The 60,948-nt window shown below is 41.0% G+C and overlaps 1 long non-coding RNA gene across 2 annotated transcripts; it reads right to left on the bottom strand.

The window, feature by feature from the left end:
- Nucleotides 1-24,934: 24,934 nt before the first annotated feature.
- On the bottom strand, nucleotides 24,935-46,710 carry LOC142653037 (uncharacterized). 2 transcript variants are annotated; one of them, XR_012848021.1, is made up of 5 exons: nucleotides 46,592-46,710; nucleotides 32,789-32,907; nucleotides 32,545-32,632; nucleotides 31,274-31,357; nucleotides 24,935-25,018 (listed from the first exon to the last, which is right to left on the bottom strand). It is a non-coding gene; the product is annotated as an uncharacterized LOC142653037 (long non-coding RNA). The 2 variants fall into 2 exon arrangements; XR_012848022.1 differs by lacking the exon at nucleotides 24,935-25,018 and adding an exon at nucleotides 30,134-30,265.
- Between the last annotated feature and the right edge of the window lie 14,238 nt (nucleotides 46,711-60,948).

Below are 60,948 nucleotides of genomic sequence, written 5' to 3'. Positions count from 1 at the left end.
CCTGTAGTAAATGCCTGCTTGATCATGCCTCTGGTATGACCTAGCAGATGCCTGTCAGTTTTACACGGACAGGCATAATACACTGCAATACAGAAGTATTGCAGTGTATTATATATGCGATCGGATAATCGCATAGTAAGTCCCCTAGTGGGACTAGTAAAAAACTTTTTATTAGTAAAAAACTTTTATTATTAACAAACAAAATAAAGTAAAAAAGTTACACATATTTGGTATCGCCGCGTCCGTAACGACCCCAACTATAAACTTATTACATCATTTAATCCACACGGTGAACGTTGTAAAAAATAAAATAAAAAACCATGCAAAAATTGCTGTGTCCTTAAAAAAAAATTGATAAAAAGTGATCAAAAAGTCGCATCTACTCCAAAATGGTACCGATAAAAACTACAAGTCGTCCCGCAAAAAAAAAGCCCTCCTACAATTGCATCGGCGAAAAATAAAAACGTTACGGCTCCTCAAATATGGAGACACAAAGACAAATAATTTTGAAAAAAAAAGTGTTTTTACTGTGTAAAAGTAGTAAAACATACAAAAACTATACAAATTTGGTATCGTTGCAATCGCAACAACCCGCTGAATAAAGTTATTGTGTTATTTATACCACACAGTAAGCAGCGTAAATTTAGGATGCAAAAAAGTGTGGCAAAATTGCTGTTTGTTTTCTATTCCCCCCCAAAAAAAGTTAATAAAAGTTAATCAATACATTCTATGTACCACAAAATGGTGCTATTAAAAATTACAACTTGTCCCGCAAAAAACAAGACCTTATACAGCAATGTCAACGCAAAACTAAAAAGGTTATAGCTCTTTGAATGAGACGATGGAAAAACGTAAAAAATGGCTTGGTCATTAAGGTCTAAAATAGGCTGGTCATTAAGGGGTTAAGGAACGCATAGTTTTTGTTTTTATTTGTGCCTCACCGTATTCTGAAAACCATAACTTTTTTTTATGCTGATGTTGCTCTGCAAGGTCTTGTGTTTTTTGCATATCGGGTGTATTTTTTTTTTTGGTAGTAAATTTTATTTTTAGTACATGAAATGTAGCATTTAATTTATATTATTTAGAAGTGAAATGCACAACAAAAATGTATTTCCGCCATTGTGGGTTATTTTTACATTGTTGTCCGACTTCTGTAAGCTATATTATTATATTTTATGTGGTGTAACGATTTAGGGAAATGACTAAGGGCCTGTTCACATCAGCGTCGGGTTCCGTTTGGGGTTTCCGTTCATCTATTCCGTCAGAGGAACAGAAGAACGGAAAGCCGAATGGAAACTATCGCTTCCATTTGCATTACCCTTGATTTCAGTGGTAATGCTTCCGTCTCAGTTGGTTTCCGTTTGTTTCCATTCCGTAAAGTTTCAGTCCTTTTTAACTAAAACAATAGCGTAGTCGACAACGCTATCGTATCCACCACAAAAACGGAAACCTTAGGGAACGGAAACAAACGGAAACCAACTGCAACGGAAGCAGAAATCAATAGTAATAGAAGCGATAGTTTCCATTCGGCTTTCCGTTCTTCTGTTCCTATGGATGGACGGAAACCCCAAACGGAACCCGACGCTGATGTGAACAGGTCCGAATATGTGTATATTTTTAAGTTCTATTACTTTTATTTAATAAAAAAAAAACTGTCTTGATTCCAACAATTTGCTTTTTATTTATTTTTTAGTACATTTTTTGGGTGATTTATTTTTTTTTAAACGTTTTTCTCTTACTGGATTGTAATACACACATGCTACAGAGAGGGCATACATCAGGTATGTCCTAACATTAATTTCTACAGAGCAGTCTGGGGCCATTTTACAGGCCCAGAGCTGTCCCTTGAAATCACCAGTCCCAGTGATGTACAGGATAAGAGAAACATGCTTTCTTCCAAAAACACTGCCACACTTGTCCACAGGTTGTAAGTGGTATTGCAGTTTAGCCCCATTCACTTCAATTGAGATGAGCTACAATACCAGGTACAATCCATGGACAGGTGTGCTGCGGTTTCAGGGGGAAAGCAGCCATATTTTTTCATCCTGTACAATCCCTTTTAATCGTTTGCTGTATTGGTTAGGTAGTACAGTTTTCTTTCTGCACATTTTCTAGGATGTCATACAGAAATTCTGTTGGGGATTTTGTCCCATATATTTATGGGGGCTACAATTTGCTCCATTTTTAGCTGTATATTTCGAAAATAAATATGAATTCACCCAAAATCTGGGTGCCAATATAAAGTTCAGTGAAGAAGAAATGAAAATGAAATGAAATTTTAAAAAATAAATAAAAATCAGATTTTTTTTTTCCACCCACAAAAGGTAAAAAATCAAGCTATAATCTATAATTCAGAGATTTGAAGAACACACAGAACTAAAAGAGATGAGAATTCCAAATGAACCTGCAATTTCTGCTCCTGGGAAATGAAAAGTGTATCAAGCAAAACTTGAAAGAAAAAGGTGAGATATCCGAGTCCGGGGCAGTAAGAGTCCAATTATACCAGATAGTAATAGAGTTAAAGGATCACTGAACCTCAAATACAACTTCATTGCATATAAAAGAGCCAGTAATAAAGTCACAAGTTTATATGTAAAAGTTTTAGGGACTTACAGAAACTGCAAATATTTGAAATAAAGTCCTAGGCCTCGGTTTACGCCAAGTTCTTATGAGCAACATCGTGTTCATATGAAAGAATTGACTCCCACAATGGGACCACATTGCAGCAGGAATAAAATATTACGGCTGACTGCCATTATTGTGACACATATAAGTCAATGGAATTGCGACGATATTGAAACTTCCTATTGGTTTCTAATGGGATGAAGAATGCTATCTCCAGAAGTTCCCTATTTTCCCGCAGCGCTCAACGGCCACGGGTGTAAAACGCAGCAAATATTCTGCCAGCAGATTTTTCCACCTGCAAAAAAACTCTGTGAGAACAGGGCCTTAGACTTCCTGCAGTGGCCATAGAGCCAGTGGACATTGTTGAAGATGGCCTAGCATTGAACTGCATTCCCTGCTTGCACTGTCATGGTCACTACCTTTCATTGAGTTCAATACTAGCTGTACAAAGCTATATACAGTTAGCTCCCCCTAGTGGTAGCTACATGGAGCCAGGATTTTTAAATTTATCAAGTTAGAAAAACAGAGCTGCTCGGTCGCCACAGGGGCTATCGTCTTCTGCAACTGGGGCTCCTATTGCTGCACCAATCAAAGTGTAAAATTAAAATACATTATAGAAAAAAAGGATATAGCATGAAGGGCTGTCAAAGTAATACATGACTACCGGCATAACATAGAAAAAGCCTGTATTCTCGACAATAAATAATTACTTGGACACTTATTGTGGGTATAAAAGTGGGGGTAGGGCACAGCTTTATTATAAGTATGGAGGAAACCTTGTCCGTAGCTAGCTACAGATGGAATTCGTTCTTCTTCAAAACAAAAACTGTTCTATTATCTCCTAACTTGAACGGACAAGGTCCTTTCACACCACCAGCTGTGAATGTAATACAAAGGAAAACGACATAAGGGTATGTTCACACACTAGACTAAAAACGTCTGAAAATACAGACCTGTTTTCAAGGGAAAACAGCTCCTGATTTTCAGACGTTTTTAAAGCCAATCGAGATTTTCGCTGCGTTTTTCGTGTCGTTTTTTTCAACTGAGTCTATGAAAAACGGCTCGAAAAAGTCCCAAGAAGTGACCTGCACTTCTTTTTCGCAGCCGGTTTTTTATGCGGCCATTTTTCAAAACAGCCGCGTAAAAAAAACGGCCCATCGGAACAGAATGCCATTTTTCCCATTGCAATCAATGGGCAGACGTTCTGCTTCCGATTTTTTGGGCGTTTTTCGGGCGTTTATAGCGTGTGAACATACCCTAAGGGTATGTTCACACGAGGGCGTCCGTTACGGCTGAAATTACGGGGATGTTTCAGCCTGAAAACATCCCCGTAATTTCAGCCGTAACGGCATGTGCAGGCGCTTGAACGCCGCGTCCATTACGGACGTAATTAGCGCTGCTATTCATTGGAGTCAATGAATAACGGCTCCAATTATGGCCAAAGAAGTGACAGGTCACTTCTTTGACGCGGGCGTCTATTTACGCGCCGTCTTCTGACAGCGGCGCGTAAATATACGCCTCGTGTGAACAGACAAACGTCTGCCCATTGCTTTCAATGGGCAGATGTTTGTCAGCGCTATTGAGGCGCTATTTTCGGACGTAATTCGGGGCAAAAACGCCCGAATTACGTCCGTAAATAGGCCGTGTGAACATACCCTTAGTGTTACACAGAATTATTCCAAAAAAACAAAGCAATAGTTACAAGAAAAAAACAATGTACAACTGAACAACAAGATTGACCAGGGAGGGTAGGAGGGGGTTCTCTTTCAGAGCTGGTGGAGAGTCAAAGAGGAAGAGCATCCCCTGGAGGCTCGATTTATATGGGTGGCGGGCCCACCCCCGGGGGTAGCACCCACCAATCCTGAGAACCCAGTCTGCTGGGTAATTCCCTTAAGGGGATATTACCCGCTAGTCACTAGCTCCCAGGCTTAAACAGCATGGTAGCAATTAGGACGGCTCAAGTCCGCCAGAGCGGGAGCTGCTCTTATAGAGCGGCTCTCCGTTCTGGTTCATAGAGCAGTCCCCCGTGTTTTAATTTTTTTTCTATGACGTCCATAATCCCTATTAAGGCATATGGACAGGGGTCGTCTTTATGAGGCAGCCCTCTTAAAGAGGACCAGTCCCCTACCCTGACATGTCTGTTTTAGTAAATACTTGTATTTCACATGAAGTAACAATTCTGGACATCTTTTTTTAGAACTCTACGTTGTGCCGTTCCTCTGTTATTCCTCCTAGAAATGTATGAATAAATTGACAGCTGGGTGTTACCAGTTGGGGGGGGTGTCCCTACACAGACTTACAGTGCTGACAGAAAGAGACTATGTAGGGACACACCCCTTTAAAAAGAAGAGTTGTTGCACCCACTTGTAAATGTATTCATACATTTCTAGGAGGAATAACAGAGGAATGGCACAACACAGAGTTCTAAGAAAATATGTTCCAGAATTGTTATTTCATGAGGAATACAAGCATTTACTAAAATATACATGTCAGGAGATGGGACAGGTCCTTTTAAAAGGGAATCGGTCACCTCTGAAAACCCCCCTAAACTACAGTAATCAGTATATAGCTTAAAAGATGCAGATTCAGAATTTGTATATTTAATTTCTACTTGCATTCCCTCGCTATAAACCAACAAACGGGCTGTGCGCTGCATGCTGATGACGAGTCCTGGGAGTCCTCTCCACTATAATCACCAAGCTTAGGAGTCCCCTCTATGCATCAACATGCAGCGCACAGCCCTCTTGCGGGCTTACAGCGGGGATTGAGCAAAAAAGTCAGTGTCTTTTAAAGGCTATGTATCCTTTGAAAACGAAATATTTTTTTTAATAAAAATGTCTACCAGTATATTTGGTGAAACTAATTACTTTAAAAAATATATATTTAGACTTTTTGAGATACAGCTGCTTTGTATCCTGTATACAGAGCAGCTGTGTCGTGTGCTGAGACCTGAATCCGTCAGATCAGCGGGACTGACGGGTTTAGTGACAGCGGGTCCTAAGTGTCTCTGACACGCAGGATCCACCCGTTATCCATTACATCTAAGTTCTGAACTTAGATGTGATGGATAACAGGGGGATCCTGCGTGTTAGAGACACGTAGATCCCGTTGTCACTGAACCCGTGAGTGCCATCCGTGCCGGGATTTTCGGAGGTGACAGAGACTCTTTTAAGGATAAAACACTCTGATCATGAAGTGATTCCGTTCTCTGTTTCGCATTCGCTATTGATACGGCGAGGGGGGGGGGGGACTGTAGAAATGAATAGAGATTGATCAGTTTTCCATGTAACTATTAGAATTCTAATGGATTTGATGAAATGACATGACTTGTATCCCGGTCAATCCCTGCCGCTTAATATCTGCAAATAAAGAATGTGATGTTTTTAGACGTCAATATCCCAGCAGCCGTCAGCGGCATGAAGACAAAACAGACAGATTTACTGACAGCCACCAACCAATAGAATCACCTATAGCCACTGCAGCTGAATGAGCTCCAGCAAGTTCATACATCACCCAAACAGCAGCAAAAAGTACAAGAGATCTATCAAAGTAATTCAGCTTGAATAACAGTTTATTTGATTCATCGGATGCAGCGCTGGGTCTGGCTTTGCTCCGGGAGACATTGACAAATAACACCTCAGCTTAACTTCCTGTAATACTTGATAGATTATATACAATGATTTAATTTATAATGCGCAAAATGCCCAAGACATAAATGGCGTACATCATGTACTTAGTGAGGCCGGGATATGAAATTGTAACATTACTCCTGTGCTATGGGTAGAATATCAGGTTTAGTGCATATATGGATTTATAAATGACCACTTCTATCTAGAATTAGATCCGGCTTCCAGTATAGATCATGTCTTATCTGCACTAGTCAATTCAAGATTATTGAATTACAAACCTCACTCAAACACCAGCAGCATATTTGTATATTACGAAAAATGCCATGACAGATACAAAACTGAGATTGATTGTGAATATTTATCAGCCCTAGCTGGAGTTTATTCCCGCTGATTCGACCACATTGAAACTATAGACACAAAAACAATTAAATTAGAAATGGGCCGATCTCCCTTTCCTCAAATGGTAACAATTACTATTAATAATCTGACCACTGTTAACAATAATTTTTTTACATTTTCATTAAAGGAAAACCATAGTTTCTCGTGTGAATTCTTACCTATAATCGAGACCACCATCTGCATAGTTCTGTGCATTCCACTGTTATCATCGAATCCGTACCAGGTTGATCTCTGGTTCCTGTAGGTGGTGTAAGGCTATTACCAACCATTTATCTCTGCCCCTTCCTTTAGTGGACTGACATTTGCACATTGCCTGTGACATGCATGCTGCTGCACATGTCACAGTCTGCAACCTCTCATGTGCCTTAGACCAGCATTGGGGCTCCTTTAACATCTTGCTCACAAACGTGGAACGATCTATATATTTTAAGCTTTTGATAGTTTTCATCTAGTCACACCTACCTTTGTGATGCCTATACAAGGCATCATGGGAGATATTGCCTGAAGACACTGGTTTCTACAATCAAGATGGTAGACAGAAGTTTGGATTATTCTCCAAAGTAAATTTGAATTTGCGGGAAAGAACACAGTTATAATGTGGGCTAGGTTAGAGGATAGTGGGCATGATTTTATGTGTCTTCTGGAGTTTCTCTTTAAGGGGGTATTCCCAGAATCGAAAATGATCACCTAGCCACAAAATAACTGATCATTTTCTGATCGCTCGGGGCCCCACGTTCCTCCTCACTGCTTGACCGCATTAAGTGGAGCGCTGTCGCTCCATTAGAAGTCTATAGGAATGACAGCAACAGCCGAGTACAGCGCTCGGCTGTTTCCATCATTCTCATAGACACTAAACGGATTGGCAGGTGTATGCTCGACCACCGCTCCATTCAAGCTCCTCCTCTATGCGGCAGTTGCAGTATGGAGGAACGGAGGGTTACTGACTGTTCTCACAATCGAAGGGGGTCCCAGTGGTGGGGCACCCAATGATCATATAATTATTACCTTACTCTGTAGATAGGTGCTAATTGTTGATTCTGGTATAACACCTTTACGTCTAAGGTAGTAAAATCAATTCCGACCAAGAGAAATTGCAGCAATCTACAAGTAGAATATTTGCAGTGATCGGAAGGATTTCTGCCATAAAAATTAATTCCCATAATTTCTAATATTTTTTTTCTGCTTTTACTAACGGTCCTTTACTCTGACTCATAGGGGGAGGTCCTGAGTAGAGGCCCTAACTCAGAAAAGAGGGGATGTCCACAGCAGTGTAACTATAGCGGGTGCAGATGGAGCAGTGGAATCCGGGCCACTCTGCCACATAAGGAGACAGCACTATTATAAATGTCACATGGAAGTTGGGTTGCCCTGTTAAGGCTAGTTCACACAAAGTATTTTGGCGGTGTTTTTGACGTGGAAACTGCCTCTGAAACAGCACCGGAAAAAGCCAGAAATCGCCTCCCATTTATTCGAATGAGGGGCAGAGGCGTGTTTTTCCCACGAGCGCTTCTTACCGCGGTTCTAAGCGACATGCCCTTTCTTCGGGTGTTTTCTCTGACCTTCCATTGACATCAATGCGAGGCAGAGAAAGCGTTTTTCACTGCGTTTTTCACCCGCGGCGCTCAATGCCCATGGCCGAAAAACGCCCCAAAAATGCTGCAAAGAGAGTGCAGGCAAGTCAAAACCTGCCTCAAAATTCCTGAAGGAATTTTGAGGCAGAATTGTTCGCCTGCAAAAAAAACTCTGTGTGAACAGGTCCTTAAAGATTTTGCATTGGGGTGGAGAAGCTCCTTCAGATGTCACTAGAATGGCTATTCATTATGTTCTAGAAATACCATAGTCATCATTTTATATAGATTTTAAACTGTGTTATAAGTGCTAGTATAAAGAGCTCTGTAATGTTGTTTTATCACCATTATATATAATCTGATTTAATCTACATTATATACAGTACAAAAGCATCAGAATAAAACTTGATACCACTTGCATAAATCAGAAACACCTGTAAACAGGGCACTGTTAGGTTGTACACATAATTTAAGGCCTGAGGTTTTACTCTGTATATAAATTATTAACTTTCAGCTTTTTTCCTGGTCAATGTCGTTGCTCTTCTGGTACCGAGAAACCACCTGAGGCTGAAAAGCACATAATATTGTAAATCACTGGTTCAACGACTTCAATTCTTATTGTAGAGGGTTGGAAATTGTATTTTCTTGGTGGTTATTAAGTTCCCAAGTGTTTCACACATTGGACTGTAAGGTCTCCCATAGCATTATATATATATATTTATATATATATATATATATATATATATATATATATACATATATATACGGCAGTCCTCATTGCGAGAGCATCTAAATGTACTAATATGCCCACGTTTACAAATCAGATTCCAAATGGCGATGTGTCAAAAAATTTTGGTAAAATTTTAAGCTTTCCTCATCATTTGGAAACAAGAAAAGTGTGGTCTTCAATAAGACGTAGTTAGGCCACATTCACTATGAAAGCGAAGTAAAAATGGCTCCAATTTTGGGACATATTTGATTTTCTGCATTCCAAAATGTTCAATGCGCCAAATTTATTAAGAAATGTGAACCTTTTAATAAATTTGGTGGAAATTACTCCATCTACCTTCTTTATTTTAGGTTGTCATAATATATGCCAGTCCTGGTAAATGTGGGCCATAGGGTTTTATCGTAGTTTATGAAATCGGAGCATCACATAATCAGGTCAGGTATCAGGTATTTCTATTGGGTACATATTTTTGAGGTGATGACTGATGATGGCATTGAAATCCAGCCAGAAGCTACAGACACAGAAGTCACAGGAGCGAGATGTCCTGAGCTAAACCAACATCAATGAACAAAATTATTCAAAAACATTTAGGCCTAATGCATATGGTTCGCCAACGCACGAAAACTTACAGAAGCAGACAGTGTCCCTACTCCTTGTGCCTCTGAACAGCACCATATTCTACCGCATCTGATGATTATTATTATTAATATGGGACACTTTAACCCCTTACTAAGCACACTCAATATGCTGTACATTACAGCAGATACCTTGCTCCAAAGGCCGGGATCGGAGATAGCTCCGATTCCGACCGTTTAACCACTTAGATAATACAATCAATGGTGACCTTGGCATCTAAATAGAGGGTTGATGCATTGCCATAGCATGTGGGAGTCTACTAAAGGCCCGCTGGTCAGCCATCTTAGTCCTACTAATAATAAAAGACAGTTAAAAGTACAATACACTGAAATACATAAGTATTGCGGTGCATTGTACCAGCGATCAGATGATCACATGTTCAAGTTCCCTATTGGGCCAAAATAAGTTTAATAAAGTTTTTAACAATAAAAAAAATTATCCGTTTTTTTTCCCGTAAAATAACATAAGCAAAAAAATAATAAACATAATGGGTATTGCCGCATCTTTAAAAGTCCAAACTATTAGAATATAATGATATTTATCCCGTACATATTTGTGAACCGCTGTAAAAAAAATAACACTATAAGTGAGAATTGATCATTTTTGGTCACCTTGCCTCACAAAAAAAAGGAATTAAAAAGTGTGTTGTATGTACCTCAAAATGGTAAAATAAAAACTGTGGTTCGCCCTGTAAGAAAACAAGCCTTCGCACAGCTCCATCAATGGAAACCTAAAAAGTTATAGATCTCAGATTATGGCGACACAAACCAATTATTTTTATTTATCAAATTGTATTAATTTGGTAAAAGTAGTAAAACATTAAAAAAAAATCTAAATTTGGTATCGCCGTAACCATAGTGACCCGCAGAATAAAGTTACCATGTCATTTTTACTGCAAGGTAAACGGTGTAAAATCAAAACCTATAAAACGATGGGGGGATTGCTGCTTTTTTTTCTATTCCAACCGACAAAACGTTTTTCAGTACATTAAATGGTGCCATTAATGGGGTTATGCGGGGACCAAAAATGATTGGCAATGTACTCACTGCAGTATGTGATACACTCGCTAATAGATATTCCCTCATTGCACTGATTATGAGATTTTCATTGATTTTTATAGCGCTGCCGGGGGATCGGAAGTCTGCTTGTCTTCTTTGATGACGACACGACTCTTTGTCACATAACGGACTCCGCTATACTTTATGTAGTCGCTGTTCTACTGCTACTGCTTATACATAGAATACAGCAGGGCCGGTAACGTAACCAAGGGTCGTGTCGTCATGAAGGAAGGCTGTCCAACTATACTTCCGGTCCCCCGGCAGCGCTATAAAAATCTATGAAAATCTAATAATCAGCGCGGTGGGGAAGAGCAATGTATATTAGTATAACCCTTTAAAACCTACAACTCGTAAAAATAAAAAAACCCTCATACAGCTATATCGACAGAAAAAAGTTATAGCTCTTGGAAGGCATTGAAAAATATCCGCTCTTTCTATAAAATCCAATTCACACAGCAATTCAATGTGCATGGACGCCGTACGGAAGCGAACAGAGTACATACGGATGTAGCCATCTTTATCTTGACTGTGATAACTTGCTGCAGCGTGATATCACAAAACAAAAGCCATTGAAAAAGTCAAGATAAAGGATCTTGCCACTGTGTATTTAATGTGTTAAAAGTCAAGATAAAGACGGCTACATCTGTGCATACAAGTCTGTAGTATAGACCCATAAGCACTCCATGTGCCACCATATGGTGCCTCCGCAAGGCACCATAGTTACCCCTAGTAGGAATGCTTCTTAAGTGAGAATCCCTATGTGATACAAAATGCAATGTGGCATGCAAAATTTAATTTTTTTATTAATTCATACAGATTCCTCAATTAAAAACCCTTCAATGCACCTGCGTATTGTAACGTCTATGGCCACGGCCCGTCGTTCTGACTTACCCCTCGACGGCCATGGCCACGGACATGTGTGTTCTCTGCTGCGTCGTCCCCCAGTGAGGCGCCGGCACTCACTTCCTGGTATCGAGACTGTCTCCCGGAGGGCGCGCGCACGGTCTTAATCCCTTCCAGACATTTGACGTATCCATACGCTAAAGTCGGGTAGGGGAAGTATGGAACGGGCTCACAGAGTATGGAACGAAGGCTGGAACGGGCTCATGGAGTATGTTACAGCCGACACTTCAGAGTAACGAGCGGCATCGCGCTCGAGCGCGATCCCGCTTGTTTAACTCGTTAAATGCTGCGGTCAATAGCGACCGCAGCATTTAAATCGTTAGAAAGAGGGGGGCGACCCACTCTAACAGCTCATCGCGCACACCACAATGCAATCGCGGGGGGCGATGGTTGCTGTGGCTGCCTGGGGGCCTAATGAAGCACCCCAGGTCCACCATCTTTGTGCACCTATACATGCAGGGCTTAATAGTTGCCTGTCAGAATCACGATATACTGCAATACATTAGTATTGCAGTATATCGTGCAAGAGATCTAATGATCGCTGGTTGAAGTCCCCTAGGGGGACTAATAAAATAAGTAAAAATGAGTTCAATAAAGGGTTTTTTTTATGTAAAAAAAAAATAACAAGATTAAAAGTTAAAAAAAAAAACCTTATCCCATTTTCCCCCTAGAGCATAGTAAATAAATAAATAAACATAATTGGTATCGCCGCCTCCGTAAAAGTCTGAACTATTACAATATATCATATATAATCAATAATATATTATTTAACCCACACGGTGTGCGCCGTAAAAAAAAAAATTGTAAACGCCAGAATCTCTATTTTTTTGATCACCTCATCTCCCACAAAAAAAAGAAATAAAAAGTGATCAGAATGTTGCCAAAATGGTATTATTAAAAACGACAGCTTATCCCGCAAAATATAAACCCTCATACCACTTAATCGACGGAAAAATAAAAAAACTTACGGCTCTCGGAATTTGGCGACACAAAATAAATTTTCTTTTTTACACTTAGGTTTTTACTTGTAAAAATAGTAAAATATAGAAAAAAATTATATATATTTGGTATCGCCGTAATCATATTGACCCGCAGAATAAAGTTAACATGTTGTTTTAATTGCACAGTGAATTCCGTAAAAACGGCGCGCAAAAAAACATGGAGGAATCGCTGTTTTTTTCATTTTCAACCCCACAAATAATTTTTTTCCCGTTTCCTAGTACATTATATGGCAAAATAAATGATGCTACGAAAAACTACAACTCACCCCACAAAAAATCAAGCCCTCATAGGACTATATTGAGGGAAAAATAAAGACGTTATGGCTTTTGAAAGGTGGGGAGGAAAAAACGAAAATGAAAATGCGCTGCGGCGGGAAGGGGTTAAAGGGCCAGTGCGCGCATAATTGCAGGAAGTCTGCAATCAAGCCCAGAATGCTATTGGACTATAAAAGGGGCTCTTCTCTCTTGTTCTTTGCCTGAGCGTTGTTCGTTACCCAGAGTTTGTCTTGCTAATGGCCTCCTAGTGTCTTCCAGTTTCCAAGTGTTCCCTGTTCCTGTATCCTGTTTCCCGTGCTGCATCTCCACGCCTGTTCTGCTACGCCACGCCTGACGTCTACCTGCCGCCTGGTCCCAGCTGAGCCTGCCTTGCTACTGTCCGAGTTGCCACAGGTAACCTTTCTGGACTATAGACTCTGTACTATACCTGTTTGGTCAGCTGCCGTCCCGCTACGCGGTACAGTCTAGTGGGTCCACACCCCGCATCGTGGCACGTATACAGTCGGTGGCGCACACAGGTGCAGTACAGCTTCATAAAAATCTATAAGCATCGTATTACAAATCCATACCACAAGGATCAGTAATATGGTAAAGTGCAGAAATTATATCAGATTTTGCCTTTCTGGGTAGCTTTGAAGGTACATGAGATATTATTGAGAGTTAAGGTCTATATCGGTCAGTGTAAAACACAAATGTGCATTAAGCTCGACCAAAAAAGGGTGATTTAAAGTGAAGAAAACAGGCAATCTATGTTCTTCCAGATGTTGATGGACTTCATTTTCCGGAATGCTCCACTGACTAGCGCTGGCGGGGACGGAGGTCACATTACCATCTGCAGTACAACATCTGATGGAGCACATGCCGGTTGCACGGAATAGCACAATGCCTCATTACAATCCCAGACACCATATTCTCCACATCTGCCGGACACAGTGCTCATACATTGTTCTTAGTTCTGCTGAATCGCTTTATTAGTGATAAGTCAGGTCAGTTACAGAGAAATGAGGCCAAATGAGGCCGTAAGAAGCAGATAAACCAAAGTCATTCATTAACTAAATGAAAACTGATCCAAAAGTGTGAAGGACATTTCCATTCTCTGCTCACATCTTCCATGCAGCTGAGGCACTTATAAATGATTGAGTTAGTTAGCGGCAAAGTCTGGAAAATAACTGTTCATCTTTCCTTCTCTTTTTGAATCACTGTATCCATGTGCCGGAGAGTATGAAAATTTATAATTTCATCTATAATGAATAAAGTGTTCTTGGAAATTGTATGAATTTACTGGTGCATGGTACAGCAGGGCATACCTTCTGCACGTGCCATACAATTGATTCTGTATTTCTGTGCTTTCCAAAAAATATGGGCTGGAAAGTAGCGCTTGGTATGATTCCATCTGTTGTGTGGCACAGCAAATAATCACGTTGCCTTTCATTCCCTTCCAGGTGGTTGTGCTGACACATTTCCAGTAGGTAGCAGATGCCAAAAGCTAAAGTGTGTTCCTGGATATTACATTGATGGCCTATATAATCAGTAGGACCCCATCGATCAGCAGTACAAAGCTGGCCCCACTACAGCCCCTTCACTGCAGTACCTGACACAGTGACATCTATAAGATGGTGGCTGTGCCTGGTACTGCAGATTATCCTATTTAAGTGAAAGGTTGAGCTGCAGTACCAGGCACAGCCACACTCATATGGATGTCACTGTGCAAGGTACTGCAGTGAAGGGGCCACAGCGCTCCATAAAGTGGAGTGACCTTTTGCTCCGCTGAGCAGCGGGACCCAAGGTTTGGGACCTCATGTTCTTCATACATTGATGGCCTGTCCTAACAGAAGGTCATCAATTGGAGTCGCAGTTGAGAATGGGGTCCAGCATTTTCTAGTTTTGTTCCTGGCTATTTTTCTCTTCACTTCCTTTTTTATCTGGCAGAAGGCTGAAGGGAGGAGATGACCCAAGGGACGGGTTTTAATGTCTTTGTCTCCTATTGCAAACATAGCAGTGGGGGAGGCACCTACTGCAGCCAGTTGTCTTACAACCAGACACTGGATTGTGAGAAGGAGGAGGGGATAATATCTGATATACATAGAGAAGTATATATGGTTGTGTTCAGATGGCACTGGTTTCTTTGGGTGCTCGAGGTAGGGTCCCAACCCAGGTGTAGGTTAAGAATTTATATAGCGCTGCTGTGGTCAGTAATCGGCGGCTTACCGAGCCAACTGAGCTCCAACACAGAGCGGTAAGCCGCCGATTACTGACCACAGCAGCGCTATATACGCATCATAATTTGTACCGATCCAGTCCCCAGCACGTCTCAGTGCCCGACGAAGGTCTGTCTGACCGAAACGTCGACGTCGCACATGCAGCCTCTGGCATCCATAATAAAAATATATATTTTTTTGTAACACAAGCAAGGTGTGCCGAGTACAAATTCTTAACATACATAGAGAAGTATTATTTATGCATTTCTCAGTTTTAATTGCAATATCAGACACAATAGGATCAAAGATGAGAGGATAATAAGAGAGACATTTCTGAGAGGTTGTTCTTTTTTAAACACTGGGCCAGAAAGTTTCCTTGTTGCCCTTTAGCCACCTATTTTTTTAATTTTTCCACAGCAAGGGGTTGTCTCGTAAATGAACGTCATATGGACGTCAAAGAGAGGGGGTCCCTCACCCGAGACACCCCTATATAATCAAGAACATTCTTACACCAGTCATCCCCTATGGCCACTGCAGGGAAAATGTCTATGTGGCCTGCCGTGTCGGGAGCCAGACCCACGACGACCAGCTGATTGCTGCGATGGCTCTAATCTGAAGGGTATATAACAAGCCCTTTAAGATTTGAAAACGGATTCAGTCTATCTGTTAGACAGGATTGATGAATGAGGTCCAATGTGTTTAGAACCATGTTGGCTCTTGGCCTACAAAACAAAAAAAACTAAGCTTGAGTAACAACATATTAAGAAAAAGACTTAATAACAAATAAAATGAATGAGACCAAACAACTATTTTGATACAGTTCTTGGATGTGCGTTTGTTTTTTCATAGTAAGTTATCAATCACTTATGAAGTACACATTAGTCTCATTGATATAGCTGTCCATCATTAGGTGACCCAATTTCTGCTTCAATACAATACTCAGGGAGCTTTCAAAAAAATTGGCAAAAATGCAGTTTCAAAGAAAAAAGAGATTTTTCAGTTTTGTTGTTGATGCTGCAAGAAAATATATCACTCTGTGGTTTATAAAATATAGACCAGCTATAAGTTTTTCTTTTGATCATAAACCAAGATGATAAGGCACCTCTTAATCCAAAAGTATTCTCCTTCAATCCAGGTTCTACATAGAGAGAGTATGCAGTTAAAGAGACACTGTCACTACTTTATTAATTCTCTATCTCCTAACTAATCTAATAGGTGCTTTGCTGCTGATAACTACAGTGTGATTTGTTTTAAAAAAAAACATTTATTATTTTAAAAGATATGAGTATTTTTAATATGCTAATTTGGCTCTAATAGCCAAATAGTAGGTGACTTTATTTTCACTCTGGGCGGTGTAATGTTTTCTGTTTGACGCTGTCCAACCAGCATACAGCTTCTCCTCCTTCCATGCCCAGCAACACAGTGTGATCATATAGTATGCAGCTTCCCTTCCCGACTGCGTATTCAACTGGCGATACCTCTGGTTGTGTCACAGCTAGAATCTCCTAGAGATTAGAATCTCCTCTTTAATATGACATCAGAACTGCTGTTCTAGAGGGTCCACAGCTGAAGTTATGGCTATTTGAAGTGACCCCCTTTCCCTCCAGCCTCAGTCCCTCTCACTGTGTGAAGCAGCTTCATGCTGATAGGACAGTGTCAGAGGCTGTGAGGAGGCTCCACCCCAGAAGAATCGCTGCTTTTACCTCCCAGTTGTCTAAAAAGGCTCATTTGCATATTTAGAAAAAAGCTCATAACTTTTAAAACAATAAACGTTTTGGGACACAATTTTCACTAGTATTATGAGTGTGACAGCGCCTATTAGATTAGCTAGGAGATAGGACATTACTAAACTAATGACAGAGTCTCTTTAAGGCCGGATTTACACGAGCGTGTTCAGTCCGTGATATACGGTCCGCAGGTCGGCCGCATTTCCCGGACTTAACATACTGCAGGGAGCTGGGCTCCTAGCATCATAGTTATCTATGACGCTAGGAGTCCCTGCCTCTCCGCGGAACTACTGTCCCGTACTGAAAACAGGTTTTCAGTACGTGATAGTTTTTCCCGCAGAAAGGCAGCGACTTCTAGCGTCATAGATAACGATGATGCTAGGAGCCCAGCTCCCTGCAGTATGCTCAGTCCGGGAAATGCCGCCGACCGGCCTAAGGCTGCTTATCTAATGTGTATGGGGGGGGACGTCAATTGTCCCCTGACAGCAAATGTTGTGAAAACAAGGATCAGCCATGCAGGAATTTTACATTCCGATCCTATGCCCTACCTCATATCAAGCTACAAAATCTTTTTCACTACTAGTAAATCACCTGGGGTCTCTATTATAGACCTATGGGGGTCAAATTGATTCATGGCAGAGATTACAGAAGATGTCAAATCGAGCAGAATGTGCCCAGTGACAATCCAGGAATGTGCCCAGTGACAATCCAGGAATGCACTGGGTGACAACTACAAATCCGCATAGACCTCGGTATTCTGCTGTTGTCACTGAGTCTTCACCAGGCTGGTTCCTGTTGATAATGTAAGACTATGCCCAACCAATCATCTCTGCCACTCCATGCAGTGGGATGACGTTTGTACATTGCCTGTGACATGCATGCTGCTGTACAGAGCACAGGCTGTAGCCTCTCCTATGCCTTTTCCTTTAAGATTTTATAACTCTAAGACTATGCGGTTATGGATTCAGTATTTTCCATATACAAGTGTTTATGTGTACGCCTAAGCAACAAAATTTACTTTGCATGTTCTATTGAGGCCGGGAAGGTATGGTTTGTATGAGTTATCATATGAGTAACAAAAAATGTTGGTGCTAAATAAATCATAAATAGTATTGGATTCATATTTGTACTATATGTTTATCTATTCCAATTATATTCATTTTTTTAATTTACACATTTTAGCTATAATTTCGCACTAAAAAAAAAGAAATACATTCAAAATCAGCTGTGAAATCTCAAATCTCATTTCATATTTAAAGGGGTATGCTGGCAAAAAATATTTATCACATCGATGGATGATTGTAGGCGAATGGGAAAATGAATACAGATCACTGGGCGACCAAGTAGCGGGTCTGATGGACTAAGGGCCCCATGGTAACTTATTACACATTTGCCAACTGTCCCAATTTTGTTGGCACACTTCTGATAATCAGACCGCAGTCCCTGGACATCCCCCTCGCACACAACCACATGACAGGTCAGTGCAGTAATCATTTTGGGGGCAGATTCTGGGGTCTCAGATCGCTGTGGGATCTGTCTGGGGTTTGAAATCATTGTAGGTTCTGTCTGGGGTCTGAGATTCCTGTGGGTCACTCTGAGGCCTAAGAACTGTGGGTGGTCTGGGATCTGAGATAACTATCGGGTCTGTGGTCTAAGATCATTGGGGGGGGGTCTGTGAGATCACTGTGGCGTCTGTCTTGGATCTGAGATTACTGTAGGGTCCATCTGGGCTCTGAGATCTGTGTGTGACCTGGTTTTCTGAGATAACGGGGGGGGGGGGGGTTCTGTGATCTAAGATCATTGGGGGGATTTGGGGTCTAACATCACAGTGGGGTCTGAGGTCTGTTGGGGTCATGTGATTCAAGAAGGGGCGGGTCATAAGGACAGACATTTTTTGCATGCAGTTGAGAAGCCCCACCCCCATTGATCCTGAATTTTTTTTTTCTGAATGTTGGGAACTATGTTATTGCACCACTGTACATGTTCCAGTATTTACACAGATCTTCTCCAAAAACTAGCTACACTAAATATAACATATATATGCCCCGATATATAACAGCGCCCTGGGGTAAAAGTCCATCATCATTACAAGGCACAACAGACGACAAGCATAGAAGACCATCAAATCTGCACATTCAGCCTTGATGGTTTCCTCCCTAAATACATTTTAACTGCAGCCTGTAAATGTCCTTCTGCACTTTCTACCCAATTAAAACAAACTACCGGGAGAGGAGAAGCGTCGTTACCCAGAAGGGAACGTGACGCCTTTGCTGGTTTTTAGATATATGAATCATCAAATGCAATATAGAAAAATCCGGATGAGTCTCTATGTGCCTGATATACGTGGGGATAATTCACTGCCAGCAAGTGTAAGAACCTTCATAAAGGGCCTTATTACTGGAGAAACGCAGGACCTCTATTAGGTATTAAATGCACAGCGGTTGTGCTGTATTTAAAGGTGACATGAAGTAATACCGAACATCATTATTTCATCCGAAGCCGAGGAAAGTCTCTTAACTTGATCTGGGAAATTTAATACAACTGCAAAGTCAAGCAATTTCTGCAGATTGAAAGTAATCTTCTCAGGCCAATAGATGGTTCTGCGTTGTGAGAGTCTACAGTAACTTTTGAGGGAGCCGCTACAGTATCCGTCTGACATCAGTGTCTTTAATACCCCTCTTCCATTTAACAATGTGCTAAGAAGCTTATAGCAATCGTCTACCGCCGTCTCATTTTTGGAAAAAAAAAATTTCCCCTGCCGAAGATAGGATGCAGCTGACTTTCAACGTTTGCAAAATTTTAAATGAATAGACGGTTGCCTAGCAACTAAAGACTTTCTATTACCAAATTTATTCCTACGTTCTAAAGTCGGTAAGAAAAAAAAATTAAAAAAAAAAAAAGTTACACGTTAAGCACATATCCTGCTTCATCATCTTTAAAATAGAGCTCTGGGGTATTAGCATAATAAAAAATCATCTGCAAATATGAGGAGGTGCAATTAAATACCAGCACTTAATGCGAGCTGCAGGATCACCTGCAAATACTTCAAGCTGTTTCTTTTTAAGTTCTTTTAAGATGCACTGCAGAAGTTCCCACTCACATCGTATTTTTCTTAAGCAGTATACAGATGTAGCCATCTTTATCTGGACTCTGATAACTTGCTGCAGCGTGATCTCACGCAACAAAAGCCATTCAAAATTCAAGTTAAAGTTTCTTTACACTGTGTATTTAATGCATTAAAAGTCAAGATAAAGATGGCTACATCTGTACGGTGGTGTGTTTGCGGGTGTATAGCAGGGGCCTACCGCCGTTCTCGGCCTCGGAGTCAAGCCTGGTTTGCATCCAAAGTAGACCTAGATCTTTCCGCCCCTTTATAACGGTACAATTAGGTCGCAGACACGGGTGATTCAACATCGGAATTTTATTGAGATAGATTTCTCTTTTAGAGGCAGCGTTCTTAAACATTACACATGCAATAACACAGTCTCTAATAGCGGCAACTTCTTACAGTGTTTGGCGGTGATGATGACTTCCCGCGTATTCAACTCTTGTATGCATAGTAGGTGTATTCAATTGGCTGTCAACAGGTCTCAGCGGCTCCCACCCCGCTTGTCAAACTTGGCTTGCCTTCTTTACAGCCTTTTCATCGGCTTTTAGCAGACTTCAGCGGCTTCCAACCCGCTTGCCAATCTAGATTTTTACAGCCCTTTCAGCGGCTCCCACCTCGCTCAGCAATTCAGCACTGCACAATCCATGTGGCCGTCTATGGCGGTTACTCCATCCATCTCAGGAACAACAAGCCCTCGTTAACGGACAGGAGGGGAGAACAAGTCTTTTCCTATCATCGGTAAAATGCCCAACACCTGGCGCTAAGACTCATCCCCTTTTAAACTATTTGCTGAGGCTCCACCCTCCTCTCGAGATGCGCGACTACCTGATCACGCTTGCTCTAAGCAGTATGTAATAGGGAGCTCCGCCAAAATGGCACCCGGGATTAACACTGCCCGGTGGACTAAAACACCTTTAACGCAGCATGTCCCCAAGAAAAGTAGACAGCACTGGGCCTAGCAGGGTCTCACATAACTTCAACAGCAGAGCCGTACCCCCTCTTAGTCCCAATGATTATACGTTCCATGGTATCCCTGGCCAGCCATCCAATAAAGGATTATCTCCCAATAAAAGTCCTTTGACATTGGCAAAGTCATCGCCACCTGAATGTATAAAACACACACAATTATGTCTACATGATTGGACTCTGGTGTTTAACCCTCTTACAGGTAGTAAAAGTTTGTGAACCGTTTAAAATTTTCAGACACTTGAGTGTAATGTGTTTGGATATTGAGATTCAGAATGTTTCCAAAGGCTTGGAAACATTATATCACCTGTAGAGATGAGCGAATCAATTCTACACAAATGAAATGCGGTCAGTATTTCCCAAAAGTTTCGGATTCTGCAAAATCTGAAACTTTTGGGGTTCAATCGAGGCAAAATGGCCTGAAACTGCAACCTCTTATAACTCAAGATACGAATAAGATATGGGGTTGTCTGATTTGTAAACCAGATCCCGCCAATTATTAGCAGAACGCAGGGTCATTTTTAAGGCTCTGTTCACACGGCGGAATTTGTATTCAGCTGCAAAATTCTGCCCTCCATTAATTTCACTGGGAGTCGGACGCTTCTTTTTCTCGTTAGCTGATTTTTTCAGCTGGGGAAAAAAGAAGCGTCCTGCCCGATGTTCGGGCGGATTGCGCCCAAACCTCCTATTGAAGTGAATGGGAGCAGGAATAATTCTGCAATGGATTTTGCGGTGGGACCCGCCAAGCAAAATCTGCCATGTGAACATAGTCTAAAGCTTCGAGATAGTGGGAGAGAGTCTGATGTGTTGGGGTAGCAAGTTCCAGAGAATGGGGGATGCACAGGAGAAATCTTGGAGACAATGGTGGGTGGAGCAGAGAAGAGGAGAGCAAAGAAGGTCTTGGGACGACCAGAGATTGTGTTGGGAGGCATCGGGAAAAGACGGTAGTGGAATGAGAGGTGGATCACCCGGACAGCGGACTGCAGGAAATTTTGGTGGGATGCAAGTATGCTAGAAGGGAAGTCACTCATTTATCTCTATGGTTCTGCACTGAAATCTCCTCCGCTAACAGCACCGAATCAGCAGCTTCCTGCATGTAACGTTCTCTTTCTATCTCTGCTGCCTGAGATAATTACTGGAGAAATGTCAAGAAAAAGTCATTTATTAGAATAGATGTGTGGACAATACCAGGAATTCCCAAAATTTGGGGTTGGAGTGTCAGGAGCCACACAAAGGAGACCCAAGAACTGGCCCGAGCTGTATATCACTGAAGCCAATGATTGGCCGTGTTGATCCAGGGGAAGGTAAATTCCCCTATAATGTGAATGCCAATAAGTTAAAAAATGAATTCAAGACTCCAAATATGGCCACCGATTAAGCTTTCCCATGTGGTCATGGAAAATGAAGATGGAAAAATGTTTCTACATAATAAAGAACTTGTAACATCGGGTGCAGGGAACACTTACAATGGCAAATGGAAATACAGAGAAATAATTTCTTACAAATATATTATTCTTGCTGTATTAATTTAATTTCCTTTCTAATAAAGGACAGCGGGTGATGGTTTTGCTTGGGGAAATGTAGCCAGTCTAATTTACATAAATATAAGAAAATTTTATGGCTCTTTGTAAATTTTAAAGAGAGTCACATAGACCACATTATTCTAGAAGTTTAAGACTTCCTTAATCAGATATATATATATATATCTATATATATATATATATATATATATATATATATATATAGTGAGACAGTGACAGGTAAAGTCATTGAGGGAAGGTACATTTCCCCTAGAATCCTGTCATATGTATCCTAGGCTCCAGGGAATGAGTAGTTTTTGCAATAGAAAGCTCTAGCTTTCCAATCTCGGCTTAAGGAAAAGCCGGAAAAAGGGCCTGGAGTTGGATTGGGGAAGAGCAGGGCGGGTTCCCCAATCCCTAGTCCATCTCTGTTTGTGGGACAAGGCTGCTGCTCAATTAGCTGCACCTGCAGCCTGTGTATAAAAAGGTGCAGACACAGTGTGTGTCAGTCTCACCCCTGACTCAGACCGGAGACTACTAAGTCTGGAGTAGCCTGTATTCTATGTGAGTAAAGACCTGTGTTCCTTTGTGTCCAGTGCCTGGTAGGAAGGCACTTGATATAGTTAGATAATATCTTGTTTAGTTAGTGCTCAGACGAGCAGGATTTATTTTGTATTTTGCCTTGTTGTACAAGAGGCTGTTTCTTTGACAAGAATAAAACACAGGCAAAGCCCTGTTATGAACTTTAATGCACGGTGTCCCTGTCTCTGGCTACGAAGAAACCGCTGCACCAACCTCTCATGGTGCTAAACCCTCACATAATATATATATATATATATATATATATATATATATAAAGCAATAGCTGACTCATCTGCCTAAGGGTATGTTCACACGATGAGAGGCATTTACGTGTGAAAAGACAGACTGTTAACAGCTGCCTCGTTTCACACGTAAATGCTCCTCCTCGCATTTTGCGAGCCGTCTGAGACGCTCGTAAATCTTGAGCTGTGCTTCATTGAGTTCAATATAGAACGGCTCAAATTACGTGGCAAAGAAGTGTCCTGCACTTCTTTGCCGAGGCAGTCCATTTACGCGCCGTCGTTTGACAGCTGTCAAACGACGACGCGTAAATTACAGGTCGTCTGCACAATATGTCGGCAAACCCATTCAAATGAATGGGCAGATGTTTGCCGACGTATTGTAGCCCTATTTTCAGGCGTAAAACGAGGCATAATACGCCTCGTTTACGCCTGAAAATAGGTCGTGTGAACCCAGCCTTAAAGTCCAACTCCGGACACAAACTGCAAATCTATTTTTGGTAGGGCTACGTGGCCCCAGAGTTTCACGTACCTGAACAACACCCTTTCAAAGATCCTCTGATGTCCTCTAATAGGCCCCAGATGAAGCCTGTGATGACCATGTCCATCCAGCAGTGTTAGGTGCCAATTATCGATGACCTAAAATGTTTATTACGCGTGTAGACAGGGTGGGCTCTGATATAGAAAATCAATGACCGCTCGGGAGAAGGAGAACTTGCAGAAAGGGGGATCTGAGTGGTAAATGCACAGCAGACAGAAAAGGTATTTTATTGCTCTGAGATTACAAAAAAGTAATTTTACGAGTGAAGTTACATAGGTCTTAAATTCTACTCTTGGACTCCATGCAGGAAAGAAAACCATATCTGCCTGAAATTCTCCTTACATCAATAGTTTCTACTAAATAGGGCAAAGAGGAGTTATAAAATGTACCAAATTTAACTTAAATGTGGGCCAATTTTTGGGGGAGAATATTGTACATCTACACAATGAATGAGGTGGAATAAGGTAGAGAAACGTATCTAACAACCTTATATGTTATATGTCACGTGTTCCAAATTTTTATAAATCTTCCCCAGTGTCAGGGGTGTAGCTGTAGGGGATGCAGAGGTGGCAGTTGGACCTGGGCACAAGGCACCTCTACCACGTAAGATAACACCGGTATTATAAATGGCACATGGTTGGTGGGGGTTCTGTTATAGATTTTGCATTGGGGCCCAGTAGTTTCAAGTTACGCCTAAGCCCAGTGTATTTTGGCCAAAATATGCCTCCTATGTTGTATAACCTCATGTATGATGAGAAAGGATGAGGACAACTGACAACAAGATACTGTATGTATATATATATATATATATATATATATATATATATATATATATATATATATATGCTACCACAAAAATCCACAAACACACCATTGAACAGCCTGAAGATGATGATATGATATGTTTATCTGAAGACCAAGATTTTGATGAAGGTGGTAAAGAACTCTGCGGCTCAACTTGTCGTTGGTTTAATTCTTTGCTTTCCCCGTACTAAAGGCCTATAAGAGCTGGGGAAAGAAAAGTCATTGTTATTGCTCAGGATCTTTTTGTATCATAATTATGTGTGGGAGTTGGGTTCTCGTGCTGTAAAAACGGGCAAAAAATAAGTCCTCTCAAAACAACTGAGATTATACAGTATATATTTGTTTTTAATAACCCGCCACTCCAAATACTAGGGGGTCATTCTCAATAGTGCATCTGAAGTTCATATTGCCTTCTGTATTTTTCTCTACCAGTAGATTGGATTCCAACAGGAGAATGAAAGCCTTTCCTTTAGGAAATATTATCTTTCTTCCATTTCGCCAGGATCCCTGGGAATACCAGATTTATACATCCTCATGTGAACAAGCCCTGAGACACATCTTGTAGGCTGCTATGTTAAAACTATTCTTCTTTATCCTTTTCATCCGTCAGGTAGTTGTTACATGTATTGTAGGTCCACCACTGGGTCAGGGATGTAGAGAGATTTAGGTGATTAATTAATTTTTTGCCCATTTTTTTATTGCGCCAATATAATCCACAATGCTGGAGACAAATTGTAATCTCTAATATCATGTCCTGTCTACAGTGGGACTTAAAATTTAGGCTTAGGCAAATGCTTGGATCTATTCCAGCGTAAGACAATTGACATATCAGTATGTTTTTGGAAACTAGAGGAGTTATCTTACAAAGGAGTAGTCTCGAGCTGGGAAGAACCACTCTATGATGTCCAGACAGGGAATATGGAAAGTGGTTGTTTTGATGATACGACCCCTTTAATCGAGCACTGGTTGAGTAGATAAAGTTCCAGAGCTTGGGAGGGCCGGATGGAGCTTCCAAACAACCAACATTAGGCAGTGCCTCTGTCATCGCTCTACCATCCTGTATGTTGGTTGTTACCTGTATTTCACTGTTTGTCAGAGCACATGGGTGATATCCTTGCCAAAAATGCCTTCCTACCAAAATGTAGATGCCCTCTATAGCTGGTGGCCAACATGTAGTCTACAAGCTGTATTGTTATGTGTGTTATTCGATATATGGTCCCATATTTCATACCAAAAAGGACTGGTAGATATATGTTGAAAAGGTGAATGATCTTGTGTGGGCTACCATACCCACCACCTGGTTTTGGTCCATGTGTCTTATCTAATGCTAAGTCTAGAACATTAGTGTTTTAATTCGGTTGTATTGTGTCTATATTGGTCTTCAAGCCATTACCACCCCTTCCCTGATGGCACGATATTCTATCAATTCTATCTAAAATACCATACATAAGGATCCAATCCCAAAGGCAAAACAAAAATGGATGATTTTAATTATCAAATACCATAAAACTGGGACGACTTTCCAGTCCATCATCTTAGTACAGTGACCCAAGCTTAAATTTGCAGGAAAAGAAAAGTTCCTAAATGTCTTTCCTTCTAACCCTGGCTCTGCTAGTAATTTAATTCTATCTGTACAGTAGATTTCTTCAGTGGTCAGAAATCTATTTAGCTGCTTTGGCTGACGCAAGCGATTTCTCACATGGAAAGTTTGCATTAGGAGAAAAAAAAAGCAACATCAATTTGGAATTGATTGTGTTGTAGATGAGAAAGTAGCAAATTAATTTATCTAATTTAACGGAATAGTATATAAAGGTTTAATTACTTAAGGGAAAACTGTTTATCAATATGACGGCTTCAGACCAAGAGATCATGTAATATGTTATTTTTCCTGCTGCCGAGGGGAGGGGGTAGGTTCTTACTTGAGCCTCACACTGGGAGTTTGTGATATGCAGGACGTGTGTGTCAGGTCTGGTAATTGTAGATGTAATTAAAATACATTTTCCAAACACAATTTACCTCTAATAGATGCAGAACTTGTCATCTTAACATTTACGGTTATGTCGGAATAATTTGCCATACCTGGACATCCTGCCATGCAATTCTAATGGGGCAGAAGATCATTTTCTGCTATGTTAATGCTTTTAACTTGATAATTTCCTATTAAATAAACAGCTGATGTTTCTACGGGATGATGGGTTTGATGGACATGACATTTAATGCAAAAAAGACCGGTCAGATTTTTGAATATGATATTTTTGCACTATTTATTCCCAAGAAACAAGATGTAAAGTATGAGTTATGGTTTTTATATTGCAGACCTTTGAGTACCCTTTGTTTTATTTTAATTAAAGGGGTGGTCAGGAATATATAATCTTTTTGGATATGGCCATTTTGGATCCCTCGTCTATTAGCTAGAGCAGAGAGTTCGGGCAAACAACGCGCTCATCTCGGGAGGACCACCAAGGCCTGTTGAAATTAACAAGCCCCAGTTGTTTTCAATGTAATAGTTATTTGTAAAAATGAATTTAAGTATTTATTTATTGGTTTCCCCAGTGATGAGCAGATCTTAGTAGATCCCAGCTACGAGACTCCCCATGGAAACCAATAATTAAATGAATGTGAAGGGTCCCTCTCCGGCTATACAGGACACATGGATGCTTATTTTTAAACTCTGATAAGTGACGTACGGTGGTGTAGAGGCGAAATGAAAAAATTGTGTCACTGTCCAAATACTTCTGGACCCGATTATAGTTATTCAGACCTGAATTCATTTTCATAAATGACTATTGACCGGACAGTGTCTTTAAGGGAAATGTCCAGAATTACTAAAAAATTCAGCTTTTTTTCAAAAGCAGCGCTACTTTTGTCCATGAGTTTCGTCTGGTATTGCAGCTCAACACCACTCAAGTGAAACCAGCAATATTAAGCCCAGTTCTTGGACAAAAGCAGCGCTGTTTTTGGAAAAAATAAAATGTTCAAATCCTGGACAAACCCTTTAATGAAGATTCCGATTGCTGGAAACGTAATGCCCAAAGGCGTGTCTCAGAGTCGAATGTTATTCACCTAGGGAAGAACTAGACAGATCACTGAAAAGGTCAGTGCCACCCCAAGGATCGCTCAACTCATCAAAAATACTCTGATGTGTCAACGTTCTGGTGGCCCAAATCCTAATAACTACAGATGATATCAGCCACTTTATAACATCGGCAAACCCTAAAACCCCAATTAAGCTAGTATCCAGGCATTCCCTCATGTTAGCCCCGTGGTAAGGAAGCTTCGATTTGTCGTGGCTGCTGGTGATGGCAAGAATACTAGATTAGTGATATATTAGAGATGAGCGAATATCTCTAAATTGATTTCGGGCCAATTTGATTGAATTGTTCGACTGATTCGGTTCTGTCTGACTACATTTCCTGCAAATCGCAAGCACACCAATTGCCCTGAAAACTCGTCTCTGACTCTCTGATGTCTCCTAGAACTGTATCCAACCCCTTTAAAGCTTTTTAATGCCAAGCCGGCATTAGTAATGCCATCCACCTATACCACTCATGATTGGCTGTGCTAGGGGGAGGAATAGCCACAGTGCATTTTGGGTAAATCTGCCTGCAAGGCATTATGGGGACGCCAGCTCGAGGACATGTGCACATGTGTGCAACAAACCCCAAAAGTTTTGGATTTTTGACGAATTCAAAACTTTAGGGAAATTCAGACATTCAATTCATGTAGATCGATCCGCTTATATCTAGTTAATACGGATTCATATTGTAGTAATTGCGCTACTTGGCCGATTCCCAAGTTTTATAGGAGATAAACCTCCAGTATTGTATTTCACAAAGCTCCATAAAATCCTGGCACATTTCAATAGTGCCTGTATTGATTGAAGCCTAGTTATAGGTCTGGAGTGTCAGTCCAAATTATATTCATAAAAAACTCTGAAAAATAGCCGCACTTTCAGTTATAATATGGATGGCCTCACCGTTATTAGTAAATATTGAGTCAGGCCGGTAGTAAAATAGTTCTTGTTTGTGATGTGCCAACATCTCCCACTTCTTCTTTTAGATTAACTAGAGATGACATCGGAGAGGGGAATGCGGGGATTTGGTTTTGAAAAATAACATTAACAAACTAGACATGAAAGAAAGCAATAAAGTGCAGAAACCTAAAGGAGAGGGAGGCTGGTATTGATTTCAATTATAGAAGGGAACTTTTTTAGTTTGGTTTTCTTTTGGTAGCGTGTGTAATAAGACGTGAGAAAAACATGATACAGAATGCCTTTTATATATTTTCATTGTCTTATAGAAGTAACAGTTTCCTGACCATGTCTCCATAATCGTACAGATTTTACTAACCAAGACAGAGGCAGAGTTTACCAAAAATGAGTTTGATCAGAGGCCTAAATTGAACTCCTTCCCTCCGCAGTAATTTTTCCCTTTTTTGAATTTTTCCTTCCTACCTTCGAAAAGCCATAACATTTTCATCTTTTAGTCGAAAAAGACATGAGGGCCTGTTTTTTGCGGGACGAGTTGTAGTGTTTATTGGTACCATTTTGGGGTACATAAAAATTTTTGATCACTTTTTATGCAATTTTTGTGGCAGATGGTGACAATTTCACTGTGCAGTTTAAATAACGTTATATTGTAGTATTTTGAACTTTTATGGACACCGAGGAATCACTTATGTTACGTTTATTTCGGAGCTTATGGGGTAGAATGAGAAAAAGGTTTTTTTTTTTAACTTTTAATTTTTTATTATTTTTTTTTTATAGAAAAAAAACTTTATTTAACTGTACTTTTTTTATTTGTGTCCCTAGGGGACTTGAACCAGTGATCGTTACATCGCTTGAATTAGGGCTTAATAGGAGCACAAACCTGGCAGACCTGGGGGGCCTTCATTAGGCCCCCAGGCTGCTATGACAACTATCAGCACCCTGGGATCGCGTTGTGGGGGAGCAATGGGACGTCGGAGGGCCACCCTCTCTTTCGCTACAGAGCGTGGCATCTAAGGGGTTAAACAAGTGGATCCCCCTCGTTTAAGTGAAGTGTCGTCTGTAATATACAGCCGACAAACGCGAGTTATGGAGAGGGCTCAGTCTGTGAGCCTGCTCCCTACTTTTCCTCCTGGCCTCTGCCATATATATACACCCCAACCTACCATGCGACATTTATAATACTGCTGTCTTCTTATGTCATAGAAGGGCCTTTGGGCCTCCTTAGGCACCAGGGTCCGGGTGTGACTGCTACCTCTACACCTTTTATTGTTATGCCTCTGGGTGTGATCTATATAAAGATGGGTGTAACAGATGGATTGAAGCCAATATTTGGCTGGCCAGAAGTTCTTCAAATTATGAAGGGGTTGTCCGGTTTAGAAAACACATTTAAAAAATATCCTATTATGGTATTCCGAGTTATCAAAAAGCCCCTATCCTTTTTAACATGATTTAATTTTTTCACCTGTGACAAGCTGTATGTTGTTGACATCTAATTTACCAACGTATGGATATTTTTATGTTTAGGTGGAAATAGTTTTTAAGAAAAACATTCCCTATTTAAAAAAATAATGATTTATTATAGATATATACAAGATTTTTTTTGGGAGAAGGGCTATTCACAGTTTTTTCTCCAGTGAAGCAATGGCTGAAATCTGCCAGACTCGATTCTAGTTTTCCCGGGGTAATAGTAGTCTGTGACGGCATCCACAGGGACTCACATGGTTACTCTACTTAATGCTGATGAGGACCAAAAAACTGAAACAAATCTGTCAAAAAATGGATGATAGATGGAGGTCAATTATGTCCTAAAACTTCTGGAGTGAGACAATGATCTATATGAATTTCTGTATAGGAGATCTAGTTGAATGCTTTCAAGATGAAGCCACCAGGACCAGGGATGGATTTCTAAGGCCTTGTGCTGGTTAGCTTCAGTAGTATAAATCCTTGACCATTTCTAATAGATTGTAAGCTCATATGCTGTATATTACATTGCATGTAAGGGACTGAGCTGATGAAAATGGCTTTAAATGATTAATTAAACATTTTTTGCTTTCAATTATTGGTGGATTGAAAGAGAGAGCGGCCCATATACTGTTCTTGCACAGGGACCCTTTGCTGTCCGTATCCGCCCCTGGACAAGGGCCACCTCTCCTGTATCTAATTACTCTTTACATACATTTGTCCTGCTGCACTATGAAGGCTGGATTGTTTTTATGTATTTGCTAGTTATAAATGTATTATCCCTACATGTATAATATCTTGGAAGATCTGTATTTGGCCACTACAGCAGGTCCAACATTTAGGATTCCTACCAATTGGCAGAACGAAAGGGCAATGGCGCTCGGAGATGTGCTGCAGCTCCTTTACTGTGGTACCTGACACAGTGACGTCCACGTGGGTGAGGCTGTGTTTGGTACTGCAGCTCAGCCCTGCTCAGTCTGTTTATTTCAATAGGCAGAGCTGCAGTACCAGCCACAGCCACACTTGTAAGGATGTCGCTGTGTCGAGTACAGGAGAGAAGGATCTACCGCCCTCCAGTGATTGCCACTGCCCCTTTGCTCTGCTGATCATGGGGTCCCACTGATCATATATAAACATTGACTATCAATGTAAAATACTGGAAAAACTCTTTAACCCCTTAATCAAAATATATATCTTCGATCATTTGAAGAGCATAATTTCTATCACTTGGCCTTTTATGGGTCACTTGCTGAAATTTCAAAAGTAGGAAAATATTTAGCAAACGCATGTGGTGTTTCAACTCTACCACTTACTGTACTTTGCCTGAATGACTCCAAAATCAATCGCTCCCTCCGCCTGTTCCAGGTATCTGATTCCCACTCCAAGACTGAAAAACACTGGAGAAACAAACAATGTGGATCCAGCGTTGCTGTGGATAAAAAGGAACTTGTTCCAAGTTTAATGAAATTTGTTTAAAATAGGATCAATCGGGATGATGTCCTAAAGTGCGAGGAGAGATGTGAAAAAGTTGGGGAAGCCTACGCGTTTCAAACGCTTCCTGCGTTCTTAATCATGGCTAGGATTAACTGGCTGACTTGTCTGGTATGTTTATATGTGATTTCACAAGTGTGTATATTGATTGAGTTCCAGGTGCTTGCGATCTCCCGGAACGCAAACCGGAAATAATATTGCTATGTGCTCCAACTTCGTCGGCACACCATACGCGAAAATAAGCTAACAGACTGGCGAAGAACTTCTTTATTTCATGTTCCATTACTAACCAGTAAACATCTAGTCAACAGCGATCCTCCAACATTTTCCCTATTAGATAGGTCACTATCACTATCATTATGGTCGAGCAATGGATGGTGGGCATTTATTTATTTATCTATTAGTCTATTTACATGCTCAATCAACTGTAATCCAAGACAGATTGACCTATTCTGGTTACGGTCTCTAGCTCAAAGGCAAATAACATTGCAAAATATACAAAATCAAGTCTGTTCTCGAGCTATATAGCAGGTCCTTATCTGATCCATATCTAGAGGTATAGGCAACACTATATACAGGTTATTTATAGGGTCATCAGAGAACTATAGTCAATAATTTGATCTCCAAACATTTTACTTCACCTTTATATTACAACATACATATAATAAAAATTTATTATTTTGTCTTTTCTTTTCACTAATTTAATCATAAAATCTTAATATATACCTTTTACAGGTTTAAGTTTTTAGCTCAATATCCTTACCCAATTTATTGTTCCTTCATTCCTTACTTTTAGTTGGCCTAACTCACTAAATCCGCTGACGATCAAAATAATATATCCATCACTCATGAGAGTAGAATATAAAAAACTATACAAAAAACTACAAAAAGAAAAAAGAAAAAATATAAATAAAAACAAAACTACAATTTATTATTTTTGTCATGTATCATTATTATTTATTTTTTCTGGTATTGTAGCACAAACAAACTGGCGTTCACATATATTTACATATAATATAAGTATATTTTTCAATTTTTTCTACTGAAAGGCATCTATTTTACATGTTCATTAATGCAAATAAAATGTACTCACAAAGTAGCTCCGGACGGGACGGGATCCCTTTCTCCGACGCACATGGGTGGCTGTTTCCGGCTCTGCGTTCCATATGATCCATGTGACTCTGAAACGCAAATAATACCACATACGTAAGACCGGAAGTGACATCAATCTAAGGCAGATCTAGCATTGGCTGATATATATCTGTGCAGTCTTCTTTCCCCATATACGCATAAATCACACGGGGCTTTAATAAAACGACATCAGTAACCCTTTTTACCTCTTAAATAAAGAAGTTCTTCGCCAGTCTGTTAGCTTATTTTCGCGTATGGTGTGCCGACGAAGTTGGAGCACATAGCAATATTATTTCCGGTTTGCGTTCCGGGAGATCGCAAGCACCTGGAACGCAATCAATATACACACTTGTGAAATCACATATAAACATACCAAACAAGTCAGCCAGTTAATCCTAGCCATGATTAAGAACGCAGGAAGCGTTTGAAACGCGTAGGCTTCCCCAACTTTTTCACATCTCTCCTCGCACTTTAGGACATCATCCCGATTGATCCTATTTTAAACAAATTTCATTAAACTTGGAACAAGTTCCTTTTTATCCACAGCAACGCTGGATCCACATTGTTTGTTTCTCCATTGTCTACATATCGCGTGCCGACGCGAGGATCCGTGCGGTGATAAACGTGCAAAATCTACGTACAAAAGGTGAGCTGGAGGTTTCGTCTCCCCCTCTTTTTTCTATACTGAAAAACACTATCAAGAATTGAGATCTTGAATCGTTCACTGCTTTATTAAAGAGAAAAATAACACAACTGTATCACATTGTAGCCAGCGTCCCCGGGCTGCCCGTAAAATGTCTATGTAGCTACTCTATCTAATTATTATTTATTGATCTTTTTGTATGTTGCCTACAACTCTATGCATCTCCGTACACTGAACTGTTCAAGCAGATTTCCTGGGAGGATCAAACTTGCAAGTAAACGTAATTTTGCACTGAAGTGGCAGAATGAAATCTTATTGTGAGATGTGGGATTATTTACAGTTAAATGAAAAAGTCTGTGTCCCCTTTTCCAGATGTCCCCTATTATTACATATTTAATAAAAACATGTTATATTAGATATAAAAAACCAGTATAATCCCATAATACATTTTTATTTTATTTTTTTTAATTATTACTGCATTTATTCATGGAACAAAGTTATCCAACACCCATATATTCCATGTGGAAAAGGATCAGCCCCATTAAATATAATAAATTATTACCTGTAACAGTAATAATTGTTACCATATGTTTTCTATCATTATCTCAGTATTTTCATCACTGTTGAAGGACTTTGGCCCAGTCTTATTTACAGATCTGCTTTAATTTAGGATTTTTGTGTTATGGACTGCTCATTTCAGGTTCTGCCTCAGCACTTGGTTTTTAAGAGTTTAACCAGGTCTTATCCAAAATGGGTTTTTTCAGCATAACCAATTTACACTTTAGTTTCAACCTGTCAGATGACCAAAAAATTGTCCTTAGAGTTGTTTTTGGACGATCCCTATTTGTGGTGTCCTGCTATTGAGAAACCAAATGATCAGCTGTGATTCTTTAGGAGAAACTTGCAGCAAAGGGTTCAATTCTTCCCCTGCAGCGTCCCTGCTGGGGAAATAAGGCATTACACAGTTCCCATCAAAATCAATGTTCATGAAATGCATGGATATGCCAGGTCTTCGAGAGCGAGAGATTCTCTGTGTAGGGACCCCTCGTCTATTAAAGGGAACCAGTCAAGTCGAGCATGCTGTCCAATCTTCAGGCAGCATATTATAGAGCAGGGGGAGCTGAACAGATTGATACATAGCTTTGCGGGAAGTGGTTCAGGATAACCTGTCATTTATTTCTTTCAATTCCTGCTGTCTGTGGGCCAAAGAGTCCAGTGGGCGGTCACTCTGCGTGTGTGTGCATACAGAAATAGCTGCCAATCACAGAGTGAGACCGCCCACTAGACTCTTTGGCCCATAGTAAATAAATTACAGGTTATCCTGAACCTTCTCTCACAAAACTATATATCAATCCGTTCAACTCCTCCTGCTCTATAACACGCTGCCCGCAGATACAGTAGGAGAGCATGTTTGACATGACAGGTTCCCTTTAACTTGAAATTCCTTAACAGGGTACCTGAGAATGGGTTTTCGAAACTAGACGACACGTTTAAATATTTTTGGGCACACTGCCGAATTCATGGTTCTACCAGTTGTCCAAGTCCTGAAGCAGGGTCCACACCATCGTACAACAGCCCCCATGTGTGAATCTTGGCATAATATCCGTACTAATGCTATAATTGCCTTATTCTAAACATTATGGCACCTGTGTTATCCAATGAGCTTCACTTTTGACTGAGTTGACCATAGAAAACGGTCTCAACCAGTTTGGGGATTATCCAGGCTTTTGGGTTTGTATGTTTGTTGTATTTTTTTTTAGATTTTAGTCAAGCATTGGAGATATCTTTGTATAGCAGTGGCCTTGTTACTCTTCCAGGAATCTTATGGTTGCCAGTCTTTTATGGAGCAATAAAGTCATTTCTGCTCCAGGGGAGAAAAAGGCCCATTACCCTTAGAGGCACTACTGTCCAAGAGTCTTCTCATGGCTCTCACTGCTGTTCTATCGGGGCCGACCTTAGGGGCATTCAACGTGTGAAGTTGCCAAGGGCACATCAGCCTCCGCTGCTGAAGGGGGGTGACTCATATTGTCTGTTTTATTTAGAAATTCTTTAACAAGGTTATTCGATTACGTCAAGAGTGGGGCTGTTTGGTGCCATTTTATGGCATTGCTTTTTAGACATTGTATAGTATATTATATTGTTTTTGCAGTGTACGGTGGTGGCGACACTGAATATCATTGTTAATTAGGCAACTGCATGGTACCTATGATTAGGCACTATTTGCTAAGGTTACTTGTGCACTGTATGACCATACACCATATGGGTGTTCCGCACAAGCCACCGTTCAATGCAAGGCCGGCTGTGTGTTCGATACACTCCTAGAGTCATTGAGCTTGCTATACAAACCTTTTCCAGGCTGGTTTACTCTGACTACTATTTTATAGGGGAAGTTTTGTAGTTTCCAAAATGGGGTCACTTCTTGGGGGCTTTCACTGTACTCTGGTACCTTAGGGTTTTGAAAATGCAACATGGTGCCCAAAAAACAATCCAGCAAAATCTGCATGCCAAATAGCGCTCCTTCCCTTTTGAGTCCTGCCATGCAGTTTATGACGACTTATGGGGTATTGCCGTAATTGGGAGAAATTGCTTTTCAAATGTTGGGGTGCTTTTTCTCCTTTATTCCTTGTAAAAATGTAAAATGTCCACGTTTTATCGGAAAAAATGAAGCTTTTTCATTTCATGGCCTAATTCACTAAAATTCGGCAAAAAACCTGTGGTGTCAAAATGCCCACTACACCCCTTGATAAATTCCTTGAGGGCTGTAGTTTGCATTTATCATTTGCCCGGACATATGACAGGGCTTAGAATTGAAGAGCAACATGCGCATTTGAGGTCTATTTTGGTAATTTTCACAGCATTGGCCCACAATTGCAGGACCCTGAGGTCAAATAGTAAAACAACCCCCCAACTAGTGATCCTTATTTTGGAATCTACACCCCTTAAGGCATTTGAAGAGGTGTAGTGAGCATTTTGCCCCCACAGGCGTTTTTTCATTAGTAATTAATGCAATTTTAGTGCGCAATATGTTGTGCCTAGTTTGTGCTACTGAAGACACACACCTCGTAAACTGCTAAACTGGTTCTCCCGGGTATGGCAATGCCATTTATGTGGAAGTAAACTGCTGTTTGGGCACACTGTAGGGTTCAGAATGGAGGGAGCTCCATTTTACTTTTGGAGCGCAGATTTTGCTTGGTAATAGTTCTGTTTGGGGTTTTGCTGGTATTTCAGTTTATAATGTGGTGGCATATGTAATCTGTGCGGAGTACATCAGGGCATAATAAGAGGGTATAATAATGGGGTAAATAAATAATATTTCATAGATATGTGGCCAGTGTCACACTTATCCGCTTTTGGACACTCTGCACATTTTGTGTTGATATTCTGAGAGCCAGAACTTTTTTATTTTTCAGTCGTAAAAGCTGTGTAAGGGCTTGTTTATTGCGGGACAGGTTGTAGTTTTTATTGGTACTGTTTTGGGGTACATGGGATTCTGTTGTTTTTTTTTTGCGGTGTTCACCGTGTGGGGAAAAATAACATTATAGTTTTATAGATTGGGTCATTACGGACGCTGCGATACCAAATATGTGTGCTTTTTTTTACGTTTTCATTTTTTCCCTATAATAAGAGACTTATAGGAAAAAAATTTGGTGTTTGTTTTTATTAACTTGAAACTGTTCTGTTTACAGTTTTATTCAACTTATTTTTTGTCCCACTAGGGGAATTGAGGGACTGCACCTCTGATCTACGTGCACCCACGTAGTGCAATGCATTAGAGCGGTCAGTCATTCACTGACAGCAAGCCTATTAGGTCCCGTCTCTGGGCGGGGCCTAATAGGCTATCGTACGTGGCAGACCAGGATGCCATTGTTTGGCCTCTGGTTGCCATAGCAGCAAACGGCATCCTCACGATCACATTGTGTGGATGCCGATCGCTACAAACTACTAAGATGCCCCAATTGCTTTTGATCAGTGTCTGCTGTAACATACAGCTCACACCAGCGGCTGATGGCACAGGCGGAGCTTCTGAGCCTGCGCCATCTTGTTACTGCGGCCGGATGCCTTTTAGGCCCCGCCTCTGGGTGGGACCTAGCAGGCTTCCATACTTGGCAGACAGGAGGATATTGTTAGGCCTCCGGTCTGCCGGCGCAGTCATCAGAACCCTGCGATTTCATTGGGGGTTCCAATCTGCTTGTAAACACCATAGATGCAGCGCTCACTTTTGAGCGCTGCATCTAAGTGGTTAGCTCTGGTCCTAGCCTTGAAGCAGTGATAGTGTTAAGCTATCACTGCTTTAAAACAGTGTCTGCAGACGTGTCTGTGGACACAGTATTCTGTTAAAGCTATGATGTAATAGTCCGTCAGTTTGCGTTAACAGGACAACGCCTGTGACGGACTATTACGTCACATAGCGTTAAGGGGTTAAACATAATATGGTGAAAATATTTCTACCTACTTAGGTCAGTATTCTTTTCTTATAGTATGAACCTAGTTAGTTCTTTTGTATTAAACATTTTCATCTTAGTTTGTCAAGCCATGGGCTGAAATGAGCATAAAAAGTTTCAACCACTTTCCTTAGCCAGAAATATGCTCAGAACAGTTGTCACATCCCTTCCCCCCATCTTCTAGGCCATTATTTCCCAGCCAAGTTTCCATGATACCCTGGGATTCTTTGAAACTCGGTTAGGGGTTTACCTTGAAGGTAGCAATAGAGGCTTTGCCATTGATAAAAAGTTGGGAATGAGTTTAACTGATCAGGAAAACTTTTTTATATCTGACTGGAGTCATGACGAAAACCATATCATAGCGGTGGATCCCTGGTATTATGGATACCACCAGTGCCCGGATTTCTCCATTGACTTATAATACTTATAATGGGTTCGGTCATGTTCCGTCATGGCTTACATCATTTTGATGGGATGAATATTTCTGTATGCAGCGCTATTCTTCTAGTCAAACCTTATGAAATCTGCGATGGAGGCTCCGATGCAGATGTGAACAGGGAATTATTAAGATGCTTAATCTTATAGAAGGTGTTAGCAAAAGTTGGATCAGGTTGAAGAAGAATGGATCATGCTCAAACACATAATAAAACCACGTAAGTTCTACTATTTTTCTCTACTGAAGGAACAGTGAACCTAATGTCTTATATTCTTAAAGGAACACTCAACGCAAAACTGATACTTGGTGTTCTGCCTAGTGCAAGGTCTGAGGGGGCGGTGCCTGACACAGGGATTCTCTCTTTGGTGTTCTATGAATTCCTGTGTCATGCTCTGCCCATCAACCCTTGGACTGGGCATAAGATCATGTATTCAGTTATGCCCGAAATGTGTTCCTTTAAATTACCTTGCTGTCAAACTAAATAAAGCCGTACAGTAGACATAGCAAATGTTACAGAAAAACAAACTTGTGTATATTATCGATGCAAACTTTGTGCACATCAGCTCCTGACACTTGGTGACAGCCTTAATTATCAGCCATATCACATTGCTTGTCACGGAAAGATTTTCATTAGTACAGGAGGTGTCAGCTCTGTGACGTCTGCATGTTTTTCTTCATTATCAATCATGGGTTCTCACTTTAAACTTCCATTTTATTTATTTTTGCTACATTAAAATAACAGCGCAACATGGAATAAAAAAAGTAACACAGAGACAGGCGGTAGGAAGATATAATATAACGTGCATCGTAAATCTAAACACAATGTACTGTATAATGTACAAACACCTGCTGGAAACATAGAGATCATGTTATGTCAAGACTGTTAATAAAATCTACTCGATATGAAATATCCCACAATATTGCAACTACCTTTCCCGTGGACATTTTTTTGTTTTTGGTGGGGGAAGGCAATGTACATTTTTTTTAAATTTAATTTGCCTATCCATGATAAAATATTGTAGTTTTCACACTGGCCACTAGATGTCAGTACAATCAGATGCCCTCCAGCATCTTCCTTTACAGCATGTAGTAAAATAGAATGTTGTCACTAGTAGGTAGATGGTTTATGAGAAGTCTATTGTACTACCTATCAAGATAAGCAACTTTCAAAGGAAGATGGTAGACAGATGACTCTGCCTCTAGGACGCATGTGCCATACAGACAGAATTTGGGGCGAGAGGAGGCCAGACTAGACTGACTGCATATCTTTAATGTCCTAAAAGCAAGGGTGCAATATATATATATTATACCCACTATTATTAGTGCCTTCAAGTCAAACCAAGCTTATGAGACCATTTGAATAGTATTTTCCAACATGTACTGTCTTCTATTTGGATCTACTGGCTTCTCAGTGGGCTGTTCATGGTTCTGTCATGGGCCACAGACCAGCACAAAAGTTCATGGAAGCCCAAGTCATGGACACTCTGTCAGTTCGCTCCCTACATTTAGTGGATGCATTTCAAAGCCTTATTGTTTTTCTGTCTTGTTTTTCTTTGCCATCACTTTATGATCGGTAGGGTCCGATCTCTGGGACCCCGCAAATCCAGAGAATGAAGAGGCTCCAGCACTAATTTACCACTGTATTCCCTTCAATGTTTTTGCCTGCACAGCAGTGCCCACAAGTGATTGAAGTCAGCTGAAGTTCCCTGCACAGCTGGGTGGCCGGGAGCGCCTCTGTTCAGGACAAACTTAAAGGGTAACGCAATGCTAAATCAATGTTGCAGTCCCTTCATTCTCAGGATCGGCAAGGGTCCCAGTCAGAGATCGGACCCCCACCAATCATAAGATGATGGCATAGCCTAGCAATATGTCATCATTTTATAAGATGGCAATACCCTTTTAAGATTGTAATTAGCTGCCAAGTATTACTAATCAAATGCACCAGATTAGTAAGTCATCAAGAAGCGTGATTACCCCTATAATAGCAGAGCTTTTGCCAATTTGGTGGTCTGGACCACTCAGGTGTGTGTCAACATCATGCCGAGAAGAGAAGATCAGTCATGACCTCAGAGAAACCATGGTTTGGCTCAGTAATCTGAGAAGGGTTATAGGGCATCACTAAACAAATAAAAATTCCCCATTCTGGAGTGTGAATTATTGTTTACAAATGGAGAGCTTGCCACTTGCTAATCTTCCCAGGAATTGGCATCCCAGCAAACTCAGTCCAAGCTCGGACCATTGGAGGCTCAGAGATATAAAGAAAAACCCAAGACTTATATCAAAAGACCTAAAGGCCTCTGTTAACACTTGTAATGTTTGTGTTTATGACGGCACAATTAGAAAAAGACGGAACACGTATGGCTTCCATGGAAGGGTGGCTTGAAAATGACCCTTCTCTCCAAAAAGAATATGGTAGCAGATAGTAGAAGGTTTGAAAACTTGCACCTGATCAAACCATGAAAGTTCTGGAATAATGTCCTTTGGACCGGTGAGTATAAGTTGGAGATGTTTGGTTATCATGCGATATTTGGCAAAAGTCAAACCTGCTGCCCAGTATGGTGATGGAGGGGTGATGATTTAGGTTTTTGCAGCTACAGGACCTGGGAAATATGCCGTTATTGAGACAACTATGAACTCCACTTAATACCAGAATATTCTTGAGATAATTGTGAGGCCATCTGTCCAGGAGCTTATTTTAATAGAAAATGACCTATTGCTTAAAAAAAAGTTTTTATGTCAAACACATTCTGAAAATGTTTTAGCATTTTTTTTTATTTTCCATGTCATTATCTATATTTAAAAGAAAAACTAAAATCTTGCAGTTTCCCTCTGACCACTGGGGCTCACAAAAATAGACTGACCCTTCCTGTTCTATAGAGATCACTTCTCAACAGTCTTCCCACTGTCATCACAGGCAGGATTACACTGACAGGTAACACCTCTATATAGATAACACAGGATCCACCATTGACCATAGGTGATAAACACAGTTCCCCCTCCTCCCCCTCCCTGCACAATGAAAACTGGTCACAGAGCATGCCTAGAAAACTCTTCCATAGAAGTCAATGTGTCCCCTCCTGTTCCTATGGTCCATGTGGCTTCTGTAAAGCATGTCTCTAAACAAGCAGCACAGGCAAGATGTCTGCCCTGATAATAATGTAGAGAAAAAAGGATTCGAAAATCTACAATAAAAATAAATAAATCCAGATTACAGAAAAAGATTATGTTTTACTATCCGGTTTTAATTCCGAGAAAAAAAGTATAGGTAATACATTCCCTATAAAAGTGGGTCATGCAACAGCCACAATTTCAGAATGGCTAAAGAATAAATAAAACCAAGTCAAAGTCCAGAAATTAACCCATTGATATGCTGTGGAGGGATCTTTAGATCATAAACGAATGTCCTCAAACATCAATGAACTGAAGCAAAATTGTAAAGAGCGGCCCAAAATTTTTCCAAAATGAGGTGGATACTGTAAAACTTCTATTAAAAATATTTACTTCATGTTATTATTGCTAAAGGTAGTTTTATTGACTTATAGGGTGTACTTATTTACTGATAATCACATGATCGCTTACCTGGCCCCCAGTGTACACAGCACTGCTGAAAAGGAATCTCTACAAAACAAGCAGTGTCAGCATATTCTAAGGGCCAGTTCGATATTGCAATATTTTAGACTTTTTGTAATTTTTTTATGTATAAAGTGACATGGAAAAAAAATAAATATATATGTTTAACCCCTTCCCTCTTTGGCCGCTTTTGACCTTCCTGACAGAGCCTCATTTTTCAAATCTGACATGTTTCACTTTATATGGTAATAACTCCGGAATGCTTTTACCTATCCTAGTGATTCTGAGACTGTTTTCTCGTGACACATTGGACTTTATGTTACTGGCAAAATTTGCCCGATACATTCAGTATTTAATTGTGAAAAACACCAAAATTTAGCGAAAAATTGCAAAAATTTGCATTTTTCTCAATTTAAATGTATCTGCTTGTAAGACAGGCAGTTATACCACACAAAAATGTTGCTAAATAACATCCCCCATATGTCTACTTTAGATTGGCATCGTTTTTTGATCATCATTTTATTTTTCTAGGACGTTACAAGGCTTAGAACTTTAGCAGCAATTTCTCACATTTTCAAGAAAATTTCAAAATGCTATTTTTACAGGGGCCAGTTCAGTTGTGAAGTGGGTTTGAGGTCCTTAGATATTAGAAACGCCCAATAAGTCACCCCATTTTAAAAAATGCACCCCTCAAAGTATTCAAAACAGCATTTAGAAAGTTTCTTAACCCTTTAGACATTGCGCAGGAATTAAGGCAAAGTAGAGGTGAAATTTACAAAGTTCATTATTTTTTTCCAGAAATTCATTTTGAATCCATTTTTTTTGTACCACAGAATGTTTTACCAGAGAAATGCAACTCAATATTTATTGCCCAGGTTCTGCAGTTTTAGGAAATATCCCACATGTGGCTCTAGTGTGCTACTGGACTGAAGCACCGGCCTCAGAAGCAAAGGAGCACCTGGTGGATTTTGGGTCTCCTTTTTATTAGAATATATTTTAGGCACCATGTCAGCTTTGAACAGGTCTTGTGGAACTAAAACAGTGGAAACCCCCCAAAAGTGACCCCATTTGAGAAACTACACCCCTCGAGGAATTTATATAGGGGTGTAGCAAGCATTTTGACCGGCCAGTTTTTTTGCAAAAATGTTTGGAACTAGGCCATGAAAATGAAAATCTAAATTTTTTCAAATAAAATGTAGGTTTAGCTAATTTTTTTTCATTTACAAAAGAACTAAAGTAGAAAAAGCACCACAACATTTGTAGAGCAATTTCTTCCGAGTAAAACAATACCCCACATGTCGTAATAAACGGTTGTTTGGACACACGGCAGGGCTTAGAAGGGAAAGAGCGCCATTTGGCTCTTGGAGCTCAAATTTAGCAGGAATGGTTTGCGGAGGCCATGTCGCATTTGCAAAGCCCCCTAGGGGACAAAACAGTGGAAACCCCCAACAAGTGACCCCATTTTGGAAACTATACCCCTTGAGGAAATTATCTAGGGGTATAGTGAGCATTTTGACCCCACAGGTTTTTTGCAGAAATTTTTGGAAGTAGGCTGTGAAAATGAAAATCTACATTTTTTCAAATAAAATGTAGGTTTAGCAAATTTTTTTTCATTTCCACAAGGACTAAAGGAGAAAAAGCACCATAAAATTTGTAAAGAAATTTCTCCCGAGTAAAACAATACCCCACATGTAGTAATAAAAGGCTGTTTGGACACACGGCGAGGCTGAGAAGGGAAAGAGCGCCATTTGGCTTTTGGAACTCAAATTTAGCAGGAATGGTTTGCGGAGGCCATGTCGCATTTACAAAGCCCCTGAGGGGATAAAACAGTGGAAAACCCCAACAAGTGACCCCATTTTGGAAACTACACCCCATGAGGAAATTATCTAGGAGTACAGTGAGCAGTTTGACCCCACAGGTGTTTTACAGAACTTATTGGAAGTAGGCCGTAAAAATGAAAATCTACATTTTTTTAAATAAAATGTAGGTTTAGGTTTTTTTTTTCATTTCCACAAGGACTGAAGGAGAAAAAGCACCATAAAATTAGTAAAGCAACTTCTCCCGAGTAAAACAATACCCCACATGTGGTCATAAACGGCTGTTTGGACACACGGTAGGGCTCAGAATGGAACTAGCACCATTTGGATTTTGGATAGTGTCTGGGCGCCATGTCACATTTGCTGAGCCCCTGTAGTACTAGTACAGTGGAAACACCCCAAAATTGACTCCATTTGGGAAACTGCACCTCCTGAGGAATCATCTAGGGGTATAGTGAAAATTTTGATCCCAAAAGGTTTTTTGCTGAATTAATTAGAATTAAGCTATGAAAATGAAAAATAATTTTTTTTTCCAACAAGATGTCGTTTTAGATCAACATTTTTAATTTTTACAAGGAATAGAGAAGAAAAAGCACCCCAACATTTGTAAAGTAATTTCTCCCGAGTACGGTAACACCCCATATGTGGTTATAATCGGCTGTTTACATATATGGGAGCATTCAGAAGAAAAGGAGCGGTATTTATCTTTTGGAGCGTAGATTTTGCTGGAATGGTTTGCGGACGCCATATTGCATTTGCAAAACCCCTGATGTACCAAACAAAAGTGACCCCGTTTTAGAAACTACACCCCTAAAGGCATTTATCAAGGGGTGTAGTGAGAATTTAGACTCCACAGGTGTTTTTCAAAAATGAATACGCAGTGGATGGTGCAAAGTGAAAATTGCAATTTTTCCACTGATCTGCCCATTCACCGCACAAGATGTTGTGCCCCTAGAGAATCTTACCCCATAAATTGTTATGCGGGTTCTCCCGGGTATGGTAATGCCTTACTTGTGGCCATAAATTGCTGTTTGGGCACGCTGTAGGGCTAAGAAGGGAAAGACCGCCATTTTGAGCATGGATTTTGCTTGGTAGTTTTGTTTGAGTTTTGCTGGTATTCAGTTTATAATGTGGTGGCATGTGTAATCTGTGCGGAGTATATCAGGGGTATATGTAATCTGTGCGGAGTAGATCAGGGCATAATAGGAGGGTATAATCATGGGGTAAATAATACAATTATTCATAGGTGTGTGTTACGCTGTGAAGCGATCCGTTATGCGCAGGCCGGTGTCACACTGATAAACGGTTTTCTTTCTCACTCCCCTTCTGTAACGCTCTGCAGCTTTTGTGGACTTTTTCTCCTTCATGGTTTGGGAAATATTGCTAGGAAAGTTTTGCGCTGGTATAATACGGGCGCCCTCGCTTCCAGCGGATGTGCGATGTCCCTTCCCTTTCCTAGTTCCTAAATACTAGGGCCCTGAAACTGCAGGAATGTTCCCCTCCGGCCTGCGCATTGAGATGTTTTTTCATCACCGCATTACTAGTGCCGTAACTTTTTTGTTTTTCAGTTGATTGGGCGGTGTGCGGGCTTGTTTTTTGCGAGACGGGCTGTAGATTTCATTGGTACCATTTTGGAACACATACGACTTTTTGATCACTTTTTATTTCATTTTTTGGTAAAGGAAATTACCAAAAACAAGCAATTCTGGAATCGTTTTTTATTGTTTTTTTTATCGGCATCCACAGTGCGCCCTAGATTACATGTTAGCTTTATTCTGCGGGTCGATACGATTACGGCGATACCAAATTTATATAGTTTTTTTATGTATTGCGGCTTTTGCACAACAAAATCACTTTTTTTATAAAATCATTTGTTTTCTGTGTCGACATTCTAAGACACATAACGTTATTATTTTTGCGTGCACAAAGCGGTGTCAGGGATTATTTTTTGCGGGACGGATTGCCGTTTTTATTGGTACTATTTTGGAGTAAATGTGACTTTTTGATCACTTTTTATAGCATTTTTTGGAAGGAGATGTGACCTAAAAACAAAGATTCTGGCGTTGTTTTTCATGTTTTTTTTTTACGGCGTTCACCGTGCGGGATAAATTACATAATAGTTTTGTAGTTTGGGTCGTTACGGACGCGGCGATACCAATTATGTATAGTTTATTTAATTTTTACGGTTTTTCCCATAATAAAAGACTTACTATGGGAAAAAAGTCAGTTTAGCTTTATTTTTATTTGAAATGTGTGTGTTTTTATTGTTTTACCACATTTTTATTAACTTTTTTTTACTTTTCTGACTTGTCCCACTAGGGGACATGAGGGCCTGATGCCCCGATCGCTACTCTAATACACTGCACTACATACGTAGTGCAGTGTATTAGCGCTGTCAGTTATTCACTGACAGCAAGCCTATGAGGACACGCCGAAGGCGGGTCCTCATCGGCTCCCGTACAAGGCAGACTCGGACGCCATTTTCTGGCGTCCGATTGCCACAGCAACCCAGCGATTGCATCACTGGGTTGCCGATCGGGTGAAAACCTATCAGATGCTGCGCTCTATTGAGCGCAGCATCTGAGGGGTTAATCTGCCGGATCGGAGAGTAGCTCCGGTCCTGGCAGTTACAGGAGGGTGCCAGCTGTATAATACAGCTGTCACCCCGCGGTGACGGTGCCGGCTCTGCTTCTGAGCCCGCACAATCACTGCGCCGTACATGTACGGCGCATGTCGGGAAGGGGTTAAAGGGTCATTTTTTTTTTTTTTTTCCCCACTCCCCTCCCTGTAGCTAACTCCATTGGGACTCTATGAGTGTAGTTTCCAACACCAGCCAGGAATTCCTGTCCTGGAGGATCCCCCGACTATATGGTCCGTGGTGTAAACTGCACATAAATCAACTGTATGAGACGGCGTCCTGCTCGGTCTCCTGCGCTCCTGTCGGCAATACAGCAGCCCGCACTGATACGCTGCAGATGAGAGCACAGGAGACCGAGCAGTACGCTGTCTCATACAGTTGATTTATGTGCAGCTTACACCACGGACAGCAGTCAGTCCATGCTGCTGTGTAGCATAAGTATGTAACGGACAATGTTACATACCAGTCCTGATAAGGGCTCAGCTAACTCGCCTGTCCTTCACTCATGTGCCGAGTACAGGACGGCTCCATGGCTACTGCGCATGCCTGGGGACCGTCCTATAGACTTGAACAGAACCCGAGAGGTGGTCGGGCAGGGAGCTATTGCGCATGCTCTAGCATGCTCGTTCCCGAGATCCCGGCCACCCTCACTGCAAAATGAAGAGGTAGAACAGCGCAGACGCGGCCACCGCTAGAGGAGAGCAGTGGTGGCCGGTTACCTAGGCAACGAGCAATAAACAAAGAGGGGCTGTACGTAAGACGGAGCCAGGATATCTCGCAATCTACAGCATTTAAAAAAAAGAAGGTATTTACAAAAATTCCTAATTTTAGGTTGTTAATCTTTATAGCTATAGTTGTCAAGATGGGAAGACCCCTTTAACACAAAAACTTCTTTCTAATTTTCTAAAATACCCTTTAACATCTCAATAAATCGTAAAATATGCCCGTAAATTAAAGCATTCTGTCGGCTCTGAAGACACATCCACTTGAATATGTCACATGTGACAACTATTATATAAAAACACTCCGATAAACAATTTGCGCATCTATTTGGAGTATAAATTACAATCTAAATTTTCAAATTCTTTCATCCGAGATCCTTTTGAAGCACAGATCAAAGATTGCTGCCGGCGCGTCATGTGTACATTTAAAATAAATGAGTATCTCCATTTTTAATGGAAGGTAATTAACATGTTTGTATAGTTTAGATTGTAGTACTTGATGCAGGGAGCCAAATAATTTAAAGATTTTTAATTAATTTTGGAGATATTTTTGTCTGATCCCCACACAGAGCAGCCACTTACAAAGAAAATTGTTGGCATCCCCTTTTCCTGTTGCTGTTTTCATCATTGGTGACTGATGTTTCATTACTCGTAAAGGTTAATGTGTACTAAAGTCGGCGGTTGTGGGGGAGGGGCAGATTTGTGACGGAAGGATCTGGACTTTGCACACTATTTGATAGTTTGTCTAGATATCATCGGCATAAAAGGTTGGGTCACTCTACATGACTGTTTTTGGGATCACATGGACCCCGAATACAGGTGAAATACATGGTTCAACAGTAGCGGCGTTTTTTTTATGCAGTCGGCGCGATGATGTCATCATACAGCTTGCGTCGTTCTGCTGGAAGCAGGCCTGGTCAGGGGAGACTGCATCATCAGAGAAGAGGACGGCGCTGGAACGGGGACAGGTTAGTGTGGCACTAACTACAGGGGAGTGGGCACATCTACAGGGGGGCTTTGTCGATTTCTACAAGAGGGGTGGTGCGATCTACAGGGGGCTGTTTGGCGCTATCTACAATGGGGGGGGGGTTGTGGCACTATCTACCAGGGGGCTATGCGGTGCTATCTATAGGGGTGTGGCACTATTTACAGGGGGGCTGTGTGTGATGCTACCTTCAGGGGGTGTGTTTGGCGCTATCTACAGGGTGGCTGTGTGTGGCGCTATCTACAGGGGGTGTGTGGCACTATCTACAGGGGTCGGCTATGTGGCGCTATTTACAGGGGTGGGCTGTGAGGCGCTATCTACAGGGGGCTGTGGCGCTATCTACAGGGGGCTGTGGCGCTATCTACAGGGGGCTGTGTGGCGCTATCTACAAAGCGGTGCTGTGTGTGTCGCTATCTACAGGGGGCACAAAGGGGGCAGGGTTACTGAGGGGCACTTTTATTGTGTCGAGCACTGGGGTATCATTATTACCATCTGGGGCACTGGAGCTGTGTGGCGCTATCTATAGGGGGCTGTGTGGCACTAACTATAGGGGGCTGTGTGTGGTGAGATCTACAGGGGGTTGTGTGTGGCACTATCTACAGGGGCTGTGTGTGTGTCGCTTTCTACAGGGGCTGTGCGTGGCGCTATCTACAGGGGGCAATGTGTGTGGTGCTTTACTTTATAGTGTTTGACAATTATATTCAGGGGTACAGTGTATGGAATTTTTATATTCAGGGGGACAGTGTATGGTATTGTTATATTCAGGCGCACCGGGTTTTGGTGCGATTATATTCAGGGGCACAGTGTGTGGCACCATGAGAATTTTATCTTCGTTTATAGGTGTGGAAATGTTGGAAAAGTGAGGAGCCGAAGACATCTGAGAGGCATATTCTGCAGAAATGGGTCATGGCCGGAAGAAGTTGTAATGAAGTCTGGACCGGATGGAGAAGAAAAGAGGAAAAAAAACGACTAGAATCTGAGAAGTCTCCTGTGAGTCACTTGTATAGAATCTGTCACCTCTCCTGACATGTTTATTATAGGAAATACTTGTATTCCACATAAAGTCTTTGTGTAGTCCAGGACTGAGAGACAAATGGGTGTTACCATTCCCCTTGTTAGGAGGATGTGTCCCTGCACTGTGTGATACTGTCAGCTATGGTTGGAGACTGTCAGTATGTAGGGACACAGCCCTTTTGACAAGGGAAATCGTAACACCCATTTGTTAATGCTTGCACAAAAAGGTAGTGTTAACAATAGTTACAGCACGGACGGACGGCGGTAGAGAAGGGGACCCAAGTTTGGGAAACAGGCCAGGGCCTAGTGTCTACTTAATCTGCCACTGCCTGCGTGCCAGAGAAACACAGGACCCACTTTCAGCTAAACTGACGGAATCGGCTGAGAGAGAATGATACAGCTTCTATGTATACAGGATACATAGAAGTTGTATCGTAAAAAGTAAAAAAAAAAAAAAAGAAAAAGTCAATTTAAAAAGTACGTAAAACACAAGAAACATTTATAAACATTAATAAAAAAAAAAACATTCAAAGGTTTCCATAGCCTTTAAACACTTTTTGTAGGCCTAAAAGATAGAGCTAAGTCTCTTATTGTACAGGCATAATGTTTAGTGTATAGTAGGAACCTCCTAAATGAGGTCGTTTTGTCGTAGCAGGTGGTCTTGCCCCTTTTATATCTCCTTGGATGATCCCAATGTGCACTAAATTTTCAGGTAGACTTATCATCGTAAAGCTTGGTTCCCTTGAAGCTTGGCTTCACATATAAAGCATGGGAAATTCTGCAGGGGAGATAGAGCAGTCCGGTTGCTAAGACAGCTGTCAGACACCGAATCCTTACCTGCAAAGCCAATGTACTTAATAAGTGGAGCTCCATTTTAAGTTAATAATTTTGTACTGTCTCTTTAAATATTTCTATTATTACTATTATTTTTTAAGTGCAGGGCGACAACATATTCCTCGGGATGTGCAGAACTATGGTGGAACCAAGTGAACACAATTAACCTTGTATTTACAGCAGCATTGACTTTACTTCTATGAAGGTTTACAGAGTTCAGTTAATTCCAATAAAATGTTTCCTACTTTACCGTCTTTGGAAATGACTGTGGCTATAGCTCCTCTTCAAATGCGCTTCTTAAGTAGGTGATAAATATGAATACAACTCCCCTGGCTACCTGACTGGTTCTGTGTAATAACATGATCACATTTCAGAATAAAATGGTGAACGTCATAAAGAAGATGTAAATCGGGGAAATCATCTCTACCAGTGAGATAGAAGACTCTACAAAGTTACCACAGAAAAAAGACCTAGAAATAGAATATCCCTTAGGGATATCCCTTAGCCATGCACACAAACGTGCTATTGCGGCCGCAATTCCCCCGAAAATCCACGGGAGAATTGTGGCCCCATTCATTCCTATGGGGCCATGCACACGACCGTGGTTTCCACGCTCCGTGCATGGCCCGGGAGCCCGCACCGCAAAAAGAACGGGCATGTCTTATTACAGCCGTGTTCTGCGGTCCGGGCTCATTGAAAATAATGGACAGCCTGCGATTTGCGGGTGGCTCGCAGCTGACACTCCGTGGCCGGCCAACACGAAAATCATGCGTCAGGACTCCATTCAAGTGTTCAGTTGGAGTTTACCATCAGGGGAACCCATGAAGGAAACCCTGACTGATTTCCGGTGCAAATGGTTTCAGTTTGTCTCCGTTGTGCATAGGTTCCATCATTTTCACGGAAGCAATACCGTAGTCGACTATGGAGACAAACGGAAACCATTTGCATCGGATCCGTCACCATTGAAATCAACGGTGATGCAAACAGAAACCTATGGTTTCCACTTGTTTCAGTCCGGGTTCCGTTCATGGGTTCCCCTGACGGAAAGCTCAGACTGAACCCCTGAACGTAGCCCAGATGCAGATGTGAACGAAGCCTTACAGAGCCTTTAATGAACAAGTTATTTTTCTGTTTTTGCTTAGTCGCATTCAAAGAGATATAACTTTCGACGTAGCTACATGAAGGCTTATTTTTGTGGGATGAGTTGTATATTTGAATCACATTAATAAGTACAGTTAAATAAAATTTTCGGATACATATAATTTATAGATTAACTTTTACACCGTGTTCCAAATTATTATGCACATTGGATTTAAGTGTCATAAACATTTAATTATTAGTTTTTCAATGAAACTCATGGATGGTATTGTGTCTTAGGGCTCTTTGGATCATTGTAATCAATCTCAGGCACCTGTGATAATTAGTTTGCCAGGTGTGCCCAATCAAAGGAAAACGACTTAAGAAGGACGTTCCACATTATTAAGCAGGCCTCAGGTTTCAAGCAATATGGGAAAGAAAAAGGATCTCTCTGCTGCCCAAAAGCGTGAAATTGTCCAAGGTATTGCACTAGGTATGAAAACATTGGATATATCAAGAAAACTTAAGCGTGATCATCGTACTGTGAAAAGATTTGTGGCTGATTCAAAGCACAGACCGGTTCGTTCAGATAAAGGCATAATGAGGAAGGTTTCTGCCAGACAAATTAATAGGATTAGGAGAGCAGCTGCTAAAATGCCATTGCAAAGCAGCAAACAGGTATTTGAAGCCGCTGGTGCCTCTGGAGTCCCACGAACCTCAAGGTGTAGGATCCTCCAGAGGTTTGCAAGTGTGCATAAAGCTATTATTCGGCCACCCCTAAACAATGCTCACAAGCAGAAACGGTTGCAGTGTGCTCAGAAATACATGAAGACTAATTTTCAAACCGTGTTGTTTACTGATGAGTGCCGTGCAACCCTGGATGGTCCAGATGGATGGAGTAGTGGATGGTTGGTGAATTGCCACCATGTCCCAACAAGGCTGCGACGTCAGCAAGGAGGTGGCGGAGTCATGTTTTGGGCTGGAATCATGGGGAGAGAGCTGGTAGGCCCCTTTAGGGTCCCTGACGGTGTGAAAATGACCTCTGCAAAGTACGTAGATTTTATTACTGACCCCTTTCTTCCGTGGTACAAAAAGTAGTATCGTGCCTTCCGTAGCAAAACCATCTCCTGCTGCAAAGAATACCTTTGTGTCATTGGCTGCTATGGGCATAAGAGGAGAGAAACTCATGGTGTGGCCCCCATGTTCCCTTGACCTCAACCCTATTGAGAACCTTTGGAGCATCCTCAAGCAATATATCTATGAGGGTGGGAGGCAGTTCACATCAAAACAGAAGCTCTGGGAGGCTATTCTGACATCCTGCAAAGATATTCAAGCAGAAACTGTCCAAATACTCACAAATTCAATGGATGCAAGAATTGTGAAGGTGATATCAGAGAAGGGGTCCTATGTTACATGTAACTTGGCCTGTTATGTTTTTTTTGATTGAAAGAGCTTTTGATTTAATAAATATTGTGTTATCCTTATTCTATGGGTGGGTACGATTACAGCGATACCAAATTAGTAGAGGTTTTTTATCTTTTACTACTTTTTCACAATAAAAACACTTTTAAACAAAATATATTTGTTTTTGCATCGCCGCATTCCAGGAGCCATAACTTGTGTATTTTTCCCTCGATGTAGCCCTATGTGAGATTGTTTTCTTTGCGAGACAAGATGTTTATTTTGGTATCATTTTAGAATACATGGAAATTATGGACAAACTCTCTTATATTTTGGGATTAATTTAAAAAAAAGCAATTTCGTCATTCCTGTCTTTTGCGTGTTTTTTACGCCGTTCACCATGTCGTTTAAATAACATGTTTACTTATTTGTTTTGGTCGTTACGATCCTGACGATACCATATAATGTGGTCCCCCAACATGCAATATTAATTGGTTCCGGGACGACCATTGTATGTCGAAACCTTAACCCTATGGAAAACTGGTAATTGGTTCTGAAGCCCCCAAAATGTCCAACCAAAACTATAAAAATGGTTGGAAAACAAAAAAGATCATAAAAAGATTGAAGACAAATGAACACAAAAATAGTAATATAAGGCCTTATTCAAACGAACGTCGCACGGACTTATGTTAGTGAATGGGGCCGTTCAGACTGTCAGTGATTTTCACGTAGCGTATGAGGACTGCGTAAAACTCACGACATGTCCTATACTTGCCCGTGTTTCGCGCATTGAAGTCAATGGGTGCATGCAAATCGCGCTCGGCACACGGAAGCACTTTCAGGTGCCGCGTGTGATTTGCGCAGCAGTAGTAAAAAGAATGAATGAAAACAGAAGAGCACCACCATAAAAACAGAGTGTCGTCATGATGCCGGCTGCGCGAAAATCACGCAGCCGCGCACCATATGCTGATGACACACGGACCTTTTGCGCGCGCAAAACGCAGCGTCTTTTGCGCACGCAAAATAGACACGTCCAGGTGAATAAGGCCTAACAGTAAAAAGGATTGACTGGAAACTGGTTAATGATTGCCAAAACTTTTTGTAGTGGTGATACAGTACATATAATGCAAATTAAGTGTACAAGAAAGGTAAAAACCTAAATAGATGGGCACGAAGGCCCCAGCGTCTTAGGATCATAGCCTTAAAACTCATAACCATCACAACAATCAAAGTAAGAAACATTGGGTGTGTGTGATGCATTGTGGTATCTAAACTCTTAGGGGGTTTAGGTTTATCTTGCGCTGATTGGCAGTAAGAAACCACACCTGCAAGCGCTGATTGGCTAAAAGGTAACATCCAATCAGCGCTTGTCTTGCCTGTACAAGGCACAGGCTGAATGTTCGAGCCAATTATGTGCACCGCTTTGTCTGCGCGATGCTGGCACTGCTTTCCTGCCTGCCCGCTGCCGCTGACCAATGCTGAGGCATCATAACCTGAGGCTGCATTCAACTTATGATGACCCCTTAGAGACCATCGGATGTTGAATCCATCGCAAGTTGAGGCAATCATAAGTCGGGGGACCACTGTATGTGTACTTTATTTTTTTTTCACACTTGTACAAAATAAAACCATTTTATTTATTTTTTTGCACCCTTTTTGTTTCATAAACTTTATTTCACATTAACTAATAATTTTTTAGGCACGTCACTATTTGATCTGCTGATCGCTTCCATAATGCTTTAGTATACTTAGTATACCCAAGCATTACTGCCTGTCAATGTAAAACTGACAAACAACTACTAGGCTATGCCTCGGGCTACTAACCGCAGCATCTAAGGGGTGAAACAGCCGGGATCGGAAGTAACTCCAAACTTGGCTGTTAGAGCAGGAGCCTGGTGTCATCAGACAGCCAAACACTCGCTCCTCCAGGCACGGGACACCCACGTCGGGCTTAAATCAATGCACTGTGAAAAGGCGTATCCTTGTAAGGCCCCTTCGTGACCGTCGCAAAAAGGCATATTGGCGGTCGCTAATATATAAGACACTCTATGTAGCTGCCCTTCGCTCTGGCTAATTGACGAGAGTCCTAAATTAACCTCCGTAAAAGTGTATCGCAAAATAGTGTTTTCAAACAGATCATTCTCTTAACGTTACACTACAAGCAAAACGGATACACTGTGTTATGCCCAGTGCAGAGTCTGAAGGGGCGGGGCATGACACAGGGATTGTCTCTTTGAATCTTTGTGTCATGCTCCGCCCCCTCAGGCCCTGCATTAGGCCTAATAAAGCCATAACTTACATAAGCCCCCCACAGAAGACACACTATATACAGCGCTACAGAATATATTGGAGGTTTTTAAAAAATGGGAAATATTAATAATACATTTTCTCTCATCTATTTCTCTCATTCTGTATTGCCCCTTCATTTTTATGTACACACAAAGGATCAATTCATTCTCTATGATTTCAGTTCTCTTAAAAAGAGCAAACAAAATGCAAAGTATCGCGGTCTGCTTCTGTGTTCCACATGGACGCCATCTCCTCATCAATCACTTTGGTGCTAGAAGTAATATTTCAAAGTGACAAACTGAGTCTCTTAATTCTTCGTGCCATTCGCGGAGGATGCTGGCACCATCAACCATGCATTCTCTCCAAACCTCCCCTTTAGCAAAAGGTTTATTTAGTATATCGATTTCATTGTCTGAACATAACTTTCCTTTGTAAAAGAAGCTTCCATCACAATTCGGAATGTATCCTTTCAATCACTAGTGAAGATAAGTGACAATAGCAAGCTCATCTAAAACGTTCTTACATTATCTATAAGATGCCCATAAAGGGTTAAAGGGGTTGCCCTGTACCAAAAAAAAGAATTGCCTTTTTTCCCCAGAAACAGCGCCATTCTTGTTCATGGGCAGTGTCTAGTAAAAGGATTAAATAAGCGTTTGCCATAAAAATGATAAAAACTAAGACGGAACTTTAATAGACCCCATTATAAGTCATTGGAGTCCACCAAGCGTCCATCGTATCCACCATATGACGCATCCAGCACAGCACTGCGGCTTCTGTTACGTATGGAATCCACGACGCAGATGTGAACAGAGCCTGACGTGCGGCAAACCACTTTAAGCAGGAACCAACAATATAAAAGTTTGAAAAAAGTTTTCAGTAGTTTAAAATCCATGTTTTTTTGTTTTTCTTTACCATCTTTAGAGATGTCTTCAAATCGAAACTCAGAAATTCAGGTATGACTATAGTTAAACCCGTTATCCCACTCCCACAATGTCACCCTCATTAAGCCGAGATATGTGGAGATGTTAGGTGGCATCCTCACACCTTGGGCTATTCTTGTACTTACCTGACATGGAGAGAACAAGGGTAAAGCCACAAGTCGCGGTCGCAAATTGGCGCAGTTTTTTAATTGAATGTTAATGGCCGCATGGCTAAAACTGCTGTCATTAACTGTCAATTTGAAAGCTGTGCTAATTTGCGATAAAACCACATCGGCGGAGGATTTACATCTCAACCAATACGAGTGACCTTCCTTACCCCAAGGTGGTCAAAATAGAGGCTGTACAAACAACTCCCCATATATCTCAAATGACAGTTGAGATCGGAGTACCCTCTGATCCCAGTCATTTAAATCCTTAGATACTGTGGTCAATAGCCATGGCAGCATCTAATTGGTTTCAGAGGGAGGGGGCTCCCGCTGTTGCCCCATCGGCCCCCATTGACGCGACTGTGGAGCGCTGATGGTTTCCATGGCAGTCGGGGGGGCCTAACAAAAGCCCCCAGGTCTGCCAATAGTGTATCCCTATTACACCGACAGTGAATTATCAAAGTGGTCTCAGGTTCACACCCTGTTGGCGTTGGGCTGTGGAGACCACCCAGTTGTCAATTTATTCAAGAATTAGCATATCAGCCGCCGAAATTAACAGGCTGATTCCCAGGACACGAAGACACCTAGCATCTTCAAATAAATGGCGCTGGAATCAGGGGCAAGGCAGCAATACAGGTATGGTTGCAGATTAACTTTTCTGGTGATATGACATGTCCCCTTGGGATGCGATGTTGATAAACTGAAAAAAATCGCTGGGTCATTGAAGCCCAATTTTAGTTTTTCCTTTTCAATAAATTAGCAAAGATTCCGAACATTCTGTTTTCACTTTGTCATTATGGGGTATACTCCAGAATGATGGGGAAAAACTTGAATATTTTTTAATTTTATTTTAGCACAAGACAAGACCTAAACATAAGAAAATGTAAAAAAATTCAAAGGGTCTTCAGACTTCAGAATGCATTGTATAGCTTCTTACAGTAGCAAACTTGGCAGGTTTTCCCTCTCGGGGCACATCGGCTCCCCAATAAAGAGACTTTATATTTAAGGAGTCATCTTTGTGCACAGCACAGTGCTAATTTTTACTGCTCTCTAAAAGCTGCAGTCTGTAATAAAACCAACATTGCCCATACTATATAGAGAGCTGCACAGAATTCTTACCGGTATACTAAACCTCATTATATAGACAAGGAGTAATACAGGTTCTCAGGACGGTCTACAGCCTACAGTCTGCAATATCCATCTATTACAATAAAGACATATGCGCCGAACGGAGCTAAAATGCAGACCAAGATGGCCACTTCAACGTAGAGAATTGGCACCATTGGCGTCACCCTGCAGGCCACGGGGGCGAAATCTCAACCTCCAGCCGAATCATCAGCATCTTTGATCTCACATGACACGCAGAAGAGCAAAATCGGCTGGACCCTGGTGGCCAACAAACCAGAGATGGCTCAGGACATAGACAAGCATGTCTGTATCCTAATGGTTAGGGCTGCACTGAACGGCATCAGAGGCCACATATGGCCCCCAGCGTGGAGTGTGCCCCCCTGAGGGCTAGATTAATCATATTTATGAAATGGCGGCACATTTTATACATCATCGTAGCAAAAAATAAATGGCCCCCATGTTTGATATCTTCCAAAGTACTCAAAAAGAAAAAGTAAAAAGCGTTTCCGCAGAAACCAGCATGGAATCTAATGACTATGGCCGAGACCTGATGAAAACGGTAACTAATCATCTTATCACACATAGTGACAGGCTGTGCTGTCACATCAAATTCAGATAAATGAGGTCCAATTCATTTCACACGTTATATTACTGTAAATTAACAAGGCGTATTTAAACACGCCACCATGCTGGAGGAACATGATGTGCCGTCATTAATAGCGCTGTCGTTAGGTATTCTATTTATATGGTATTATTTGCTACTTTACAACAAGCCTTAATACCAGAATTAATATTGGGAATGGCATCAGGCTGTTTATTAGACCTTGAGAACTCGTTCATTGTAATATAGATAAGACATAGCGCAAAATCCTCCATTATAAGGGATCCATGAACAGTATGAGGGTATTAGATAGGAGATGAGAGGCAGCTGCATTTCTTTAAAACAGTGGTTTCTACAACTGGGTTCTGTGGCAAGGTCTCGGGGCAGGAGCAGTAACGTATTAAGTAACCATGGCCCATAGCAAAATTTGCATGGGGCCCCACCCAAGCATGACTACTGTCAGCAGCAAGTTCAGAACATAAAAAAAAAAGCTTATGAAGAGTTTGGTTTTCCTAATCCATAGAGATAATGCACACAGTGATGTCACAGTATAAGGATATTGAACATAGTGATGTCACAGTACAGGGATAATGCAGACAATGATGTCATAGTATAGGGAGAATGCACAGTGATGTTACAGTACAAAGATAATACACACAATGATGTCACAGTATAAGGATAATGTACACAATGTCACAGTATAGGAATAATGCACACAGTGACGTTACAGTACAGGCTAATGACCACAATGATGTCACAGTATAGGGATAACGTACACAATGCTGTCACAGTACAGGGATAATGCACACAATGATGTCATAGTATAGCGAGAATGCACACAGTGATGTTACAGTACAAAGATAATGTACACAACAGTTTAAGGATAATGTACACAATGTCACAGAATAGGAATAATGCACACAGTGATGTTACAGTACAGGATAATGTACACAGTGTTACAAAAGTGGAATAATGTGAACAGAAATGTCACAGTACAGGGATAATCTACTCAGTGACATTACAGCAAAGGAATTATACAGTGAGGTCACAGAACATGGATAATACACACCATGATGTCATGGTTTGCATTATCCACCAGCGGCCACTACAGGTAAAATGTAGTATTGCATGCAGTTGTTTGAAATAAATGTCTGTCCATGTAATGCATAAACAGACTGGGTCCAACAGAGCGAGTCCCAATTCTAGCTCATAAAGGGGGGTCCCGAGTGGTTAACACCCATTATGCTATTTATATTTTCTTAAAAGGTATATGAAAAGAGGTTATCAAGAAAACACAGCCCCTTTAAAGCAACTTTAAAATATATTTCTTTTATAATTCATCACTATTTTGAGGATTTCTGCTTGCTGTCAGTGAATGAAAACACAGACATTTTCTGCAGCATTTCCGTTAAAACTAGCAGACATTCCGCTGCGAAAAACCACCCCATTTCCTGCGTTTTTTTTAGTGCAGAAAATGGTGCGGATTTTGCGGCGTTTTTTTTCAATGCTGGGAGATGGTGACATCTCCTCTGAAAAACGCAGCAATTCTGTCCGCTTTCCGCAGCAGGAATTGACATGCTGCAGTACGAGAAATACGCACCGCAGGTCAATTTCTGGTCGGAATTTTTCTGCAGCGTGTGGATGAGATTTGTTAAATCTCACCCACTTTGCTGCTACTGTATTCTGCTGCGTATATTCCGTCCACAATTCCGGACAGAAAATACGCAGCAATTCCGCTACGTGTGGACGAGAAGGAATCTCAATGATGCTGCATTTCTGTCTTTCTTCTAATTTTTTGCCTTATGGGTGCAGAACAGCATGTTATAGCATTTAATTTACTTGCTAACCCAGCACACAGCATCGCTTCTGCCTGAAGACATCAATGAAATGAATACAATATTTAGCTACAGGGATTATTGAGAAATAAGTAATATAGCATGGAGTGAAAATACAAGACACGGGAACCTAGAGAGTGATACAATTTAATTGAAGGTTTTAAAATGAAAGAAATTCTAAGAAAATAAATATAGATCACCCCTGTCCTTTCTAATCAGAGCGTATGTCTCGCATTTATAATTAATTATTGTAAGATAGACGTATACACATACAACTATACAGCTATGAAATATACAGGTATAATTTTAAAGCAATAGTGCACTACATAACTTTAAACTTTACTAAGCTGCTAGGTTATGGTAAGACCTATACAGTCCACACAGGGATTTTTTATCTTTATAGCGGTCGGCGCTACAATTTTCTGATGGAGATATCCAAATGGCCAGTATAGAGTTAAGCGATAAAATTCTGGATGCTGGCAGCTGCCACTAGGGGGATTTAGGAGCTTACTGCAGAGCTCCCTCTAGTGGTGGCTACGGGCAGACAGAATTGTATAATTTAACTCTGTTTCTTGGGGTGAATTTATTAGGACTGGTGTTTTATGCGCCAGTCTTAAACTGAAGTTACTTCGCACAAGCCTTTTAATAAATTTGGCTCATCTTCGCCGATCCTAAAGACAAAAAATGAAATCTATGCCTGCTATAAGCAGGAGGAGAGCAGGAGCAAGACACAGACAGATGTGCTGCAGCTTCCTGGTAAGCGTTACATTTCGCCCCAGTGCTGAATTCACAGCTACACTACTTACCACTGCTGTATAATCTTCTCCATGCTGCTGCAGCTTTATATTATATATATACACACATGTATATATATATATATATATATATATATATATATATAAAATATACACAAACATACATACAGTACTCTGCAAAAGTTTTAGGCAGTTGTGGAAAAATGCTGCAATGTAAGAATGCTTTCAAAATAGAAAAATAGAAATGCTAATAGTTTTTTCTATATATTAACAAAAGGCAAAGTGAATGAACAGAAGAGAAATCTAAATCAAATCAATATTTGGTGTGACCACACTTTGCTTTTAAAACAGCACCAATTCTTCTAGGTACACTTGCAAACAGTTTTTGAAGGCACTCGGCAGGGAGGTTGTTCCAAACATCTTGGAGCACTAAGCGCAGATCTTCTGTGGATGTCGCTTCCTCAAATCCTTCTGTCTCTTCATGTAATCCCAGACAGACTTGATGATGTTGATATCAGGGCTCTGTAGGGGCCATATCATCACTTCCAGGGCTCCTTGTTCTTCTTTGCAATGAAGAAATTTCTTAATGACATTGGCTGTATGTTTGGGGTCCCTTTTCTGCTGCAGAATAAATTTGGAGCCAATCAGACGCCTCTCTGATGGAATTGCATGATGCATAAGTATCTGCCTATATTTCTCAGCATTGAGGACACTATTAATCCTGACCCAATTCCTAACCCCATTTGCTGAAATGCACCCCCAAACTTGCAAGGAACCTCCACCATGCTTCACTTTTGCCTGCAGACATTCATTATTGTACCGCTCTCCAGCCCTTCAGGGAACAAACTGCCTTCTGTTACAGCCAAATATTTCACATTTTGATTCATCAGTCCAGAGCACCTGCTGCCACTTTTCTGCACTCTAGTTCTTATGTTTTTGTGCATAGTTGAGTCGCTTGGCCTTGTTTTCGCTTTGAAGGTATGGCTTTTTGGCTGCAATTCTTCCATGAAGACCACTTCTGGCCAGGCTTCTCCGAACAGTAAATGGGTGTACCTGGGTCCCACTGGTTTCTGCCAGTTCTGAGCTGATGGC

This window comes from Rhinoderma darwinii, chromosome 5 (genome assembly GCF_050947455.1).
Source record: "Rhinoderma darwinii isolate aRhiDar2 chromosome 5, aRhiDar2.hap1, whole genome shotgun sequence".
NCBI lineage: Eukaryota > Metazoa > Chordata > Amphibia > Anura > Rhinodermatidae > Rhinoderma > Rhinoderma darwinii.
The sequence above is the reverse complement of the archived record's forward strand: the minus strand, read 5'-3'. Positions and strand labels throughout refer to the sequence as shown.